A 53,704-nucleotide genomic window follows, 5' to 3' on the forward strand; every position below is an offset into this window, starting at 1 on the left:
GGCATGGTGGATCAGGCAGGGTATGATGTGACCCATTTCTGGGGCCCCTTATTTTCCCCAGTAGGGTAGAAGCGTAGTATGGTGTTCTGCCTAGTTTGGTACCTGCCATAGAAATCATAAGTAGACAGGCTAGAAGAAAAGCTGGGAGAGAGAGTGATGGGGGAGAGCAAAGGAGTTGTACGGAGGCAAGACCCTCTCCCAATGTCCAAGTCTGGGAGGCGCCATGATCGATATTGTGGATTCGGCCGGATTCGGCCACAGCCTTTCCACGTGTGAAGACCAGGCACGTTCGGCGCAATGGTATCCAATCCAATGCAAGTCGCTTCCGCTTCCGCTGGGCTCCGTGTGCCATGCCGTGTGCGAAGTGTGTTTGTTTTGTCTGCCATCATCTGTGCGCTTGGATTCCGTAGGGACCGAGTATCGTACGGTTTAAACCTTGTGCTGCAACATGAAAAAAAAACGGCACACGGAACTCGTAGGAGACACCGTTCGTAACACGTTAGGCCTACCGTATCGATCATGGAGGCTCACATGTTGAGATGCCCCTCTTCGCTGGCTTGGCTCCTAGTTATTCTGAGAGTTCTATGGCACCTGCGGACCGTTGTCGGGTGACGCAGCCTAAACTATGATTAATATAACTGCGGACTTCTGTTCAAAATGTCCTGTTTCAAAAATTACTGCATTTATTCCTAGTAACGACAGAACAAGGAGAGTGTTGGTTACACAGATGCATGACTAGGGAATACAACAGTTAACACGGAGGGACGTCAAAGACACAGCATTGAAGCTGAACGCTGTGTCGTCCGTCCGTGTTAATTGCCACGTTCTCTAGCCACGTATCCGCATTTATTTATTTGTTATTTTATTATTTACCCTCAGGACTGTTAAGCGTTACAGAATAAGTACAACGTTCGGAATTCAATGAGAAGTACAAAAAAAGCACATGTACGATAAATTAAAAGCACGCATTAAATGTGCATAATATCAAATATCATTATGTTACATACTATATATTGAACGCATAATATTAAATTATGCGCTCAATGCGCATAATATGAAGGTCAAAGAGACCATCAAATTATATGTATCGTTCAAATATAGTACAACAACAACAACAAATAGTACATGTATAGTGAAGATTAGTGACGACATTTGTCACTCAATACTGTAATACAGCGTTTTTAGACGCATTAGGAAACGGATGCCCTGAGCAACCAGGGTTCAGTAGTGGAAAAAATAGCGCAAAAGTATCGCGTTGCATTAATTTAATAGCGATATCGTGCTACTTCACCAAATTTGCAAGGAGGCTAGCGCTGAGCTACTTTTGAGTGCAGTAGCGGATCTAGTGTATTCCTTTACACGGGCGCCTCAATAATAGTGAGTTTTAGTGCATCGTACGCTATCGCCTTTGCGTACGTAAGGAATAGCGTTAGTGGTTCTGCGCACGCGCAAAACGCAGCTTCGCGCAAGCTTCGTGCAGAGCGCAGAAACACCACGCTATCCCTTACGTACGCTATCGCCTTTGCGTACGATGCGCTAAAACTCGCTAATATTCGCATTCATTCCACGGAAATTTTTCTAAATATGCGAGTAACACAAATGTCACAATAAGTACGCAGGAAACGGAAAACCGGTTGTCACTATGCAATGCCAAAGGAAATGTAGTATAGCGATGCCATAGATCGTCTTTCAGAAGACGGTCCCACAATGCCTGGTATCCCGGCGTCCAGTGTAACGCGAAGCAGCAGTCACGTACCTTGTCTCGTAACTTGGTTACATCGCACAATGGCAACGACAACTACGGTCCACGTATTCCTCTTACTCATCTCCTATGTACATGCACAAGAAGACGAAGGCCCAGAGAGCTTCGCCGGGTAAGCTTCGAGTCACAATTTAAGATCTTCCGGTTATTATCCTGGATTTCTTTTTTCCTTTCTTGTTCTAAGGGCTGGTATGCCCATTTAGACTGTTTAATTGTTGTCGAAAAATGAGCCCACAATAGCCTGATCAAGAATTGTGACCAAAAAAAAGGTATTATCCAATGCATAACCTTTATTTGCTCTCTGTGGGTTGAATGCACCTGAAGAGAACCCCCCGCTGAGGTATTTTCATCTCATTCGCCCAGTTGAAGCCTTAAATGTCGTCACGTGAGAGTCGCATAGCCAACCTTAGATCTTCCATTAGTTGATTCTTCTACGGCAAGCAGTTCATGATGTCTGCAAGTGAATCCAGGACAAAGGGACAGAGGAAGTGGGGTATAAATGATCTCATATACTAACATCCCATTTTAGCCGTGAATGCTGTCACTCACCAGTCGCTTCCTCTGCAGTGTTTTGCAGCCATTGTGACACAGGATGTCTGGTATAACCGATATCACTATACGCTTTCTTCGCGTTTCAGCCGTAAATGCTGACACGCAGCCAGTGGCATAGCTGTCCTCGTGTTTTTCACTCGCTGCTTTGTTCTGCAGTATGAGCTGTCCAAGGACATCTTTCGGGGTTGGGGAGAGAGGAGGAGTGGTTCTCTTACTTTAGCGGCGTTCCCATCAATAGCCAGCAATTTTGGAACCGTTTATTTTATATTGTAACTTCTAGTATGTTCTCCATGTACCGCAGCCATCATCTCTTTTCTGTCAAAATCGACACCAAGCAACATCTGAAGACGTTGCTGGAACTCAGGGATGTTTTGGAGGTAAGAATGCCGTTTTATGCAGTATACGTCTAGAGAACGCTGAGGGCCTGTAGATGAACCAACACCAATCGTTTTACGTAAATCTTTGATTGTGCACGTTTAGTTTCTTTTAAAACGTCAGGGGTCGGATTCACAAACGCGATCGTAAGTTACGCTAAGATGCGCTAAGACGTCGTAGCCTGCGATGCGCGTACGTGCTCTCGGTCTTTCGGTAGCCGTAATGGATGCCATGCAATCACAGGCGAAACGCGTTCGATGACACAGCAAATATATTCCCAGTATATGTTCGTCTCTGGGAGCGGGTGGGTGAGGGTGTTTTGTAAGCGGTGTGTGGCACTCAGTTTTGCAGCTTTTATGGCTTCTTTTGTCTTTCTTACAGACAATTTGGAGGGGCGTTGGGGGTGTCTTAGCGGGGTGTAGGGGATGCTTGAAAAATCCTGCGACCCGATTTTACGGAGCACAAAGTTGAAGCATTTGTTGAAGGTTACCAAGCAAAAAAGTGCCTCAATGTCACTTCGGGGATAGTCTCGAAGGTTCTGTGGCAAAGTGCAATGCGTATTACGGAGTCTTTGTTTCCCGTCACCAAATCCACCACTGCCAAATAACGCCGCCATCTTTCTTCGTAAGACTGCTCGGGAGCTCTCGCAGGATTCCGCCGTAAGCTGCGAAGATTTTGCGACGCGCGCCTTTCGTGAATCTACACTTCGTCGTAACTTTCCCGTACGATGGAGTTACGACAGATTCCGTCGCACGAGCTCTTTGTGAATCCGACCCCAGAGACGTACGTGGAGTATTTACATTTACAGCTACAACGCACGCCACAGCATAGCGATGTCAAGATCGTGTCACACTTTAATCGCTCGGAGTAACAACCCATGTCAAAGGTGCAGCGAACGATCCTATTCAAAAAATAGGAATAATTCAATTACAGGAAATGCCGTCAGATATTTCCATCGGCTATGTTCTCTCAAGTTAAAGGGACTATCGCATCCTGGAATGCAGAGCTTTCGCAGAAGCACACGGCACATGCACGCCTATTCAAAGCGTGCTTTCTTCCGCGCACCGAAACGCCGGCACGCGAGAAGCTCGACGTAAGATGCCCTAGGACTGCCTCTGGAAATGGCGGGAGTTCTTATTGTCGCCCTCGAGGACCCCCAAGGTTGACGGCCAGACCCCCAAGAACACGCTGACATCCCTCACTTATCCTGAGGATGTCATTGCGGGACAGCAGTGATATCCTGAGAATATCCCCACATGATCCTCAATTTGTTAGAAAAGTGTTAGAATGAGACTCCAGAGATGGTCCTAGGGACCTACATCTGGGGACAAGACTGGGATACTCTCAGGAGCACTATAGGATTCATGTAAAATTCTCCAGTAAATCTGCTTTCATTTCTCGCTTTTAGAAGTGTGCAGACGTTTACAGTGGAAACGGACTCTCTCTTGCAGTTTTCAACCTCGGCCACCAGCTTGTCATTTTCCGTCTCTCATTTTTGATTGTTTTTTGATGACGAACAATGGGTGCCGTGGTATAAAAAGCAAAAACATATAAAACGTCATGTGCCACTAAGTGTAAGACTAAGACAGCCGACTTTGAAAGAAATATCCAACAGTGGCATTTCCTTTCGCAGATAAATCATATACTACATATTGCTTATCTTGCGAGATTCCTCCTAGCATCGCAGTAAAAACCAAGGGTGAGGAACCTAAGTTTAATTCAATTTCATGTATAAGTAACAGACCAGTTACGAATTCCTTGGAGTATAAGGATACAACCAAGGTAGCGTCTGTGTTTCCTACATAGTTGATTTAAAACATCCACCGAAAGTCAAGCACGCGCTGTAATACGCCATCACTTTTCTGTATCTTCCACGGAAATGCTCCGTGCAGCATCCCGTCAGGGACCTTGCACGGATGTTCATGGCAACGAGGTCACAATGAAAGGTCTAGCAAGCTATATTTTATCGCACATTGAACCCAGTGCATGGAGTATCCCTTGAAATCATTCAACTTGTATTTGTATCCGTGTATTTTTGTATTTTCTCTTTCTATTCTACTATTCTCTCTTTGTAATATTTTGTAGTTTATACATGATCGCTGCTGATTTGGTTCAATTTGGTTATGACAAAGAAACCGAAACGCTAATTAATGGGCGCAGGCATAGAAATGCACATCGCATTATTAAACTAATTTACTTTATTAACATTATTAAACTAATTTACTACTCCTATATATGTCCTCCGGCTGGCGGCCGCAGGATGTACGCAAATGACTATCACTGGAAGATCCCATGATGACACTCTCCGGATCTCCTCCGGACATCTCATCACGGACGAGGACGCGATGACACTTTGAGGACGTCCTGAGGATCGCGAGTGTTCTTGGGGACGTGACCGATTCTTGCCGTGCCGGTCCTTTATAGCGGACGAATTTTTGGACGCACTGTACGACAGAGCGCCATTTCTGCTGGAAATGGTAGTTTGCCGTGGCGCAGAACATCTAGAAACCGAGAGAGCAAAAAAAGAAGAAAAAGAAAGGACATCTCATCAACTGAGCCGTCAATGATAAATATGTAGACGGGTAAAAATCCAGCGAACCAGTAGAGAAGTACGAAGGGAGTTGCCTCAGGACAGGAGCCGCCGATATTTTACTGTCTCTGTTCGATAAATATCGGCGGCTCCTGTCCTGAGGTAACTCCCTTCGTAATGATAGATATGGTAGCTCTGATGTCCCATGAGAGCTATCCCACTTGCCGCTAGAAGTTCTGTACGCCGTTCGGACCCGTAGCACTAAAACGCCTCCCTTGCGGTACAGGAGGTTATAGAAGTACACCTGATGACAGCAGACGAGACAAACAAGGCCGGTTTGCATCCATGTTAAGCACATGTCTTAGACACATTTTCAATAGCCTTGGCAGTGCTCCCAGCAGAGGCAGCCAGCGCATGCTCAATGCCAAGACTATTGAGAATGAATATGAGAATCTTACTGAACGTTTATGAAATCCAACCAGAGAGCTCGAATACGAATTGGATTGGGTCAGACACAAGGTATGCCAAACGTTGTCGTATATTTTTATTTTATTTATTTATTTATTTCGAACTCCGCTAACTTTAGCGGCGAAGAGTGTTGCATCCAGGGGCAGAACCAGCACATGTTTGTCCAGGGGGATTGGGGGAGAGGTCCGGTTTAGGACTGCATGCTACACACACTGCATAAGCTCAACTGATAAACACTCGGTGACGAGAGAAATTGAGAGAGGGGTCAGGACATCCCAACCCTCTTGGAAAATCTGCTTTGTCTGGCTGCTCCCATCGTATGTCACGGCGGCTCCCAGACCCGGACGCTGAGAAACAGCATCCCTTCCTTATAAATCCCCTGCTTTCCTCCACTGCTCTCTCTCCCATCCATTCTTCTTTATTTTTAATAAACATATCCCCTCCCCTTTCTTCTGACCTTCCCTATGATTTCTTTGTCGCGCTGAGATCGTGCCTCTCGACAGAGGGATTCAAGTCTCCCGCTGCACAATAAAACTTTTTCCTTCAGTCTGTGGATTCGAACCCAGCCGAGGACACCGGTAGCCTGGTACAAATTGCTCAGGTTCATCGTCTAGGAACAATCATACGGTCCTGCGGTTCCGTGTTCTTATGTCACGCATGTAACACCAATCCTTGATTTGAGACCCTTACTTGTGGTGCAAATGACAGACAGAAGCAAGACAGCACTAGTTTAAGCTTCTCGTGGCAAACTGTGAAATCAACTAGCAATGACTGATGCATGAACTGCATTACCTAATTATAGCTCGATGTATGGAACGACGCCATCAAAGAAGGACGTACTGGGCTCATTCGAGTTCCACCGGAAAGCGTGGATGGGTTGATGGAAGCGATGCACTCCTCTGGAATGCAGTATAACATACGGTCAGACGACTTGCAGAGGTGGGTTCCAGGAAATGATTCGCTATTTTATGATATTCGTGTTACTAACGCCCTGCTATGAATTCAGGATGATCAACGAAGAGAAGCATCTGTTGGCTTCTGAAGAACGTTATGGAACTGCAAAGCTGTCTCTTCAGCAGCTCGATGTTAGCAGGTACCACAGTTACAAGACAGTAAGTGACTCATGCGGAACATATTGTCATGATAAGCGAACATTGCAAAAGAGGTGCGTATGTGCGAAGAAATTAATTTTTGGGAGGTTACTAAAAAAAGGTCCCCTGCAGCCGCAATTCGAAAATTGCAGTATTAGGGATATATCTGCCGGTCTCCCTAGTCCATTCGCTGTAGTTGGTGATGTCAATGCGCACCATCCATTGTGGGGTAGCAGAAAGGTGGACTCTCGCGGCAAGATCTGGGCGGACATTATAGAGGCTATGCGACATTATTTTCTAAATGGCGGGTCTTCTACGTTCCTCGGCCGGTGTTTTCGAGCAGTCTGCCTGGACCTTTCTCTTTGCTCGAAGGATGTACCCAGGTACCTGTCGTAGGCGGTTGGGCTGGACGGTCGGGGAAGTGATCACCTTCCCACCTTTATTGATTTTCCCAAATTCACTCAAAAACAAAGGCATAAAGTTGTGACGATTACGGATTGGTCAGCCTTTCGCGCCTTGTGTGTTCAGACGGCGTCTCGGCAGATGAGATGGCAGCAGGCATCGAGGAGGCCCTTCGTTCATCAAGAAGGGGTGTTAAAGTCGTCCCTGGTCATCTCGGCGCAAACCCTGGGGTTGAGCAGATGCGTGGATACCGTCGACGTACGGAGCGCACAGCCCGTCAGACTTGGTGCTCAAAGACATTCGAGAAGCCCGCCATGCGAGCAACGCAGTCACTAAAGAGCTGGCTGCGGTTGACCGTAAGAGCTGGAGGCAGTTCTTCGGAACTGTGTCGCATTTTGACAATCCTGCAAAGATATGGCGTGTAGCAAGAAGTTTAAGCGAGCCCCCCACGAACCAACATTCTCATGGTGCGCTTGCGCTAGGCTCCTCCAAGTCCGAAGTCGAGGTGGCTCAGGCTTTTTGCAATACCACTGCCGCTCCTTCATTGTCGCTGCGCCCCCAATCAGTGACCCGGACCTGGATACGGACTTCTCGCTAACCGAGCTCAGAAATGCACTACTGTTGTCTCGGGTTCAGTCCTCTCCAGATCCGGATAACATCACCTGTAGAGCTCTCCGCAGTTTCGACCAGAATTGCCTCAAGTATATGCTGAAGGTATTTAATATAAGTCATAGAGGTCGGGGAAAGTATCTGAGAGTTGGGAGCGCGCACGTGTTATTCCGCTGCTGAAACCGGGTAAAACCAGGTAACCCTTTAGACCAGTGAGCCTGACTAGCTGCATTGGCAAGTTAATGGAGCGCATGGTACTTTCCAGACTTAAGTGGTGGCTCGAACATCACTGCTTTTACTCGCAAGAAATGTCAGGTTTTCGTCCACACAGAGCAGCAGTAGATTTGGTTCTGGATCTAATCACGTCCGTGGAAGAAGCAAAGGTGCACAAGAAGACAGTGCTGGCAACCTTCCTCGATATTAAGCTGGCGTACGACACTGTAAGCCATGCTTCTGTCCTCCATGGTCTTGTTGAAGCCGCCCTGCCCTCCAGAGTACTCTTATGGCTGACTGATTTCCTTCATGGGCGTAAACTGTTCGTCCGCACAGGCCAGGGTGGAACGGATCCTGTCACGTTGACCCATGGTGTTCTCCAGGGGAGCGTTCTAAGCCCTATCTTGTTCAACGTAGTTATGGCTGGTCTTCGGGGTTGCGTCGGCAGGAAAGTGGTTATTTCGATCTATGCTGATGACGTGTGTCTGTGGACCAGCGGTAAATCCCGTCCTACCATCCAGCGACGCCTGCAACTCGTCTTCGACGCCATTCAGCGGTACCTGTCACTGGCAGGCTTGAACATCTCGACGCAAAAGACAGTGCTACTCCCATTTACAAGACGGAACATGCGGCCCTTTCAGCTTTTGGTTGCTGGTATACAACTGAAGTACATGTCTCACGCTAGGTTACTCGGTTTTACTGTGGATGCAAAGCTTTTTTGGCGGAGGCATATTGCAAGCATGGAGGAGGTCGGGATCCACCGTTGGATTGCGGTGATCCGTCGGTTGGCAGGCATGAGGTAGGGCAGCGATACGAATTCTCTCTTGACCGTCCACAGGCCTTTGGTGGGAGGATCGCTTGCGTATAGTTTGCCGGTGCTGAATGGCCTCCCACCATATTCAGATCATACATAAGTTGCAATGCCTTCTGGCACGAAGCCTCCGTGTGTGTCTCGGAGTCCCGCGAGCAGCAGAGACCAGAGTAGTTATTGTTGAAGCGAAGGAGACCCCACTGTACTTTCTTCGCTACGGAGCGACCTGCCGACTTTTCCTCTGCCTTTTATCCTACCATCGGCGACACCCGCTCGTCTCGAAGATTTTGAGACGCAAGCACCGCAAGGTCCGCCCGCTGATCGCTCAGTTGAAGCCTAGAATTCCGCGTTTTGTGGTGAGGACAGTAGCTCTATCCCAAGCCCGGTCATCTGCCTATCCACTCCTGGTCTGCATGGAAGAAAAAGGGGTGTAGTCCCGTGTGTCGCCAAGCAGCTTACCCTGGGCATGGCGAACGATAGGTACACGACGTCAACGTCGGTTTTCACTACGGGTCATCTACTCGGGATGGTTCATCATCAGTCTTTGTCATTCTCTCTCAGTCAGTCTCCTGTGGTTACCATCTTTCGCACAGAACATCATTTACGTGTGCCTAGCTCTACAGCACCCTCTTTGCTATGCAAAAAATATCAGCCATCCCTGCTCAGCCCTGAATCGTCTTTACAGCCTCAAGACCCGCGCTCCAGTGTATGGCGAACTTAGGGATACGCGGCTCCCTCAGTCCTGTCGTCTTTAAGGGCACACTATCGTATTGCATTGGATCCCCGGACATGTCGGCATCAGCGGTAATGAGGCAACAGACAAAGCCGCTTTGAGCACCCATCGCGATGCCGCCTCCGGGTGCCCGTAGATACCTCCTCGACCTTCAGCGGCCCAAGATGCAGGCCCAATGGCAACACGACGTAGCTCACTCCCTTCTCTCTGTTGTACACTCCACGCTTTCTCTTGAACTCCCTCCGTGCACTTTTACTGCACTCGTCCACTGCGCCGAACAATGCCTTTACACCTGCCTTTAAACACCGTCTCGGCTCCACCTCGTCTTCCTTCTGCCCCACCTGTGGAGTGCACGGTGACCTCTGCCACATCATATTGGCTTGTGGGCAACATCACCAAGAGCGTGCACTCATGAAAATTGGTGTGCAACGCATTGACAAACGGCCGTTCAACCTCGTCAAAATTCTCGGACCGTGGTCGAACGCTGCTCACCGGATACAGGGTGTTCGTGTTCTTGCGGAGTTCTTGCGCTCCACCGGTCTGACGACGGATATTTAAAAGTACTCTTCCCATCATCATCCCCTCATCTCTTCCCAAAGAGCAACGGGGAGGTGTACCGCCACAGCGGCGGTGAATCACCCACCTCATCACCATCTAATGTATACATGTATGTGTGTGTCGAAAATAGCGCGCTCACTGCATTACATGTATAGAGTTCCGGGTTTTCGGAGTTGATTGTCGCATATTTGGGAGAGTGTTTTTCGGAATTCATTATTTTCTAAGAATTCTGAGTTTGTCGTCCTTTATTTTTTACAACTGAGACAATATATGAAATGCCAAGAAAAAATGCGACGGTTGTGAAACGATATACACACAAAAAGAATGAGAAGCTGCCTTGTAAAAACACTTACTGTTATGCGGCAGAACTTGCAGACAACGACGCCTGTATCACGATCCTTTGGCGACGTGAACATCTCTAAATGACATGTGGCAAGGCAGTTTTTGTTTCCGTCCCATCTTACTGTCTACGTTGCAATAACTATAGCTGCTCCTTCAAGATGACAATTTGAACGTCATCTGTTGTTCCTTGTCCACTTCGAGGAATAGGGCAATCATGATTCAAAGAAAAGGAAAAAGCTAGGCGCTGGACCTTTCTCAAATCCACGTGGGAAATGGCCAAAATGGACTTAAAGTGCCCTCGTGTCGATTAGAGTCGGTAAATAGGGTACAGTGTTCAGTGGTACCAATGTCGGGGTGCCTCTGGGCAAGGATGTAGTTCATTCGCGTTACACGGATGCTGCTGTGGATCTGGGCGGAGTGGAAAGGCGGAGCAATCCGAATTGTGTAAATATTACCCACGTATGTTTCACGGACTTCTTCGGGAAACCCGAAATCCTAATTATATCCCACCACCATACCAAATCATACGACGAAGTAGACTTCCATAGAGGCTGGAGTCAGCTCGAGTTGCCCTTGTTGGAAGTCAACGAACTTTTTGCCAAATAGTATAACGTTCCATTAAAATCCTCCTGAGGCGAGCACGGTCTTCTACTTGAAACGCAATCCACACCCTGGAGGAAAGCGGCTGGGACTTCAACTCTCGAGCAAAAAAGCTACTAACCGGCATCAAGAACATCACGATAGAACGACTCAAGGCTGGATGAACACTCGTCCCACTCATTCAAGAAAACTGAACAGCGAAACTACACCACGGAGATTATGGTCTCTTTCAGACCGGCATACAAAATCTTCCAATGATCAGGAACTCACGCACAGTACCTTACAAAATGAGATGGTACTCGGCTCCCATGTACGAGGAGAAGGTATTGCATGCGATTTCCATACTGGAGTGACGGAGTTACACCGTGCACACCCCTCCTGTGGCTTTGAAACAAGCACATAGTCGTAGGCTTTCAGTAAACCCTAACGGCAGCAGTACCCTTGGGAGACATGCCTGTATTCAACCATGACACCCTGCAATGGTTTAAAAATGGAACAGAAGACGATGACGACGACAAACATTCTCGAAATTATAGCCCCCAAAAAACTGCAGAGGTGCCTGGACAACTGCATTTCTCTAAAACATTCGTTAAAGTTGTTGAGACCGAGCGAACAGCGTCAGCGAACAAAATGGCGGCCTGTAAAACCGAACTGACTAGTTCTCGAGCTGTGCTGCGTAAGGGCCAGTTCTCACTTGGCGACGCACACAGGCCGAAAGCGTGCTGGGCGAACGCAATGCATCCTGGACAGGTCCTGGTCGCACGTCACAGCAAACGTCAAGGCACACGTGACCTTAAAGATGGGGGCGCCCGTGATCGGCGGCCAAACCGTTTGTAAACAATGCGGTTGTTGTTTCTGGACGACGTTTTGGATGTTTTTCGATCACGGTAATTATTTTTATCCGATAATCTCGCAATAAAACGCGCAGTTTTACACATAAAGCCTCGTATTGTTGCCAACTTCCAAAGATGTGATGACGACCGCGCGTTAAGACTTACCGAGCCGATGCAATGTACTTAAACTAAGGTGAAATGGGCTACCATGTTGCGGAAGAAGCACCGCATAGTTTACGCTGGCAAAATACGGTCATCTCTTGGTGTTATGACGGCGAAAATATGTCGGTAAGCGGCAAAACGACAGGTAAACAAAGTCACATGACCTCAAAATGACGTTTTCTATGACGTGCGACCAGGACAAGATGGCAGTTTTGCCAAAAGCACCCGCTTGAGGGTAGTTACAACAATGGCGGGTTTGTGTCACCCCTGTGGCGACGCCCGACGCGGCGTCGTGAGCGGGCGGCGGAAATAGACGCGCATTTCCGGAGTCATGAGAGGGGAGACGTCGAGCCAAAAAAACTGCCATGCCGAACTTCTTTCACGACGTCGGCGAGAGCTGCCGAGAACGACAGCTGGCGACCAATTAGGTGACACAGAAAGGCCACGCCTCCTGATTTTTCGTCTGCTTGGACGACGGAATGCCAGTGTGGTGAGAACATGAAAATTGTGCGCGCTGACGGGGCGGCGCCAATGCGCCTCTACTTCCGCCGCCCGCTCACGACACCGCGTCGGGCATCACCAAGTGAGAACTGGCCCTAAAGCCGCGCGCCGCAAAAGTGGCGCGTTGTTTGATGATGCGGCGGCTACATCCTCAAGCAACTACAGACCACGAGGAGAAACGTGGTGCGGCGTTCACGTTCCTGTCGACGCAGTAATCTCTTCTTCACACATGTAAACAGGCCAAGCCTTTGCACCGAAATAAATGCGATCATACAGAGATCACCTTTCACGCTATTGGGTTAATCAGTGTATGCCCCTCCTACTCCGTACAAACAGCCACACGTGCGGGCAGATTGCGCAGCAATAACGCGCCATAAAGCAGAAAACTGTGCTTCTGAACTCAATCGTCAATACAAGGATCCCACTGATAATAACAGCCTTCCGGGCCCCTCTAGTTCATCCAGAACCAGTATTTCTGACACTATAATTGCATCTGCGCTCGCCCACGTCGGTCCGTATACGCTATGAAAGTATAGGTTAGCCTTTCGCGCTGTCCCTCAGCTTTTTCTTTTCCCCTCATGCATATAGAATGGTCTCATTGGATCGCTCTCAAATAAGGTACCACAACAACTGCATGTGAGGACCACGTTGCCTAATCCTTTTCACCATAGTGTTGCGGCCCGTGTGCGAATACCCCCTTATTGCTGCTATTGCTGCTTTCTGAGTAGACAGACGCTTTGTCAGGTGCTTTCTCCAACCTTTTCTTTCTCTCATGCGTACCATCTTTCTCTCAGAGACGTGCTGTCGAGCGTATTGCAATTAATACTTTGATTGGCCGGATTACGCAATGTCCTTCAAAGGTAACACAAAATATTGTCTCGGCAAAATCGTGTCCAAGTACAGCTTGCGTGATTCCCTCCGCGTTTCATGTTGGCCCTTCAGGTCTTACGCTAGGCTCTAGACTCTAGAGCGTCCAACCACTTCCAGGAGTGGAAGTGATCGTATGCGAAGCTCTAGACCCTATACACCGCTTTGATGCCACTGGTAAGCGAATACGCCTGCAGTAAGGACGTTCATAATATGACCGTAAAGGTTCATGTACCAGAACCGTATCAACGAGACAAAAAAAAAAAAGCAAAACAGCTTCCGCGTACTTGTCCTATGCAAATAGACATCAATGGGAGAAACGGGCTCAACATGGCAAGCCAGCATTGCATTACTGAAATAGTTCGGCAATAATGTTTTCTGAGCCTCCCTTGTGTGCTTATTGCAGATATCGGAGGCGTTGGTGATGTACCCGAGAGAATATTCGTTCGTCCAAACGACCAGCATAGGCCAAACGCACGAAGGAGAAGAAATTATGGCGATCCAGGCAAGTAACGAGTTACTGCGAATTTATTACTGCATTTATTGTCTAGTGCTCGCTTTGGAAGGAAAAGCAAGGTTCGGTTCAAATGTACGTTCGCTTGTAGTGTTTCCCTATTTGTTTTGCGCTTAGCTTTTTGTCCTTTTTTTTTTCTTTTTATTGGGGGAAATAATTGTATGGAATATATAGGCTGAAACTTCCAACTAAGAATGATAATTTCTGGGAAAAGACGCCACCTGAAGCATTTAGTCCTCGAAACAATGAGATGAAGGATGCGTCAATGAACGACTGGATGAGCGCGAGAAGATGGAGTGTGTGTTGGTTACGAGAACGCTAACAGTAGACACGGACACAGACAAGAGACAACGATCGGTATGAACACTTTCAGGACTAAATTCCGCGTCAGCAGCACCAGTTGTAAATTCGGATTAGGATTCCCACCTGGAATGCAAACGATGCTGGACGTCGGTTTGCAAGTAAATTAGGGTCAACATGCGAGCGGAGGATACACCGTGTATTTACTTCTCATATGCCTTCCTTCCGCAGATTGCACGAGCTCCTGACAAACCGATTGTTCTTATGGACTGCGGCATCCACGCCAGAGAATGGGTAACCATCGCAGCCTGTATGTACATCATCAACGAAGTACGTAGAGCTTTTCCTTCCAAATTGTTTCTTGCCTCGGCACAGTGCTCGCCCGTGTCAGCTCGAACAGAAGGTTTTCGGGAGGAACAGTTTCTCCAGTACTGTATTTCTCCGTACACAGCTCTTAAATAATATAAAGGATCCATACGTCAATGAGAGGTCAGCGATGTATGAATGGAGGATTATACCGTGCATGAATCCCGACGGATACGAATATTCCAGGACAACTGTAAGTACTATTTTACGACTTAATTAACCACGCTAATTTATTTTACGCTGCATCGTTCGAGTAATCTGAGAAGCATGTAAAATCTAGATACGTACCGGACATCTGACAATTCTTGAAAAATAAACTGCCATCGTGGCTTCCTCATCAAGATTTCCAGTTTATTCTCAGTTTTCACCTCTTAATCCTACAGCATGGGCGAAAAGTTACTTCGCCGCGAAGCGGCAGCTAAAAATTCAACAGGCATCCTTAGCCGACCATCACTCTTCTGGAAAAACGCTGAAGAGAATTCCCAAGGATCCGCGCCGAAATGTAAAGCGAGCTTCACATGATACACTGAGGCGTTAGGTGAAACCCGCTTATGACCTGTCCATAGGCGTTATGTATTCAGAACAGCATTTCGGGAATAACTTCAGTTTGGTTCGAGTAATTGCGATGCTCTCTCAGTGATTTGCCAATAAGTTACAAGGTTAGCAAGTTGAAAAAATTAGAAGCGTATATGAGTAATTGTCTTGGATTCCAATGTTTCCAATGGTTGTCAATGTTTCCACGGCACAACAGGTGCATTGCTCGTGCCCGAAAGTGTTCGCACTTTCCTAGTATGAGACTCTGCAACGCAAGGCTCTATATATGGCAGACAAGTGATGGGTTTTGTTTATTCGCAGAACCGTTTTTGGAGGAAGAATCGCTCCGTTCAATGGACCTCGAACGGGACCAAGTGCTACGGCACGGATCTTAATCGCAACTTCGACGTGTCCTTTTGCAGTATGTTCTACATCAAACTACCTTGGATTTCTGTAGAGCCTTTCAAAGTTGCTATTGAAATTGAAACGCGATATTTTGACCCAATACCGTTATTTGTAATTGCTATAAGAAGTTCGTGTTACACAAAGAACGATGTTAATGTCATGTTTCTCATGTTGGTGCTAGGTGCACCAGACACACCTGACCCATGCAAAGAGACTTTCTGCGGAAGGGCACCCTTCTCGGAACCTGAAACGACAGCTTTCCGTGATTACGTTACTACATTCAAGGACCGCATCGTATTCTACTTCAGCATCCACTCTTTCGGAGATCTGTGGTTGATACCTTATGGATTCCGCGTAGACAAGCCTCCAGACTACGATAGCCTGGTTAGTTTAACTCAATGGCACACGATGCCAACGACGCATAAGACGACGCCCTTACAAAGGACAGCATTCCTTTGGCTTGCGTCGTCATTTCCCAAGTAGGCTTCACCTCACTGTCGAAATAGGTTTTGTGGGGGCGAGGCAAACTGCCAAACCGCACTAAACTAACCTAAAATATCTACCATAGGCTAACCTATTGGCTATCCGATCATAGGCTAACAGACTTCAGCGACCCGCATCGAGACTCGAGAGTCAGTCGCCGGGAGTCTACTCTCGAGCACCTCGTGCTGAATCCTCAAATTTTAGAACTGGAGTCACTTGCGACTGGGATAACGTCACGCGAGCCGCGCCGTTGTATTTTCGCCCACCAAGAGTCGACTCTCGAGTCCAATAAACGAACACAACCACTGTCAACGGTGTCTGCGCAATTTTTGCAAACTCTTGCAAAAACGAGCGGGTGATTTTGTTGGAAGAATGTGCGCCGGGAATGCGGGGAGGCATGCCGATGTGCCTCGGGGGGAGGGATCCGCCAGAGGTTTAGTGTTGCTCCGCTCCCCCCCCCCCCAAAAAAAAAAAAAAAAACATGACGACAGTGAGGTGAAGAGGACTTGATTTCACCGCGTCATTATGTGATTTAAGTAGAGTGACCATTATTGCCACGGTAAAGAAAATAGGACAAACGTGGGAGAAGTGAGAAGCAAAAACCACGAGGACTCACGGTCTTAGCTTCATCCACGTTCGCATGCTTCTCACTTCACTCTTGATGTGTTGAATGGCGTCACAAAGTGCGTCTCCGTGCGCAACCGAAGTACATGTACCACATATGTTTGACCAAGAACTCTGCAGCTAGATTCAGTTGCCCGTAGAAAGTAGTTTCGTTCAGGAGAACATCATTGAAATTTGAAAACGTCCGCATCTTTTCCCACCATTTTAAAAAAATGACGCAAGGTTGCCAAACGAAGTTCCACAAGCACGCAATTCTGCAACACAAGTTTCCGCGCACCCCTCTCTGCGCGAAGGTATACTGATGGATGGAACAACTGATGCAGTAATGAATTGTATTCTCTGCAACATATTTTTATGGTACGTTTATTGAAAAATACTGCGCGTAAGAGCAGTAAGGCTTGTTTCGGTTTCCTGCTTTCTCCCTTCATATTGATGAGTACGGTGAGCGTTTTAGTGTAGTCCGCAAGATCTAGATGACACAAATATTCTCACAAACATTATTTTTCCTATAAGTAAATAAAAATAAATTAGTAATTTCTTGAAACGTTAGATGACAAGAGCCAAGAGAGGAGTCCAAGCAATCTGGGAACTGAGTGGAGAAGCGTACAGGATTGGCCCGGTTTCCTCCGTTCTGTGTGAGTGCTCTCCCGTTTCTGCTGTAATATATACGAGAACGCTGAGACTTCATTAAATTTTATACGTATTCAGAAGCCGACCTGCACTGTAATTTACATGCGATAGTATACACAGCCGGCATTAAAAAAGCCTGGGAACATTGCTTCTCTGCCGAAATTTTTATGCCTTCTTTACACCTTACTCATAACCTATTCTTCGTAAACATTTTTCTAACCAGAACACTGCGATCGAATTCTTGGTTTTGCTATTCTGAAGCGTAACTCTAAACTAACCAAGTTACTTGTAACTTAGCCTGTTATCATTTGTGAATAGCAGTGAGCAGTGAGCAGCACATGAGCGAAGACGCGGTATCTTTATTTCCCTTCGGTCCTGCTTTATAATTCTGGAGCTGACCACACGGAAGAGACTGTAGAGAAAATTGTGTCCCTCGACATGAGTCCTTATCAGTGATTTATCCAGAATCGCAAGCACGAGAACTGTGTTGCAGAAAATCGGGGTATGGGGCTGTTCATAATTAGCTATGTTGTAACAGCTTGTAGGGGGTCCACAGAAAAGAGGCAGGGAAGTGTCGCCAAACATATGGGGGGAGGCGTAGGGGGGGGGGGGGGTCTGGATAAATCGCTGGTCCTGATCGACGGTGATGGAATGTCATGGAGGGATCTCAGCCCGTGACCTCACCCTAGGAACTAGTCAGTGGAACTCAAGCTGGTGATGAGTGTCTGTAAGTTGGGTGACTTGTCCACGCAACTGCCACAAGGGAAATATACGAGCAAACAACATTTTCTCTCTTCCGTGTCATCAGAAGTATCAAGCATGAACGATCACGAGCAAGCCTCGCCATATTAGTTACTTTCAAACTATAAGCCGCCCTCATGACTGCATCCATCTTCATCGGCGCTCTTTGTTCCTTCGGCGACTGACGTCCGTTGTGAAGCAGACGACTTGTGAAACTCCATTTTTATTCCCCGTCAATCATCACACGGACAATATAAACAAGAAACAAAACGTCTCGTTTATTTTAGTGTTTTCTTATTTAACTACGGTTCAGAGACAATCCCGAATTCCCGATTGGATACGTAAAAAAATCTACCTTTACTGACTGTAGTTTTCAACACTAACGTTTATATTTCAGATATCGCTCCTGGAACAGCTATTGACTGGATGTACGTGAAGAAGGGAGTAAAAATGAGTTTTACATTGGAGATATCAGGCGAGAAATCTGGCTTCCTGCTGAACCAAAGTTCCATCGTCCGCACCTCGCGAGATCTGTGGACAGGCATTTTGGCTGCAATCGGATGACCGTGGAATATTCATACTGCCGTGTGTTTGTGCTCTGTCGTTGTGTCTCTTCAAATTGAGTCTAACCATACGCGTCTCTCGTTGAAGTAAGCAAGAATTAAAGGACTTACAGGATGACTGTTTCTTAGCAACTTTAAGAAAATTGTGAAGCTCTGGTGCTATATCGTTTAATGTTTTGAAAATTAAAGTTTTTCCAGAGAACCCTGCTATTTTCAATGCACTAGCACCCTTGATATTCAGGGGGCGAGCACGACCTGCATCCTGTTTCTCTGGTGCCGGGGGCCCGATCTTCAACATGTCGTTATCCCACAAAGCGCGTTAAATGCATCACTTCGGTCCGTGATTCGCCACCAGCTCTTGTGCGAGCCTACCACAGCGGCTTTGGAGCGCGCCAACTTTAAATACAACGATCGCTATGTGAGATTTCAAGATCGGGGCCCGGAAGACGGGCTTATTGATAAATACCTTTCTTGGTGGTGGTGGTGATGGAACGGCTTGCCGTAGTCGACAACGCTCAGGCGGGCAACGTCACGACTATCACAGAGAGGACCGTGCGTCGTGGGCCGACTTCATAGGGAAAGCTTCTGAGGGAAACCCAGGAAAATCACTCAGTACAGCACTTCTTTTTCCTCGGGATTTTGGCCAATCGCGCCAGACAATTTCAAACACGGGATTTCCGCGGCTACAAGTGACTGCCCATGTGGCTCGCGGCGGCTCGTTTCCACAGCCACAGGGGGGTTAGTATGCGTCCTAAACCGACATGCCTCTGGAAAGTCTGCCGGAAGGAAAACCTCAGACAGCACAGTCGGTGGTAGGACTCGAACCGACCTCCTCCCAGTCCTCAGCTGCCTTGGCTACCATCAACGAGCGGATGCTTTTACCCGCTCGGAAATTCTCTAGTTCAGTAGCAGTATACACGGAGGGCTCTTCAAGAAACGGTAAGGTCATGCACCGGCATTTATCATTGCACCCGAGGCCGTATAGTGCGAGGACGACGCCTTTCGCACCGAACCTCATTAGCAGCTGAAGAACAAACTGTAATTCCCTTCTCTCTACAATACGTAGCTCAGCGTTAGCCCCCACATGTGCACAGAGTTCAGACTCCAAATCTGCGCTGCAAGCTATTGAATACACAGAGAGACAGACATGCCGCCCCCCATGGTGACGGGTGTGTCAATGGCTTACCGCAAGGTGTATGAAGCAGGCCACAGCGGGATACCAGGCTACTGTGAACTCGTGAGGATGAACAGTCTGACCGCGCCGCAGAAGCACCTCTCTCCTCCAGAAGACGGACGACTATAGCACTTCTAAGAGGTGATTGTTCTTCATTCTTCGACACAACGTAGAGTCCGTGGCCTCGCGGATCGCACCAAACTACCTTTACTTGGAAAATCTGGAACATGTCTTTCTCCATCGCCCGCACTATACATCCAGGACTACACTTTCTGTGTCTCTAAATCAGCTAGATTCTCGACGCATGGCGAAATTGCTCGGTCCATTGTCAAATCCAGCAGACGAATGCACTGCCCAAAAAGCAGTGCATTCGTCGTGCATTCCTCACTTTTCTGGACAGTGTAGGACATTGGTCCTCACTGTGAAGCTCTTCAATATATTTCCACAAAATTACTTCCAGGCATAGAGCGCTGCCTATAGCGATGTAACACCCCAAACGTAATCATTGAAACACTGCGACTATTATTACACTCTGCGTGAAATACAGGACACTCTTGACGCGCTGTCCCACGTGCGGAAAACCGGTCACGTGCGTCGAATTTTACGCATGGTTTCACGCAGTGAAATAACATGGGTCTACCTTTGGGGACATTGGTAAAATAACTTTGAACCAGGGGGGCAATATTCCTGTTGGAAGAAAACGGGACGCAAGAGCGGAGGGGGGTTGAAAGAACACTTACAAAAGACGCCCATTTTCGCCCCCAACGCGCGAAGAAGTGACAGCGATAGCTGCATCGTCATCGCGCCATGTTTTCAAGCAGTGTTGCCAAATTTGGGGAAAAGTCGCTAAATTTAGCGGATTTCGGGGTCGACAAAATTTTGCATTTGGGATTAGCGAATTCTTTGGTGACTTTCTGGCACGTTTAGTGACTTTTTTTAGCGACACGGATATTCCTTCATGAAGTCAGGAAGAATCGTGATTTTCCTGTCACATTTCGGTGGAAAACATGCTCTCGCGAAGAACAATATGTTTCGCCAGCCCTGACAGCGCTAGTTTCTTTGGGCTGTTTCCAGTTTGCCCCTTTTCTGACGCGCCACGTGGACATGTCTTCGTTTTCCCTTGAACCGAGCGTTTTATCGTTTTTAGAATGGACTACAGGCGCATGCGTTTTCCAAAATGCCTCCCAAGCACGACCAGTAGTAAAGAGCTGGGATATGTTTCCAACATTCAGGGGATGGCTGCGTCTAGTTAAAGGCAGCGACAAAAGAGCCCAGTGCGTCTACTGGTAGTGTGAGATTTATGCGAGGCTGTCAGACATAAAGAAGCATAACAAGTCTGAAAAACACGAGAAGGCATCGGAACCTTTTGCGAGCAATAAACAAACCACGTGCCTCAAATGACAAAGCCAGAGAAAGTTCGGCAGAAGGTGTTCACGGTGTTTTATCCACTTTTATCCACATTTTTATCCACTCAAACTCGTTTTGTCATGTCCTCTCTTGGCCGTCTAGCACACTCATTCGATCCGGTACGTCATTCACCACATTGTTTCATAACGTGCGATGAACAAAAAAAAAGGGGGGAATATACATTTATTAAAAGGAAAGGTCTGCCAGACCAGAACAAAAAGGGCACAGTGGTGGCAGCGACTTTTTTAGCGACTTTCAGTTCCAATTTTAACGACTTTTAGCGACTTTTCGGGATGCCAATAGCGACTTCCTGTGGATGAGATTTGGCAACACTGTTTCAAGGCTTTAACAGCAAGCTGCAGGCACGATACAACACAAGATTAAACAAGTGGACCAAAAGTTTATCCAGTCATTGAAGACAGCGGGCAGAAAGGCACCGACAAAATTTTGGGGCTATATCAAATCATTGACACAAAAACCGCAGAAACACTCCGACTCTAGTTCTCCAGTCCATATATGGAGGAAATTAAGCTCCAAAAATGGCTGACCAGGCAAATGTCCAGTGAGACAGAAAGTAGAACTACAATACCTGTACACAAACCAAGGAAAACAACAAAAGCATCCCCACAGGGGAAATCACATTACAAGAGGTGGATCATGCACTGCAGAGACTGGATGCCTCAAGCAGCGCAGGGCCCGATGGGGTATCTCCAAGGATATTGAAACAGCTAGGCTCCAAAAGAAAGAAGTGGCTGACAACATTATTCAATAATGTGTGGAGGACAAAAGAAATCCCAATGAAATGGAAGGAGTCACGGATAACTCTGCTATATAAAGGAACAGGGGATAAACAAGACTTCAACAACTGTCTAGTAACTGTGTAACGACCAATAACTGTGACATCTACAGCCTACAGGACCTTTGCACGGATAATTGGAAATAGAGTTGAACAACAGGTGGAAGAACAAGAAATATTTGGAGAGATGCAAAATGGCTTTAGAAAGGACAGGAGATTGGAGGATAACCTATTCGTACTAACACAGCTGATAGATATCAAAAGAAAACAACGGAGCCTTGTCTCTCGGATTCCTTGATATCAGGAAGGCATACAATTCGGTTCAACAGGAAAAGCTCTGGGATGTACTTAAACAATACAAAACTGAAGATGATCTAACTGTAATGATCCAGGCTTTGTATGATGGTGCAACAGCAGCTGCAAAATGGAAAGGGAAGCTGACAGGCAGCATACCAATCAAGAAAGGGGTGAAACAAGGCTGTCCACTATCGCCTGCACTCTTCAATATCTATATAGCGGAACTGGAAAAACTTCTCCTCAAATCGGAAATGGGACTTCAACTGCAATACTGGGAAGACGGCAAGCAACAACATTTAACTATACCAGGACTTTTGTACGCGGACGACATTTTGTTAATTTCGGAGCGAGAGGAAGAGCTACAAAACATGCTTAACATATGTGGAACTTTCGCAACAAAGAGAGGACTGGATTTCAACACCAAGAAATCTGGAATTCTTTACATAGGGAAGCAAGGTAGCCCCCCAAAGCTCACAATTCAAGGATTGGATATACAGAATCTGGACTCTCATACTATCTGGGAATCAACATCGAAGCTGACGCAACTGGTTTTCAGAAGCTGCGAACGAAGGCACAACGGGCAATGGGGTATCTAAACCGAGTTGCGCAGTGGAGTTACAGTTACCCACAAGTGGTGTGGGAACTGTGGAAAGCTGTAGTAGTTCCCAGCCTAACTTTCGGCAATGGAATAATTTGTCATTGGGTCAAGGTATTGGGTATTGGGTCAAGGTATTGGGTATTGGGTCAAGCACACGAGAATACCTGGAGAGGAAACAAAGGGAAATAGGCCGAATGGCCCTCCGGGCCCACAAGTCTACCCCTAATGAAGCTGTACTCGGCAACATGGGAGTCTCTACGCTCACCACACACACATAGACAACTGTGTTCACACTTGCTTTATTCAAAGAGCGACAACAGACCTTTACTATCAGTTAAGTATGTCAGGAAGGCAAGGCACCGCAACTCCGTGGGGATATCCTTGTTATTGGAAACTCCGACAGATGCGCACTCATTTCACGTACACACGCCTCGAATCATTTACGTCTCTTGCCCTCGATATCGCGTCGTCTCACTACGGGGTCTTCGTCTTCACTTCATGGCCTCCACTTCGCGTTGCCTCACCTCTGGGTCCTCTCGCTTGATTTGAGCCTCCTGGAGGCACATGCAGCTTCTCGTTGTGCTTCACTTTGTGTACGCTGCTCACGAGCAGCAGCGACCCGCTGCGCTTTCCACTTTCGCACTTCAGATGGCGTGTGCATGGCCGCCCCATTGTGAGGAGTCTGGTACCATGACGACAAGTGCACAGTTACAGCTTTATTTCCATCTCCCTGCGCTGCGATTGACTACAGGTGGTGTGATGTGATTGGTGACATCCACTGTACAACGTGATGCCGTGACGTCTTAGCGCAGTGACGTCATTTCGTTTCTGCTACTTTCGCCATAATCACCGTCAACGCCGCAAAACCTCCCTCATACAGCCTAGAGTCACTAGAGTAAAAAATAATGAGCTTTTTTTTCTTTTTTGTCCTACAGGGGAGGGGGAACGTTGGGTTAGGCCAGCGGAGATTCAGCAACGCAAAACTTGTTGTGCACAGGGGCAGATCGAGGGGTGGGGGTGGGGGGTCCGGATGTCCTGACCCCCTCATCAATTTCTGTCTTCACATTGTGTTTAATTGACCCTAGATCGCCTATCTAGCATGCTGTCTATGGCTGGACCCCCTCCTCAGAAAAATCCTGGATCCACCCCTGGATATGCACCCATCTATATGCGCAAAAGAAGGTACTCGTGGATGCATCAACGGACGACGTAATAAGTTGCATTCCAAGGAAGGAAACATATTCGTGGTAGGTTTTAAAAAATACTACGTGTGTGACGAGTAAACATTGTTTCAGTTTCGCTTTCCTCTTTTCATATAGATTCCGAAACTATTCGCCATCCGCGAAACGGGACATATTGAGGGACTTAAGGCGAAAAGGACAGAATGGTGGGATTATCCCCGTAAAACGGGACTGTCACGGCCAAAACGGGATGTCTGGTCATCCTACTTAGAATATATTTAGACACAGCAATGAATTACAGTAAAAGTGACCAATTAAGGTAAAAGTGGTGTCAACTACCGGGTCCAATTGAATTGTATGAATTGCAAAGAGGTAGCGAATGTAACAGTTTTTATTACCGTCCATCATTCTAAAAATTTATGGCAATAAACGTAGTGGTGTTCATGATCATTTGCACTTTTTCTAAACACGTGTTCAAGGTTCAGCCGTTCTTCTAAATTTCTGCAAAAAATCGCAGCATCAAAAAGGGCAATGTAACCTAAATTACACGAAACCCCACTCGCGTTAATGAATTTGGAACAGATAATACAGGCATACATATTTATTTAGTGGTCATCATTACACACAATAAGCTTACTGATAATTCTAGAAGAACATAGGAACTCTGAACTACACAGGCGCACCAGCAGTGTATGCTACAATGCAAGTGCTGCTTGTAATAGAATAAGTAGGAATCCTTATAAATGCACTCTAACAAGCAGTTAAAAGACTATTTTGTATCACAATCACAATCGAACAAAATAAAGCAACCAGATCTTTGGTCTACAAATTAATAGTGCTCAGCATAGCAAAAGATCAGATCAGCATATGTCCACAGGAGGATTACGTAGCTGGAACAAAACTCCATGTTTGTATCAACACTAGTACCACAGCTATAGGGCATCACTTTATGTGCATAATCTATAACCATAATGTTTCAGTGATAATGTGTGGCTGCCATTATACAGTGCGTCTTCCCTATCAAGCCAGAGTGTCCCGTCAAAGAAGTGTAATTGCATTTAGATTGAACTCCGAGACTTACAGAGTTAATGTAACTGTTTTCTTTCCTGCCAGAATCGGGAAGTACATTGCGGATTTGCTCTTCTTAAGTGCAAGAAGGGGTGCCAACTCTCTAGTTTCTTTCTGAACACTTCCACTGATAACAGCAGCAAGAATACACAGCTACCGGTATCTGTACCAGCAGTGAGAAGGAAATGTGAAGAGTAGGGGCCGTGCTCTTTCTTCCATCACTTCTTGCAGTGACCTGATGAAGAACCGAGCGTGGCCTAGCAATTGCACTTCTCGAAGCAATGATTTACGCACCCATTCCAGCTGTAACCATTGCACTTAGTAGAGTATTTCGGGATGGATTGGAGTGGATCCGCAATGCACTTCCTGATTCTGGCAAAGAAACAAAGAAGGACACTTTAACTTCGCATACCTTAGAGTTCAATTCAGAAAATTTAGTCACTTGCAATTCAAATTAGATATCATTACTTTCTGTATGTGGCAACAGACTTCTGAACAGTAACTAGCACAGATCCCATATGCTTTATACACATAGTTTTTAACTGTAAATTTTTTTACACATCAGGTGAAGACACCCTGTATGCACTGCACTTTGCTTGCAACAAAAGTACAATGAAACAGCAAAAATGTGAAAGCTATTACAGGGTCACAAATACATCAAGTCCTATATCCATAGTTCTGGTGCCAGCCATTGACTTTTGTTTTGCTTCTTCTAATTTCCCCTCTCCCCCATGTTGTTCAACTTCTGCTAGTGTACTGCTCCTACACGACAGCAGTCATTTTTTGTGTGTGCACACAAACGGTTTTATATCACAGGAGGATGCGACACAACTCTGCTGGTGGAGGTTCAGAGGGTACCTGTTTTGCCATCCTCATTTACAGAACAAAACAACTAACTTGTGCATTGGCAATACCATGTCTTACTTCATCAAGTGCCTCTATACAAAACATGTTCATCCACAGCAGTTTAACTACTAAAACAACGGTACATGAGAAAGAAAAAAAATGAGTATGAGTATGAGCAGCAGCCCACTACAAATGATGATGTGTGAATATGATTTATTCTCTAAACATCCTGTCCACAATCTAGCTGTGCACTGTGTATTTGCCAGTGTTGAAACACTACTTTTATACAATTACATTCTTTCTACTTGTGGCAGTGCAAGGCAAAAGCAAAATAATATACACAGCAAAAGTAAGCTTCAGAAATAAACTCGTACCACACACATGCAAACTTCAACAACTTATGTGAACACTGTTGCACTCTGTACGGAATGTGCTAAAGTATAATTATAGCATTCTTATAGTTTTTGCAGTCACATACTGAATATTAACGCCTAGACACATTGATGTGCATAAACTGTACACATCAGCACTGTGTCCGTAACAGGTACCAGCAAAGCCGGCTGCTAACACCCATACAAAGTCCAGGCAATTGGCCATGGACCTTACCAGGAAAGCTCCCAATGGCTTCTCACAATTTGGCACACGTCCGCTCAGCATGGTGGTCCCCACAGAAGGAAGCTGTTTTAAGGCGGGTGTGTCACCAGATACACTACACGTGAAGTACACAATATTGCTGGTCCAACTTACTGCTTTGAATTTCTGCACTTCATGAATTACCTAAGCGTAATATGCAAATTTTGAACAATATACTACTTGAGACTCATTGTTGTGCTTCAGTCCAACAAAGTCCCCAAGATGAACCTGCACCATATTATGAATTTGCCTCCACAAAGGCAGTATGCTCCAGACAGTGTGGGTATGTGCCTTCTACCAATAAGTATGTGGAAACACAAAAATATGCTGCACAGAAACAGTTGGAATACAACAGGCGTAGAGAAAGTGTCAAAAATTAGATAGATGACAGGTTTTCCTGGCACCCCCACAACAAAAATTTAGGGTGGCTCTCTCCGTTGAAGAGGTCCGCGAGGTCATGAGCATAGAATTTTACTTTACTTCCATTACTTTTAATTAAATTGTTTTACTTTAACTAAATTAGCAAATAATTAAAACTTAAGTACATTACATTAAATTATTTCACTTAACCTTACACCAAACTACAACGTCAAAATATTCGTAGGTGCCAACCCCATAAATAATCAGAAAGATGCAAATTATGTTTATGATGTTAGATGCAAATCCAACATGAACATCTCTTTTAGGATTATGCCCACCAGTAGCCAAGTCAGGTGGATGTCACACGCCACCCAAATGAAGATCCTGCACATAACCCTGGATGCAGAAATACACAACGTGAAGTATACGCTAATTTTGAAACAGAATTGCTGACAATCAAACCAAAAACATGGTGACATTTTTTTAGCACTGACTGTTGTGTGCCCCCGGTGGATGAAGTCATGGTATAAATCTCACAGTGATGGCAAATGCTTAATGTGAGTAGTTTGTCATGCTAATGTTACAGCAATGCTACTGTACTATGATAGACTAAAATGCCTCACGACCCTAATGGGAGAACTGTACCTGAAGGTACTATGGGGTAAGTGGCATGGACTTGCTGCTTCTGACCACCACACGCATCACCAATCTATTGGCTTCTCTCCGTAATAGGTACCTGCAGCACAACCCTTAAATATAATGCTCTTATTCATTACACTCCTGCATTTTAGTGCATGCAACATGCAACTAACTTACTAAACATGAAGTAAAATTATGTCTACATCCTGCAACCATTTACATTCCTTGTTGGAGGATCATGGCCACCTTACCTGTTTTCATGTCATGGGTACCACATACCACGCAGAAAAGCACTCATAACTGGTTGTCCCCACACATTTCTTCACAATCACTGTCTCTTTGTCCACCAACATTTCTTTTTTCAACATCTCATGCATGACTCGTAAAAGCTTCCTTTAGGTGGAAACAAGTACTATGTACAAAGAACAGCAAATTGCATTCCTCAAACAAAAATGTTTCTATGTATTCTGCAGAAAATGCCCGTTCACATTTTATAGCAATGCTATGCTGGATACAATTACGTGTATTATTTAATTTTAGTATCTACATTGGTGTAAAAATATTACAAAAACGCCCGCTATTTTTACAGCCGTCACATAACAGTATCATCCAATACCATCAGAGATCAACTGCTGCATTACACAAGTACATCACATTGTCTACTGCTATTACAGATGGAGAGCCACCTTCCTTCATCACTGTACTGTGTTCAACTTAATTAACGCTGCTTTACACAAATTCTAATGTCATATATTACTAGAACGCTGTATTGATCTGCTACCGACCATCACTGACGCATCGAGCTGCACTATGAATAAAAGGCTGAACAGTCCTTCTTAAGAATGAGCTCCAACAATGTAGGCAGGGTGTCTACTACTATACCAGCCTCTCTGACTTCTTTCAACCTGGCCTCTAACTCCCTTTTGTCCCTGCCGACAGCCCACCAAAGTCTGATTGACAGCACTAGCAACGGCACCTGCAACTCGCTTTGTTCTTTATCCCAAATGCTCCAGGGCTGGGTCACCTTCTGCCCTAGAGCAATTTCTGCGAACTTCTGCGCATCTGACACATTATCTACTGCATTAAGGCATGCAGTGAGTATGGCCAGTGTAGCAAAAGTGTCTCTGTCTTCGCTCCCAAGAATTTTGTCCTGCACTGAAAATGCGTTCTCAAGAAGTACCGCAGCATCCTCAAACTGACCAGCCATCATGAGACGATGGGCACGGCGCACTTCACGACCCCACGTGAAGTCTGAGAATTCTGGAGAGCGACGCAGCTCAGAAGCAGCGTAGATTTGAGAGAGCAGTTTTCGAAAGGCGAGACTCCGCTCAGTGATCACTTCTGCAGTGAAGTTGCCAATCAAGGCTTTTCGTGGAAAGGGAAAGTTTCGCAGGGAACATGTCGGATGTCGTCTCTGCAGCCCGGTGATGAGAGCGAGAAAGTCTGAATACCGCCGTTCCAGGACACCAGGGTTTCTTTCCAGGCCATGCGCTTTTTTTACCAGCACTGTGTAGCACTAGTAAAATACAAAATTTTTGTTTTTTGTAAAATGCATGGGTTTCAGAAGGCAGAGTATTTTGGCAGGCAGGTCCATTGTTTACAGGATTTGCAAGGATCTTACATAGCCATGCAACATGACAACTTCCAATGTTCTAGCACAGTACATGCCTTTCTTTCATAAGAGCTGAAGCTCACCGTTGTCCAGTTACCACTTGATCAGTAAGCCAGACTTGTTGCATGAAGTCACTACCATTATAAGGCAAATACATTCGTCTGCAACTCATCCTCAATTACAGCTACAATATTTCTTGAGGGGAAGCCTCAGATCTGGGGCTGGGACTAGAAGAACAGACTCGTGCTCACTTCTCCTTCCATTTACCTTCTCCGAATCGCTGCATTCTCCACGGTCTGTATTATAATCAGGGTTCTGTGTCTTCGGTTCTAACCGAAAAGCACCAAAAAATATATTCCCGTAAATTTTTTATTATTCAAGTTTAACAAAAAAACGACGAATACAAAAGTGTCTGAGGAAAGATTTGGGGAATTAATCGCTACACGCTTTAAAATTACCAGGGGAGGAGAGGGGGAGCACAGTTTTCACAATTTAGGCACCACGTAACTAATGTTGTATTGTTTTTGTTTTTTTTCTTGTTTTAAGGCTGCGCTGAGATGCACAGTTTTGAAATTATATTGCGATTTATACTCGCCGATAACTGCAGGACAAACCACGTACACGCCAGAAAAATCACTGAAAAACACTAATTTCAGGAAAGTAAATAAACACCAAAAAACATACGCCGTGTCCACCCTAAAATAAAAGCCAAAAGTGCGGAACCCTAATTATAATATACAGGGTGTGTACAGATAAAGTAGCCCCCATTTACGCAAATGCGTTGTTTGTTTACTGTGCAAGCTTCCTGCGGCACACGATGACATATTTATGCAATGAGAGCCAACAAAAAAAAATGTGGTATCCAAACTCTGTGTAACAAAAAATATAGTCACGCAAACCCTGCTCCCCGTGCATTTTGAATCAGGCACAGCGATCTCTGCACAGATGCATCTGCTAGGAGTGCCACAGGTGCAGGAATCGAAATAAAGCCCCACATTTTTAATATTTGTAAATGTTCTTGTTAATCACATTCAAACAAAGACCAGATTGTAGGTGGATGATTGTGTTCTATACGCTAAAATAGAATCCCAAACTGACCAGGAAACACTACATAATTCATTTGCTTCAAAACTGGTACCAAAACCTGGTAATTTGAGATTAATTTTAGAAAATGTGCTGTAATGTCACTTACTAACCGTAAAACATCCTGCATATTCTCCTACAGTTTTGGAGGCAATGTTGTAAATCGAGTTGAGAGTAATAATAATAATAATAATAATAATAATAATAATAATAATAATCGGGGGTTTACGGCGCGAGACAACTGAGATCATGAGCGGTCTGTGGATTGCTTTTGCCCAACTGAGGGTTCTTAACGTGTGATGAAAGCTCATCACACGGCACCCTGTATTTAACGTCCCTCACGGAAGACGGCTTGTCTAAGCAACTTGTACCCTGCCACCAAGTTACTGACATCCTCGGCAGGGTTCGAACCGTGATCTCGGGATCAGAAGGCGAACACGCTACCGACTGAGCCACCGAGGCCGGTCGAGTTGAGAGGTACAAGTACTTGGGTGTGCACCTCTCATCTAACCTCAAGTGGAAAGAGCATATCAATTCTGTATCCTCTAAAGCTCTGCTCGGCTACCTGAAGCATGCTCTGAAGTTGGCTTCCGCAGATACTAAACTCCTAGCATGTAAAACACTTGTACGACCAATTTTGGAGTATGCTCAAGTTGTCTGGGACCCTCATTTCGATGGGGACGTTAAAACACCTGAATCTGTTCAAAATAAGGCAGTCAGGTTTATTATGATATGTATGCTACAACAGCCAATTTTCTCTGTCTTCCGCTCCTTAGCTTTAATGCTGCTTAGAACGAGACGAGCTTTGGAAAGACCTTCACCTAATTGTCAACAAATAAATCAATATAGATTCCTCGTTCGTTATACACTGATTTTGCAGGACCTTCTCCACTGCAAGGTGTACACTTTCTGAACACTGTACCCTTCATTTGATGTATTTAAATATAGTTTTCTCCCACGCACAGTATGCTTATGGAACACAATTTCTGGTGAAACAGGACTCTTCCCCAAAAAAGTTTTTTGTGCCAAGCAAGCCTCCTCCTGCCACAGCCTTGCCAATGAGTATATATAAATAAATAAATAAACAAGAATACTCATTTCTGTTATTTAAGTTTCTATATGTTTCTGCACCATTTAGTGCCCCTAGGGGAACCCACAAACAGCTTTCTGGGGACCGCCATGTTTGCATCAGTATAACCCATTCGAACTGCACGAAGTGTGAAGTTTGCTTGGCTATATTACAGCAACAAGCTGCTAAGGGCTCAATTTCCTGAAGATCCTGTCCTGTACACATGTCACATTGCCAAAAACCCAGCATGTGCCTTAGGTGTTTCTCCCTCCTGGCACGAGATGGAGCGAAGAAATCAGAAAAAGGTGCGAGATGCACACTGGTCGTTTCGGAGAGTCGCATCCAATGTGATGTTGACTTCACGTGTCTCGGAGGAACAGTGGCAGTTGCCGCTTTACAAGTCAGGACATGTGAAGAGTTACACTGCGCGTGTGCTGGCTTCTCATCGCCAGCAGCAGCAGAGACAGTATTGCATACGTGTGCAAAGGTGAATACGCAGCAGCATTATGAGCCGTCCTACGAAGGGTACGTACTTGCTGCGGACCACAGTTGGCAGGGCGAACCATGTACGTAGCAACAGGTCAGCTCAAATAAACAGCTCTGTCGTTGTCGTTGATTTGATGCCACTGTAACTTGTATCATATCTGACGTTTTTTTTGTTTTGTTTTTTATACTCGGAGTTCGCTTACCACAATTTTTTGTTAGCTTTGATCGTGTAAATGTAATTGCACTGGAAGTTCGTATAGTATGCAGGCAACATGTCACACGCTTAAACGTGGGGCTACTTCATCTGCACACACCCTGCATGCGTTCCGTTGATTCAACCACATATCCATATATTTTGCAAAATTTAATCCCAATTGTATAACACTGCATTTCAACAAAAATAAAACACTGCATAACTGTTTGTAATGAAGCTTGAACAGGCATAAACTAATATATCCCATCTGTTTTTCACAATATATCTGGTGCTCTCTTAGTGTTTCACACAGTGTTGATTTAGGAACCTTTTCAGAGTTGTTCAGAAACTATGGATGCTTTTTTCGTGCAACCCTGCTCTTCTTCCATAATTTCAGTTCAACTGCAAGCACAGTATGATAGAGGTAAGTGACATGTAGATCAACCGATGCTGTAGCTCGTCTAACCATGCAATAAAAATGTAGAATCAGTTTCAAACGATATGAATGTCATTCCCTCGAGCATCTCTGAGTCAGCATCAGTTACCTGCTTCTCCTGCAGATGCCATGCAATGATTGTTCTGACCTAGGGAGCCCCGCACACATTCATGGAAGCTAACCAAATTACAAACATCTGTTTGCAAACTTACCACAAATTTCTTTCGCCCTTCCAACTGAGTCTTGGCAGACACTATTTCAAAAGTCACCTGTTGAGGGCCTGCTCGCAATGAAGCGTCACCAGATGAAGCCATGGGTGGCGTCGGCTGAGATGTTTTGGACCACAAACCTGTGCCAGAGTTGGAAACAAGGAGAGTAGGGGTAACAGAGTATGGCATAGATGCAGGCCAGCTGGTGGACAAACTCCGCAATGTGAAAAGCCTGAGCTTGGGCACAACTCCATTCCCTTCTGTATTGCCTCACGGCCCTGATGATAATAAAATAAATGAAATAAAAGCAATAAACCAGAGGGACAGGACAAACGAATGGAGTTGTGTGCTCATCCTGTCCCTCTAGCTGTGCCAAGGCTCAGGCTTTTCACATTATAGAGTAGGGGTACATATAATGCTAATAGTAATACCATATTGTTGACACAATGGTCTTCGTATAGGTGCGCACTTCGTCTGTACATAGCACATATTAAGAAATAGAAAGATAGTACCCAAAAAAAGATAACAATCACTGTAAGAGCAAAGTTGATGGCATGACAACAATGACAAAATACTGTATAAGTGGTTAAATTTGCGGGCTCTATAATTCGCAAATTTGTGAGAAGACAGGATCAGGCAATTATTCGCGGAACCTTAAATTCATGGTACCGCGGTGCATAGACCCTGCATCTTAGGGGCCTTCCACCTTGAACTTCCTGGATGAAGCTAATAAAAGGTATCACAATTGGATAACTCGTTCAATTTGTCTTCCTTTTGAGCACTTCTGAATGAAAGGGCTGCGATTAGGGGGTCCTACTCGGCTTGTATCTGTGTCATTGCCGAATTGCCCTGTGTCCCGTCAGTCTTGTCATCGCATCGAGCAGGTGCGATTGGCACTCGGTAGTGATGCGGCAACTTTTACAAAGACCTATCCGCGTGGCAGAGTGCATACACGCTTGCTGGATGATCCAGACTTACGAGGAACTGGAATCACGGGACACCTACATCCGCGCGGGATTTGTACGTGAAGGCTGGACTACTGTCTCCAGTTGCAGCGGCGAACTGAACACTTTGCTAGGCAATGCAGTGCAATAGCGTAAGAAACCGCGTGTACATAAGTTACCTCAGCGTCTTGGGTCAAATTTCTTACATATTTCGTTCACATATTTTTCTGTCATTGGTTAGAATATTTTGCGGAACTTTAAATTCGCGAAAAAAAGGGCAGTCGCGAATTTCGCGAAAAATAGGTCCCCGCGAAAATTACTACTTATACAGTAGATGACATCTAAAGTTTCGAATTATTGACAGGCAAAAATAACCTTGCTCTTGGATTATCCCCCCCACAAGTAGGTCAGAGAAAGTCTCAAGACACAGAAGGCGAGTTTAACAAGACATCAAGCACCCTGATGTCTTCATGAGAGCCAAGCTGTGGAGTTTTCTTTTTTACACACTAATTACATGAAAACAATCATGTGCACAGAGTACGTAATTTAACTGGTTGACATACCTCAGTTAACATTCACTTCATGTTCAAAGGAAGTTCTCGAGTGTTGCAATCAAGATGAAAGTCCAAGAGTCGGACCTATGAGTTACACGAGACCTATGAGGACCTATGAGAGTGGCTTACAAGGATTACCTCACAAACGGAAGAATGGCATAAGCCGAGACTTGCATGATCGTTTTAGTTTTGGATGGAGCGAGTACCATTCAGCGCTTGATACAGATTGTAGCAAACGTTACTGGCTAGCATTTTTATTGTTTGTCGTGCGCTGATAGAAACAAAAATCTGTTGTTGATGGATGAGTTGATCTAGCGAACGCATACATGAACAAGGGCTGATCATTTAATTTCGGGGCCTTTATTATTATTTTCCCCAGGAAACCATAATACACGGGGAAGTGGCAACAAGGGAAGACACACAGCAACTTTGTGTAGGTGCATGCGTGAAACTGCACGGCAATACCTCCGAGTGTTCACTCTGTGGAAGCTGCTCGGTGGGTGTTTACCTGCAATGTACACTGGCTTGTATTTATGTCTCAGGAAGGCTGATGCTGAAAACACACAAAATGTTGCGAGCACCTTTCTCAGAGTTCCGCAAGAATTGATCGAAGACATTTGAGTGTTATTCCCATTTCGAAGGTGGGCGCTTTGAAAACAACCCACACCCAGAGAGCATGTCCACCTGCCACATTGAAGAGACTGCAGCATGTGTGGGAAATCATTTATGCTGATCAATCTCTAGCTATCAGAAAGGTTACACATTATGTTAAAATAGCGTTGAGCATATGCCAAAGTAACTGAAGATATGAGAATGAAGCATGTGACTGCAAAATTGTGTCAATTTACAGAGACCTCCGTGAGCGAGCCCAAAACCATGGCCACTTTATGTCCTCAGTAATCACTTGCCATTAAAACTGGGTGTATGTGTATGACCAAAGCAAATGTTTTCTCAGTGGAAAACAGCATCATCCAATAAGCTAAAAAAGGCATGACAGTTGAAATCCATCGTCAAGGCCACTTGGATTGCACCCTTTGATGCTGACGGGTCGTTCATAAGCGCATCCCTAGAGGCATGACGATGAATGCAGAATTCTGAAAAACAGTCCTATGACGACTCCACAATATTGTACATAGACAATGGCCTGAAAAGTGGCACACTGTCAACTGAACCATGCACCATGACAATGGTGCATGGTTCAATGAGGCAATAAATTTCCAGCAAAACACAATATTCTATTGCTCCAATTGCTCCACTACCTTCCTATTCCTCTGACCTTGCTCTGATATAGTACCCTCAACTGCAGAAGATAAACGCCGTCAATTTGGCGAAGCTGATGAGATTCAGGCCAACATGACAAGACATATAGGGCTGTTACACAAAGGGACCACCAAAGGGAAGCACACATACAGAAAATAAATAGATGTGGTCAAGCATTGCGACTTGTCTCATATCCGCCAAGTAGCAATACAAGATAAGCCGAAGCTCAATGGCTGAACGTAAAATATGCTATTACTTATCAAGCATGCTGTAAAATGTTTGCGTGCGTGATAAAATGATGAAATATCGCATGACCACGAAGTGACACAAATAAAATTAAATTAGCAGTTGACAGCAAGAACAGGAAAACTGCCAAACAAACTGTTTAATAACATGATCCAGGTGCGAAACATTGATGACAATTTACGTTGCAACTCCAATTTACTTACGGATCGTCCTTGATGTTGAAGAGACCAAATGTTCGCCTGAATAGTCCACTATATCAGAAGAAAAGCACAGAGTTCCTCCGACTTGGGGACACCAGAACTCATCGATGTCATCCGACAGTGAAGAATTAATATCATCGGTGTTCATCATATACGACGTTAGTCTTTGATGTCAGCAGTTTCCATGTCCCAGCAGTGTGTAATATCGGGCATTCGCTGGTCTAATGGCTCATCTCAACTGCTCTAACGTCGCTCCTCTCCTGAACATACTTCTAACGACGCCATGAGTGTTTTGTTTACGTATAACGACGGGCTAAATATAAATAAATAAATGAGCCGTAAATTTACACGGTATATTGGACAAATCAGCTGCTGAGCTGCCGATCCCTTTTGCCTTCGACGGGAATTTCGTGCGGCTGCGCTGCTGATGGCGCTGCTGTTGATATTATTATTGTATTAGTCCGTCAGCCAATGTCAACTCTTTCTTTTGATTTTTTTGCTATTTCTTTGCATCATTATAGTCATTATAACATATATTGGATGTCGTGTACTTTCATCGTGAATGCAATAAAAATAAGTGGGATATTAAGTGGTGACCCGTGGAACAAAAATATAAATTTAGGCTGAATATGTAGCAAACATTCAACATAATTTTATTTGGAATGCTCTGGAGATTACGTCAAATACGTCTCAGTTACGTCAAAATTAAAAACGTGTCCAATTTATTAAGAAAAACATACACTGGTTTGAAATTCAGAGACGACTGAGGCGACTGTGAGGGCTGCACTGGCCGCACGCTCTCTTCACATTCTCCACTTGACAGCTGCCAGGGTGATGGAAGTCCTCCTCCGAAGCATCAGTTTAGGAATAAATAGTTTGTCTGCGAAGTCGTTACGGTCTTTTGCTTTACCTATCCGTGATGACTAGAAATTTGACGCGTTTGAAACCTTGACGGTGAGTGTGATCAGCGTTTCGCGAATCCTTATTGTGCATGTACCTTTCCTGCATAGCGCCCCAGTCGTACGGGGAAGCTGTTTCGATGTACCGAGTGGATGCGTTCCCTTGTAGGCCAAATGCGTTAACTATGCTTTTTTCGCACCGCTGGCACCACAGCTCTGACTGCTTCTGGCAAAGTGATCATGCTCGCACCTGCATTGATTGCGAGATAATAAATCTGCATGCAGATCTCGTTCCGTTCAGATCTGCCCCATTAATACTGAGCTGATGTTTGATTCCAGGTACTGACGAATGGCAGTCGAAATTCTTGACACTGATCACTTGGCAATATCTGCCATCATTACAGTTGCATTGCAACTGACCTTTTTCATAATCGCTTCAGCTTTTCACTTGGACAAGTTAACTGATTTCGCCGGTGGTACCAACTTTATTATTTTGGCACTGACTGTGTTTTTACTTGCACAGGTGAGCGAACTCTCGGCTATTTTTAATGAAATGTAGTACTTGTTGTAACGCGGTAGGTGAATATCAAAAACGAGCGAAAAGTCAAATGTAAACGTTTATAGCCACATCATGATACAGCCTTAATCCTAACACCTTTCCTTTCTTTTTTTCTTAATACACATATCCCTGCATAACATGCGAACATAAAATTATTTATTATTTAAAATTATAAAGATTTATTATCTAAGTCTGAATCCTCAACTTTTTGTATATGTATCAGTTTTGTGGGCAGGTTACAGCTGTAGGGTGAAAGAAGGCAGGCAGTGGAAACTTGTATGTTGTTCAACTGCAGTACACAACATTTGTGCATATAATTGCCAAATTTTACCCAACACTTCATCTTCTGACTTTGCCAGCCATCTTGTGGAAAATTGCACATATAGCCTGCATGCCAGGATTTGTTATACATACGTCTCATAAGCTGCACTATGGTTAATTTGCACTTTAATACCTTCAATTATCGATCTGGAAGCGTCACATGAACTAGTCTGAGAAAAATCTAATAAACTCAGATTTGTCAGTAAAGTATATTCCTGTATACACCCTCCACATCTCCTCAAAATTAAATTTCCTTCGGGGTACCCCAAACATGATATTTTATTATTCTGTTATAGACATACAGTACAAGACAGGCCCTGGTTACCGGACTGGTATGCTTGTGGGGAGTGCGGCTTTCAGGCTTCCTTCTCTTTAGGATAATAAAAATTGGAAGAGACAAGAGGTTCGAAGAAACTGGAAAAAACATTGCACGTTTTGCCATATTCTGGACATTCCAGGTAGGAAGAAAAAAATACCTTCACAATATACCATTATTTATTTATTACTTACAAGAGATATTTTACATACTCCACAGGGCCGTAGTGTCACATGAGCTTGATGACAATCATAGAAAAATGTAGAAACACTTGGACAGATCTATTGTTTTTTCTGCAAAATATAACACAAAAAGAGAGCTCTAAGACTAAAAAACAGCATGCTGGCTGGAATGTAAATGCAAGGTTCATCTTCTTTGACTATCCAATGGTCTGCACACGAGTTGGTTAGATAACAGCAGGTTTATCAGGTGGTTAGTGTGTCCTGGGCAGACTTCATGGGGAACTTTTGAAATATCTGTTTGAAAGCATCAGTGGAGAAAAAAAAAAATTAACACCAGAGAAATCACAGGCAGCACAGGAAGTGACAGGACTCAAGCCCAGGTTACATCTCAGTTTTTCCACGTGAAGCAGATTTGTAACTACTAGGCAACAGGACTACTTTTTTTTCCCCATGCCATTTCCATGTTGGCTCCAGATGTAATGCAAAGGTTAATTGTTCTTTCCAGGCTGTTTGGGTATACACTGTGAGCCTTCCAGTGATCTTTGTCAACTCTCCCCGCAAAGCAGAACCCTTGACATCTCCTACCATGACCCGGCTTGACACAGCAGGCACCGCTATCTTCGCCATCGGCTTCATCTGCGAGGCAATGGCTGATGTGCAGAAGTATGACTACCGCCAGAAGACTGACAATGCCAGGCATTGGTGCGATGTTGGTAAGTGTACTTAGGCTTTGGAAAACACTAGGGTCACAATTCTCTCCATAGGGTCAGAATGATAAGATGTATTCCACAATGAAAAGCCGGGTGGGGCTGTGGGAAGCAAAAGTATGTGAAAAAGAACATAGCTTATGGTCATTGTTTCACTTTTTATGGTGAAGCCAGATAACACCTGATTTGTACCACTGGAGTCAATTTTGGTTTTGGGTCAGGTCAAGTGTTATTTCCCTGAGTTACCTTTTGTCCTTAAAACTCTGGTGCATTAAAAGCACAGAAACAGCGCTTTCTGCAACATGGTGGCAGCAGCAGACGTGCTTCCAAGATGGCCTGAATTATGGTGGCTTTGGAGAAAATCCACTGCGAGATGTGGCATAGGTTGATGTCTCGATGTTGCTAACAGCTGCGAGATGGCGTTCACTGGAGTTCAAGAAGAGTGGCAGGCAAGATGTTGACCTCAGTGCTAATGTACTAAATCAGAGGTTCTGAAACTGGGTTCCGCAGCATTCATGGCACCCCGTTCAATGGCGCCATCGGTAGCCTCTGCGGTAGCCAACACCTCATCCGAAAAATAAAAACGATTGTTGTACGAGGTACATCGTAACATGATGTATAATTATACACAGGTTGTATCGTTTGTACTACGAAGAGTGTGTTAAATACAGACTCGTGCTTCATAAAAAGAATCGACAATGTGCTGTTTGCCATGAGGTTTTAGGAAATAGTTCTCTGAATGTGTGCAGAATCATACCCTGTACTAGACTAACAACTAGAGCTGTGCGAATAGCAAAATTTCCATTGCAAATAGTTTACGAATATTTCACTTGCACTGCGAATCGAATCGGAATAATTTCCCCAGACGGCAAATCGAATTCGAATAATCAGAATAAGCCCAATTCGAATAATTTCGAATACCCCCTGGTGACATATTTTGTGGTGTTATGCTCATTCGATGATGTTCTGCTCCAAACTTGTGAGCCTATTCACCTAGCATAATACAGTATATCGTGAGAGAAGGGGTCCCTGTGTTGTGTATGGTTAGACTGCATTTGTGGGATGAACTGCATTGACAGTTGGTCAACATGTTGACTGCTGTTACCTGACTGTTACATGCAGACTGCTTTGTGTGCATCTCGTCATTTCTATGTTTACATTGTGAATTTCCTGTACTGCTTTTTAGAAACTGCACATATTTCCATCTGTTACTGGACATAACTCCGAAAGTTGGGAGTACATTTACTAGAACACGCAGTGCCCAGAGTACAGTGTTGACCATGAGCTCACATGGTCTTCAGTAACGGTATGTTGTAAACAGGGAAATGGGGCTTCACCTAACACTTGAATGGAATGAGGTGAAGCCGACTTGCAGAATGGAGCCGCACACCAAAAAGGCGGTAACGTGAAGTGGGCTTCGCCTAACTCTAGGATGTAATGAGGCGAAGCCCGCTTGCAGAAATGCGCTAGCGATATACCTCGCTTCATTGACAGAATGGCGTAAATGCAGGTAGCTGGTCATGGAATACCTCGCTTCAATACAGGTTCGGACAAAATTTTACGGAACACGCGAGCAGTGTACTTTTTCTTCTGTGTGACACCCTAGCAGCCTGCGGAAGCGGGTGAATTCATTGGTTCATTTGCTTCGGAGGGGTGGAAAGGCGCGTTGTTAGCGACACGCAATGGTGATAACAGTATCGCTTGGCTTGGGGGCTTGGGGCTTGGGTGTGTCTGGGAAGTGGAAGCTCTCGCTGTGTGTCGCTAACAGCGCACCCTTCAACCCCTCCGAAACAGTGAACTCACCCGCTTCCGCCAGCCGCTAGGGTGTCGAACCGAAGAAAAAATACGCCGCTCGCGTGTTCCGTAAACTTTTGTCCCAACCTGTGCTATTCGAAAAATATTCGAAATTTTTGAAGTTGCGAATCGCATTCAAATAGCATCAGATATTCTTTCATATTCGAAATCCGCTTCATGCCTTTCCAGGAAAGGTTTATGGAAAGTTCTATGATCCAGATTGCTTATGCCCTTGTGATTGAATGTGGTACAGCTCCCGTCAAAGTAAATAATAACACTAGAAAAAAATTCTGTTTCACTTCCGAGCGTGATAACGGCCAGCCCTGGTGCACTGGGGCAATGTTAAGTGAACAAAATCGTTCCCTTAAACTAACCGAATAATTTTGTTCAATTAAGATTTCCTCATGGCCCCAAAGGTTCTTGTAATCGCGCTCGGGAACAAGACTACATTTTTTTCAGTGTTATTGTTAACTTCGACGGGAGCTGTACAACAGCTATCTTCCTTTAAAATACTTTAAAAGCGATAAAACCCCCGTGCCGGGGAACAGTCATAAAACGACACAACACACAGGCACAAAAATCTTCTTCAAAATCTTCCTTCAACTATAATTGATAAAATCTTAGATGACATTGTTTTAATTATGTCAGTTTTTAGGTACCTCAGTTAGTTGAAAAATAATTATATTCTCACTGATTAGGATTCTAACGCTTTTCGTTGGCCATGACAAGAGGCCTTGTTAAATTATCTACAAGGCTTTCTGGAGATGTAACTGTATGTAACTGTACATGGATGTATTGAAAGAATGTTGCACTTTTCCAGCTCTTCCCTCAGTTACTTTGTTCATTTTTCCTTGTCTTTCTTTCTTTTGTTGAAACTAAATTGGTCATATTCAGTCCTGCTGTAATCTTCATACAGTAACTGTAAGAAAAAGAGGTGAATGTTCGACCAATAAGATTGTAACACGCGTACAATAATTTGGGCACTATGCTACTCAAATTAGTACCAACTGTTATTTATTTATTTATTTATTTATTTCATTTATTTTTTGTTATTGTTGCCAGTTCTAATTTTGTCACAATATAATTTCTATTCCAGTTTCCGTTTCTGTTACCTTTCCATGCTCGGATAGGTGGTAGGGCTCTTACATAGGGCTTCAGGTGCCCGTGACTACAGGAACTCTTGCCACTCTACACAAGTTCAGATTTCTCAAGCTCAGTCAGTATGTATTTTTAATGGTGATTTTGCATAGTCAAAACCGAACAACCACACTCAATGCTTCAAAACTTCCACTACTTTGCCACATGACTAGTTTTGTTAGCGTAGGGGAAGGAGCCAGAGAGAGACATCGATTTTCAGGGTTATGATCCTTAGCAACTAGTTTTGCACAAGCATGATCACCTCAGAGCTAGAAGCACTTTGCTTAACCAAATACACACAAGTGTTGCAGCATGATGAACTGAAACACACCTCTTGTGCTGGTATGAGTTATGCAAATCTTTTAGGTGATGAAATACTCGAGGCATTAAAAATATCATACTTCTTGTGGAATACTCACTGTATGGGGGGTTTGTCTGATATATTTGCTGTTTGTCAATATCTTCTGCATTTCAATTTCCAAGTGTCCCATTGCCCAATCATCACAGCACTCCACTGCTCAATGCTCTCAAAAAAGAGCAGAAATGAGGAACGCTTTGGAAGGTTTCTTCTGCTCTTGCCAGATATTGACCATGCCACCACTAAACTGCAGTGAAATGCATACTGAGGGTCGAAGGGGGTTAACTGAAAATATGGTTAAAATACAAATACAATACTCGGGAAATGTAACTTGTAAGGCTACTAGGTATCTGGTTACGTTGTTGTTATTTTACATGTGCTTTTATTATCTTTTTGCAAATAGAAAACTATTAAATGACGATACAAGTGTAATTATTTGGGGTGTGACTTATTTTAGCGGATTTCATGTAGGTGTGTTGGAAGCCGCTCACCACAGGGTGGGGGGGATCATTGCGTTAAGAACTTACTGCTATACACAGAAAAAAGGCATAAGAGAAAGACAGATGCTACATGCAGTGCTGAGCAGGGTTGCGGAATGGGGTCACCCATTCCAATTCCATTCCGAGGAATGGAGATTTGTGATAATTCCATTCCTTTCGATTCCTTAGAATAGAAAGGTGTGGTCAATTCCCACTCTTCCATTCCATTCGTTTAATTCCACAAATAAAAAATAAATAAAGAAAAGAAAGACAAAGGACCGGTGACTGTACTGGCTAGCCCAGCAGTGTTAGAGGAGGTTGTCATTACCCAGCACGGAGAAACCACAAAGACAAGGTGCAGGGAGGTTCCTAACATCACAACAACATTGATACACTACTAGTTGCGATGAAAAACGTTTTTTAATTAGGACATGTGAGCAATCTTGCTGATGAGGGATATCGTGTGTTCCGGTTCACAAACATGAGGTGCTGGAAAGAGGTGCCTGATAACCAACTTCGCTGTGCTGTCATCAAATGCAAAGCTGTGTAAAATACTCGTTCTAGATTTGCTGAAGCTGCACGGAGTTCTGGGTGACCACGGAGAGCCTCCCTGTATTATTATTTTCGAAATGAAGAAGACAGGAAGCCCCGTTTATACATGCCCAATATTCAACAATATTTTTTCGCTCTTGACTGTGGGCAGGTGCGGTGCGTGTGTGCAAAGGGCGTGAGGGCAGAAACCAGTGGGTTGAAATCAAAACTACCACCGGAGCACCCAGATCATTCTATTCCAATTCCATTCCTGGGAATAAAGGCCTAATTCCATTCCCATTCCATTCCTAGGACAATTTCTGCCATTCCATTCCAATTCCATTCCAGGCTCGGGGGGGAGGGGCATAACACAAGCTCAAGGGGGGGCAGCCGCCTCGCTTTCCCTCCCTTCCAACACCCCTGATTTCACAACATGACTTAATATGATGGACAGTAACTGTTCTGAGGCTGCAACACACAAGTACACAAACACAAGCCAACAAACATGAAAGATTGAAATATGGCTGTCATTGAAAACGCCAGACTGCGGCAGGAATTGAACTGTATATCAATCTTTCATGACGGACTGCTTGGCGCTCCATAAAGTATTCTGCTCAAAAGCAAGATTTCTAACAATAAGAATGTGACCTCAGTAGAGATTTTGTTCATATGTCAAATATGAGTTGATATGTTCTATACAAAGAATCATAGGAATGTGTGTTTGCACAACCTTGGCACATTGATTGAAGCGAAAGCCTCAGGTCAGGAGCCCCCGATATTTCAAACAGAGGCTGTTCTTCTATTTTCTTATCTGCTTTGGTACTGCGAGTGATTGTTCTCTGAGTAATTTAGGCTGTGTACATTGCTAATGCAGGACTGTGGAAATACTCACGACATCCAAATTACTTTGGAGAGATTACTTTATGGTGGGGCATCTTCATCATCTCCATCAATGTACTCGAGGGGGTTGAGTGGGTGGCAGTGCTCAGCCCCCTTTTCATCTCTGCAATTATCCTCTTCCTCAGTGGCGTGCCCCTCCTGGAGAATAGTGCCGATCTGCGCTACGGTTGGTAGGTGGACCATTTCTTAGTTTCCCAGCAAAACGGATACCACTCTTACAAATAGCACACGTTGTTGCCTTGACGGACCTGTAGGGTTGCTGTAGCATTGATATTCGGTCTACATTATGTGTTGGCTGTCGTATATTACATTTTTATTGCATTTTGTTGTATTCTGCCAGCATGGAGGAATATCAGCGGTACAAAAGAACCACCAGTCCCTTGGTTCCACTACCACCTAGCCTCTACGAAGAAGTGCCAAACTGCTTCAAGTGTATCATCTGCTTTGAGTTTCCTATTTATACCAACACGAAGGCCATTGCTACTTCCATTTGAATTGAAGGCATGGTTGTGATAATGAAGGCAGGAAGCACATGGTTGTGGAAAGCCTGGGTAAGCTGCCTTAAGAGTGATAGTATGAGCTCGAGTGATTCACCGACTATGTTGCATAATGAGTGCCAAGTTTTCAAGGATGTAGTGTTGCATACTGGGTGTTCCGGAAGTCTAGCTACGCCTCAAGAGCCACAACAACCAAAATTTCTCTAGTGCTCCGTGTTATGCAACTAATCATTTATTTTAGCCCCACATTTTCAAATGTGCACCAGACTACGGAAATCATGTTCTGCAACACAGTATATTTGAAATCAGACTTAATGTGTATGAATCCTTGGAGTAAATAATAGAACACAATCGCTAAAAGCAGACATTCAACTTGCGTACATCCTATCCTATATCACTACTGAGTTTAAATAAGGTTGTGGTCAATGTCATACAAATATGCACTCGAGCTATTGCAAGATCACATATGGGAAAATCCACTATGTGATCTGAGACACCTAGTGTCAGAAGGACATGCAGCAACTGGCCAGATGTATCCTTACTTTTTGCATGCTTGCTACATATTTATTTGAGTGTGTTGCACTGTCTTTACTTGCCTTGCATACCCTCTCTCACTTGTTCAGATGCACTTTTAGGTGTTCAGCGTGCAATTTACGAGTAATTTTTTTCTATCCACAGTACAGCCAACAAAAAGGAAATCAACAGCAAATTCTAAATGTAGTTATCAACTAGTATAATGCACTCTGGATGTGTTTAGAGGGGCATTGCCAGTAATGTTTGGAAAAATTATGGCCTACAGGTACACCGATTAAGGACTTAGCCCACGGCTTACAGGCAGACATTGCTGTACCAGAAGTATACAATTCCATGTCATTTCAGACCTAAAATTAACAATGTACAATTTACTCAAACAATTTCTGAAGTAATGCAGCCTGAAATAAGAAATGTTTTGCTTCAATATTGCCTTTCATATTCTTGTTTTTTCATATTTGGTATTTATAGTAAAACTGCAGCAAAGCCATTATGTAACAAACACTCGAAAATCATATCTTTAAATAAAACCAAAAAAAAGCAGGCGAGCTGATGGTTCCGGACCTCCATAATTAAAACCCTGAGATTGTGGAAAACAAGACACAACAAAACACAAGAGATGGTCTTGTTTTCCCCAATCTCAGGGTTTTAATTATGGAGGTCCGAAACCACCAGCTCGCCTGCTTTTTATTCTGTTTTATTTAAAGATAAGATTCTCGAGTGTTCGTTACGTAATGGCCTTGGTGCAGTTTTACTATAATTATGGAAATAATATCCGTGACTGCTTCAAGTTTGAGCAAGCGAGACGTGTGCAGTATGTTGCGCAAGGAGTTGTATGCATACCAAGACTGCGTTACATTTTACATCTTCATTTTCTTATTTTTTTTTATAAAGCTGCCGCGGTACACCTATGGCAATATTTTTGTGCTACCCCAATTCACTAATGGGTGCGAAATACTCAGCCTCAACATTACTTTCACAATAAAATTCCTTTGCAATTTTTAATGCTGGAAGAAAGATACGTAACTGACTTTCAAAAACAATTCTAAAGACTTCATGAAAAAATTTTAAGCCGTATTTTAAGTGATTTAACTTTGTCTATATTTTCCTATTCAGTATATTTCGGGAAATGCAATATATTTTTCTGTGTATTCAGAGTACAATATATTTTTCTGCGCATTTCCTTATTATTCAATGGCACATTGTAACAGTTATGTGCATATATACTGCTTTTAGACATTAGCTAAGCTAGCCTTGAACAATCAATAGTAAAGCATGTGCATTGCATTTTGAACTAGCTTAAATTTATATCAGGAAACAAGTAGCACCGCCAGCACCATATTTATTCTGATACACAATAAAGGCAAGAAAAATGTAGGTGGGAACTGGAAATAAGAAACATTCTCTGCAGTCTGAGGAAATTAAACTAGTGTAAACACAGTATTGAATGGACAGGATGATAACAATGATACCCCCTGGGTCCCATACTGTCCACCTCGCCTTAACGACTTCTGTCGAAACTTCTTTCGACAGATGCCAGCAACGTCTTTGATGTGTTCCAAGTGAACACCCACGGTTACTTGTCATGACTTATATCGATCTAGACAAGTGTATCAGAAATACAGCAAGCCCCTATACATGATGAAAAGTGGCTGTATGTAGTATTACAAATATTCCGGTAGCGTTTGAAAACTGTGTTGTTTCCCATATATCATAGCCTGGTGGCATACTGAAAGGCTATTATTGCAGACACTGTTGTCATACTGCTGTATCACAAGTAATGGGACGTGGACAGTTTTGCAGTACTCTGAACCATGCATCTTAAAAGCTTGAAGTAGTGCACTGCATATAGTCCATAGCATAAGTTCATCCTGCTCTATCATTACGTCATGAGTGTGGATATACTATCTTTCACCAATTTTCTGACAGCAGGTAAAATACTGTAGGCACATGTTCAGGCATACAGTTCCCCCTATTATACACCGAGCAATGAAAGACAGAGCTACAGTACTTACCACAAGATTGTGCACACTTTAAAAAAATATATGTGACATCTAAAGTATATGACTTTTCCTTCAGGCTACTACCTGGGTGATTCATTTCCATGGGTATGTTACGTTTCACCTAAATCACTGTCTTTGCATTTCATGCTCTAACCTTACCTCCTCCACTACCGTCAGACACACTCACAAAAATACCTCCACTCTACACAATCAGCCAGCCTATTGTTTTACCCGCTAAAAAAAAAGGGGGGGAATTGAAATATAGTAGAGTTAAACAGAGAGCAATGCAGACTTGCACTGCATCCTACTTAGATTATGTAGGTACTTGCCAGCTATTGTAGAGAAACATTAACCTTAAAATATCACATAATAATTATGCATGTGCACCAAGCAGCAATCCTATTTCAGCTCTTTATCTTCGTAGCAACTTATCAACAATATTTATCGACTATTAGCCTTAGCTTTTGACTGTCAGAAGCTTTCCATTGTGAAAAGCAAAATATCAGAAGAGCTATATAGGAATAGCAACAATACACAAATAATCGATATATATATATTCACAGTCCTTCCATAATGTAGGCACTCTGTGGTGGTGCTAGCACGTGAGCATTTTCTCAAAAAAGTATGCGCCTAACTTTACAGGACTCCGCAGTGGGATATATCCAGATTGGTTATAGAATAAACAAATTGCAGTGTAATTTGGTTTCTGTGGCTTTCTTATAGTGCTTCACGACATAGCACTCACCCAGTAACCCTTGTTAGTTGGACGACTTATACTAATAGCAATGAAGGAAGAAAGCATTGTTGCATGTGTAACACAAAGGTGCATATAAGGAAACAAGGCAGATTCAGAAAACAAGTTGGAAAGTGTTTCACGCAAGCCACAGCCATTACATGTGGCTGTAATGATGACAGGGGTTGACAGTACTAAGTACCATGGAAAAGCATCTTGTGATACTCAGCTTAGTGCTGGTGAACTGGTTGGAAATCTGTTCCACAATCATCTGCTGTACTTCCTTGATTGCAGCATTGTTGTCAGCTATGTGCTTCCTTCCAGACCTACACTAGGTTAAAGTTGGCTAAATCAAGATATGGGCACTATGATCATGTGTATTCTTTTGGCAAGCACCATGCTCTGCTAGTGTGTTTTGCAAAAGGCTTGGTTTCTTACAGGATGTTATACTATCATTTAGCAAGACTGTGCATTTTTATTATGCATTAAGGAACTTCATATAAGGCACTACATAACAGAACACACTGTTTACATTTAAAAAAAAAAAGATCAGGATTTGATATACAACAAATGATGTTAGCATTAGCATGGAACGCACTAATATACTGGAATCTTTTAAGCAAGGACAGATTCAATCCGTTGCTACATTGATTATCATGAATTCACGCCAGTAGAGAATACCCTTGTCAAAAAGCTGCACAATTGCACAGTTCATATCATTTGGCTGATGGTACGTTTATGAGGAGCTATGAGGGTAAGTTATGGTATGTGTGTATCATTTCCTGCTAGGTGCTGACTAAGAGAGTGCTGCTGCTGCATTTTCAGTAGCATGCTTGATCAGTCGTGTCCCATTTATCCAAGCTTCTAGGTATCTGACTTCCTGTCTTCCAACTCTGAACAGCAAAAGAGGATTTTTATAGGAAATGTCCCTGAAAAATGAAAGTCAGCACCTCTCAAATGTAGTTGTTGACAGTGGCCACCATTAGCACTCGAGAGAGAATATTGTTGGTATGTCACAAATTCATGTACGGTCTTCCATGATAGGAATCAACTGAAAAAAAAATTTGCTCCTCCACTGAAGCTGAGACCTAGATTACTGTGTAGAAACCTATGAAATTTATGTTAGAGGCATTGTAGAGGTTAATTTTCCATCAGCAGTGTTCCAAATGCATTTGTGACATGCCTATTTGCCCCATGTGGAACCATTGCATTCAGTTAATACGTATTCCTACATCCCCATTTTTCTTTAGAGCGAGTCTAAATTCCAGAGTGCTGCAAAATGACCACGACCATGAGGTATATCAGCATACATTTTTATTATTCTAGCTGCCATCCAGAAACCCAAGTGTGATAGGAAACTATAGTTAGTCAGTCTAGACTGTACACATAAACGCCCATCTTCAGTTAATCATGCCTCTGAATGCGCAAGCATGTTTCTCTTGTGCACTCTAAATATGCATATGACAGTGCACAAACTAATGATGGAGTCTAACATCCTACATTTTGCTCTTTGCCTAGGCTACCAGAATGCTTGTTTGGATAAATGAGGCACGGCTATCTTACTAGTTGGTACTGTACTGCTAGGCATTTCAACTCTGTTCTATACAAAAGTGCATTTTGTTATGAATTCCTTTGTCTTCCATGTCCACGTGGGAGTTCTCAGTTCCCACTCCTTCCTCGTATATCCCTTTGAAGAAAGTACAAAAAATTCAAGTGGAGTTCCTTGAGCAGTCTACTATGCATTATTGTGTATTCATAGAGCCTGAAGTTTTCGGGAAATATTTGTTTCTAAATTTGGGGGGTAAAAATCTGGCAAATAAACATGTGAATTCGGGTGAAAAAAACTTCCAGTATGCTAAATTCGGGGAGAACTCTGGCTCAGTTACTCTAACTGCATTTGCTACCAAACAAGTTCCTACAGACGTCCCAGTGAGGGCAATTTGCCGGGTAAAAGTCTGGTTTCACCCTAAGAGGCAACCTTCAATTTGGGGAAGAATCGGGTTAAACCCTAAAACTTCAGGCTCTATTCACAAGGAGGCCCTTGTGGTCAGTTTCTGAACACAAGAGTTTCACTATCTGAAATTGTACCTGTTTTTTGTTGGAAACTTCAACCTGGCTAAAAGTGCAGCACTATATGGCAAGAGAAAATGGCTTTTACCTTTGAAATGTTCACTGCTGTCCAGAAAGTGTGGCGTACTTATGCTACAGTATGGTGAAGACCACAAGTCTGTGTGTACATTCCCTCAGCAGTTACTAGTAAGCACTGCAGTAACGCATATATTACACTAGTCCACAGCAATATGAATAAGTATTACTTTACATGTTGTAGTTAGGATCTAGGATTGAACCCATTGTATAAGACTCCAGCTTGAGACACTTTTGTTGTAGTCTACAATTTGGATAGATCTTTCCCATCAAATATCACAGGTTACAAAATATACCTCAGTTTTGTTTCAATAAAACATGTTCACTTGCAACTCATGTATTTGTGAGAGTACTTGTTAAAACTGTTGAAAGACCGGCCTTATACAGCTAAGTACCGTGGAAGTACTTCCTAGTAGGGGTGTGCGAGTCCGAATATTTTAAGTCGAATCGAATATCGAATCGAATCGAATCGAATCGGGGGGGAAAATTCCGAATACCGAATCGAATATCGAATATTCGTGCAAAATTTACAATATGGGTAGTTTCATTTTAAATCGAACAACGTGTGAAAGTCGTATTTTTTAATTCGCCCAGAAAAAATATATGTTAGAGGACAGCTCAAACGACGCAAATCGCGCCATGTGCGACGCTCGCGCGTGCAGTAGTTTCCGCGTAGGAGAGGGGGGAAATGTCGGATGCTGCTCGGGCGCGCTTTCTTCTGGACCGACTTTGACGGGATCTAGCACCGCTGACTTTTGTCTAGGAACTGGAGGTTTTTTGTGATTAATAGGCTGCACCATAGGCACTGTCGACAGCCACCCACAGAACTCTGAGAGCTACAGATTTTCCGTTAAAAAAATGCCAAACTTGGCGTAAACGTTCAAAAAGGCCAAACTTTGTTACCAATTTTCTTCATGACGGAACGTCTGAGAACATCGAGCTTAGTGCCATTCGATAGGACGTGGAAAGAGCTTTCATGCTGTATAGAATTCATTTTTCTCAGCCCAGTTGTTTTTGTGTTATTAGCTTGAGAATCACACATGGTAGGCGAAAATTGCCAATGTTGCATCAATTTTCTCGATCTTCGATTTCCTTGATTATTTTTCAAAAGGTGGCGTCATGTCTCTACTTTAGACGCCAAGTGAGACAATCTTTTATTTTTGCCTGAGAGACGCGCAGCAATTTTTTTGTCAGGCAGGGTGATTAGGCTGCGGCCTTGCGCGCCCCACGCACGAGCACGCGACCTTCAACCTCTTCTTTGCTACAGGTGTCCCGCTGACGGAGAAATCAATGACCACACTGCGTGAGCTTGTGGTAGTGTCCCCAGAGCATCACTTTACGTTTACCCAATGGTCTCCCAGTTCCGTCAGAGTCATTCAAACCGTGGGAGAGTACATGAGTTGCCTGTGCGCCCTTGACGAGAAGCCCCAGTTCGACGAACATACCGACAAAGCAGTGAGAAGAAACGAAGCGCTTCGTAGAGATCTTTATCCACTGGTAACATCGTAGCTTTTGTTTCAGGTTGCCGCCAGTCCCCAGGGAGTGTTAAAGGCACATCCTTTTCGTTGGTAAAAGAACGAAAACCGAAAGTTTCGAAAAACGTAAAATATGCCCATTGCGAGACCCCTGCAGGTGATGGCTGCCACCATTGGATTAGCATCATCCGATAGCTTTAGACATGACCTTTCACGTGATATAAAGTGACTGGGTTCAAGCGCATTCTTTGTCCACCTAGTATCGCAAAACCACGAGTGGTCCGCGAAAATTTGCATGTTCGATCTTAATTATTTCTAAAAAGCCGGAATATTTTTCACGACTTATTCCACAGGGGCAGAATTATGCCGGTACTTTGCGCTGCTGGTAAAGTACCTTTTCTCTTTTTGATTGAGACTTACGGCTACCTTTCCGTGGAGCGATTTTTCCACACAAAGCGCTCTTCGTATGTTTACGAGCGCGTTTTGCTTCGTAGTCTTTGCTTTGTAATTTGTAATTTAATGCCCAGATGTTGCATTATATTTCGTGGGCGACTTGAACTTGCCATTACGCACTTTCATGGGAGTCGCATGCACGACGTGTGCGTATACGCACGTGCGCATATCCACTATTCTCCCGCACACGTGCTTGAGGCAATGCACACACGCACGCTATGAGGCTGTCGTGCGTGTTAATATTAAGGCAGAACTACGGCCACAGAGGACAGAAAGTTACAACACCTGAGAATACAAATTTGTGGCCGCGTGGTTGCAGCCGCCTCTTAGCTTGGGCGCAATAAGTCCGCAGGTGTGCATGCTCTCTTTAATTAGTTTTATGCTCCGTAGCGTTATTTCGGAACCACTTACGGGTACTATATACAAAACCCGTAAGAGCGCTGTGATGACAATATGTTGCTGCTGTCAAGTATAACACGTTCGCCCTAACCGAGATGTGTCAGTGTCACCGTGGGAATCAAAATTTCCGACAGAACAACGCACAACTAAAATCCCTCGTTTCCGGTAGCCGTAGGTACCTTAAACCCTCGGCGTGGTAGTCCTTCAGTAGTCCTCAGTAGTCATTCTGGCATCCATGCGCTTGAACCCAGTCATATCATGTGAAAGGACATGTCTAAAGCTATCGAATGATGCTAATCCAATGGTGGCAGCCACGACCTACAGCGGTCTCGCAATGGGCACATTTTACGTTCTTCGAAACTTTCGTTTTTCGTTCTTTTACCAATGAAAAGGATGTGACTTTCACACTTCCTGGGGGACTGGCGGCAACCTGAAACAAAAGCTACGATGTTACCAGTGGATAAAGATCTCTACGAAGCGCTTCGTTTCTTCTCACTGCTTTGTCGGTATGTTCGTCGAACTGGGGCTTCTCGTCAAGGGCGCACAGGCAACTCATGTACTCTCCCACGGTTTGAATGACTCTGACGGAACTGGGAGACCATTGGGTAAACGTAAAGTGATGCTCTGGGGACACTACCACAAGCTCACGCAGTGTGGTCATTGATTTCTCCGTCAGCGGGACACCTGTAGCAAAGAAGAGGTTGAAGGTCGCGTGCTCGTGGGTGGGGCGCGCAAGGCCGCAGCCTCGTGCACCCTGCCTGACAAAAAAAAAAAAAAAAAATCGCTGCGCGTCTCTCAGGCAAAAATAAAAGATTGTCTCACTTGGCGTCTAAAGTAGAGACATGACGCCACCTCTTCAAAAATAATCAAGAAAATCGAAGATGGCATTTTTGAGAAAATTGACATGCAACATTGGCAATTTCCGCCTACCATGTGTGATTCTCAAGCTATTAACGCATAAACCACTGGGCTGAGAAAAATGAGCTCTATACAGCACGAAAGCTCTTTCAATGTCCTATCGAATGGCACTAAGCTCGATGTTCTCAGAGGTTCTGTCATGAAGCAAATTGGTAAGAAAGTTTGGTCTTTTTGAACGTTTACGCCAAGTTTGGCATTTTTTAACAGAAAATCTGTGGCTCTCAGAGTTCTGTGGGTTGCTGTCGACAGTGTCTATGGTGCAGCCTATAATCACAAAAAACCTCCAGTTCCTAGACATAAAATTAGCGGTGCTAGATTCCGTCAAAGTCGGTCCAGAAGAAAGCGTGCTCAAGCAGCCTCAGACTTTCCCCCTCTCCACCGCGGAAACTACTACACGCACGAGCGTCGCACGTGGCGCGATTTGCGCCGTTTGAGCTGTCCTCTAACATATATTTTTTCTGGGCGAATTAAAAAATACCACTTTCACACGTTGTTCGATTTAAAATG

The 53,704-nt window shown here is 44.2% G+C and overlaps 3 protein-coding genes across 7 annotated transcripts; 2 read left to right on the forward strand and 1 right to left on the reverse strand.

Moving 5' to 3' along the window:
* Window positions 1-1,715: 1,715 nt before the first annotated feature.
* Window positions 1,716-18,687, forward strand: LOC135398701 (carboxypeptidase B-like). The gene is made up of 11 exons (XM_064630089.1): window positions 1,716-1,874; window positions 2,616-2,691; window positions 6,490-6,626; window positions 6,694-6,799; window positions 13,816-13,914; window positions 14,455-14,553; window positions 14,675-14,782; window positions 15,445-15,544; window positions 15,710-15,912; window positions 17,186-17,270; window positions 18,404-18,687. Exons 1-11 carry the CDS (start codon window positions 1,786-1,788, stop codon window positions 18,568-18,570), a joined length of 1,269 nt encoding a protein of 422 aa, XP_064486159.1. The 5' UTR covers window positions 1,716-1,785; the 3' UTR covers window positions 18,571-18,687.
* A 5,920-nt stretch (window positions 18,688-24,607) lies between these two features.
* LOC135378179 (sorting nexin-21-like) lies at window positions 24,608-36,279 on the reverse strand. Of its 4 annotated transcripts, none has more exons than XR_010418296.1 (4): window positions 35,864-36,279; window positions 32,660-32,796; window positions 27,575-29,084; window positions 24,608-25,462 (listed from the first exon to the last, which is right to left on the reverse strand). XR_010418296.1 is itself a non-coding variant. In XM_064611109.1 (4 exons), exons 3-4 carry the CDS (start codon window positions 32,759-32,761, stop codon window positions 28,377-28,379), a joined length of 810 nt encoding a protein of 269 aa, XP_064467179.1. In that variant the 5' UTR covers window positions 32,762-32,796; window positions 34,164-34,238; window positions 35,864-35,949; the 3' UTR covers window positions 24,608-28,376. The 4 variants fall into 4 exon arrangements, 2 of the variants coding, with proteins under 2 accessions (XP_064467179.1, XP_064467177.1); XR_010418297.1 differs by having other exon boundaries at window positions 24,608-25,325; window positions 25,385-29,084; XM_064611109.1 differs by adding an exon at window positions 34,164-34,238 and having other exon boundaries at window positions 24,608-29,084; window positions 35,864-35,949.
* A 356-nt stretch (window positions 36,280-36,635) lies between these two features.
* LOC135378180 (uncharacterized) lies at window positions 36,636-50,412 on the forward strand. 2 transcript variants are annotated; one of them, XR_010418298.1, is made up of 7 exons: window positions 36,636-36,814; window positions 37,099-37,282; window positions 37,936-38,097; window positions 38,643-38,850; window positions 44,018-44,213; window positions 44,384-44,594; window positions 47,151-50,412. XR_010418298.1 is itself a non-coding variant. In XM_064611110.1 (6 exons), the coding sequence occupies exons 2-6, from the start codon at window positions 37,109-37,111 to the stop codon at window positions 44,535-44,537; spliced, it is 894 nt and encodes a 297-aa protein (XP_064467180.1). In that variant the 5' UTR covers window positions 36,636-36,814; window positions 37,099-37,108; the 3' UTR covers window positions 44,538-44,907. The 2 variants fall into 2 exon arrangements, 1 of the variants encoding a protein (XP_064467180.1); XM_064611110.1 differs by lacking the exon at window positions 47,151-50,412 and having other exon boundaries at window positions 44,384-44,907.
* Window positions 50,413-53,704: the final 3,292 nt, after the last annotated feature.

Source organism: Ornithodoros turicata, chromosome 1 (assembly GCF_037126465.1).
Source record: "Ornithodoros turicata isolate Travis chromosome 1, ASM3712646v1, whole genome shotgun sequence".
In the NCBI taxonomy this organism is placed as follows: domain Eukaryota; kingdom Metazoa; phylum Arthropoda; class Arachnida; order Ixodida; family Argasidae; genus Ornithodoros; species Ornithodoros turicata.

Coding starts and splice junctions, on each gene's coding strand:
- LOC135378180 (XM_064611110.1), top strand. CDS start 37,109: ATGGCAGTCGAAATTCTTGACACTGATCACTTGGCAATATCTGCCATC. Junction 38,098..38,642: donor CCATATTCTGGACATTCCAG/GTAGGAAGAAAA, acceptor TGTTCTTTCCAG/GCTGTTTGGGTATACACTGT. Junction 44,214..44,383: donor GCCGATCTGCGCTACGGTTG/GTAGGTGGACCA, acceptor GTATTCTGCCAG/CATGGAGGAATATCAGCGGT.
- LOC135378179 (XM_064611107.1), bottom strand. CDS start 36,011: ATGATGAACACCGATGATATTAATTCTTCACTGTCGGATGACATCGAT. Junction 32,797..35,863: donor TTCAACATCAAGGACGATCC/GTAAGTAAATTG, acceptor ACTCTGGCACAG/GTTTGTGGTCCAAAACATCT. Junction 29,085..32,659: donor AAGGGCGAAAGAAATTTGTG/GTAAGTTTGCAA, acceptor GTATTTTACTAG/TGCTACACAGTGCTGGTAAA.
- LOC135398701 (XM_064630089.1), top strand. CDS start 1,786: ATGGCAACGACAACTACGGTCCACGTATTCCTCTTACTCATCTCCTAT. Junction 6,627..6,693: donor CGGTCAGACGACTTGCAGAG/GTGGGTTCCAGG, acceptor CTATGAATTCAG/GATGATCAACGAAGAGAAGC. Junction 13,915..14,454: donor AAGAAATTATGGCGATCCAG/GCAAGTAACGAG, acceptor TTCCTTCCGCAG/ATTGCACGAGCTCCTGACAA.